Source organism: Schistocerca piceifrons, chromosome 1 (assembly GCF_021461385.2).
Source record: "Schistocerca piceifrons isolate TAMUIC-IGC-003096 chromosome 1, iqSchPice1.1, whole genome shotgun sequence".
NCBI classification, from domain to species: domain Eukaryota; kingdom Metazoa; phylum Arthropoda; class Insecta; order Orthoptera; family Acrididae; genus Schistocerca; species Schistocerca piceifrons.
In genome coordinates this window covers 274,926,778-274,998,866 of record NC_060138.1, presented here as the reverse complement: position 1 = coordinate 274,998,866, position 72,089 = coordinate 274,926,778, and the positions used below count along the sequence as shown (strand labels likewise).

The 72,089-nt window shown below is 43.7% G+C and overlaps 1 protein-coding gene across 1 annotated transcript; it reads left to right on the top strand.

Annotated features, from left to right (window-relative positions):
• Window positions 1-21,394: 21,394 nt before the first annotated feature.
• On the top strand, window positions 21,395-53,584 carry LOC124710920 (glucose dehydrogenase [FAD, quinone]-like). The gene is made up of 3 exons (XM_047240966.1): window positions 21,395-21,491; window positions 33,223-33,554; window positions 51,629-53,584. Exons 2-3 carry the CDS (start codon window positions 33,225-33,227, stop codon window positions 53,213-53,215), a joined length of 1,917 nt encoding a protein of 638 aa, XP_047096922.1. The 5' UTR covers window positions 21,395-21,491; window positions 33,223-33,224; the 3' UTR covers window positions 53,216-53,584.
• Window positions 53,585-72,089: the final 18,505 nt, after the last annotated feature.

The following is a 72,089-nucleotide window of genomic DNA, read 5'->3' as shown; positions in this document are numbered from 1 at the left end:
TTGTATGCTGCAGCTGACACCGTCTCCTGGGTTCCGGTCTCCGCGATAGCGTTTTGCTAACACAGGTATATTCGAAATGAAAAATTTTTGATCTAGTCTCGGTTTTATTCAGTTAAATGTGACCCAACGCCTACCTTAGCAAGAAATACAATACTACTGCGATACATGTTACGTTTTGTACCTGCTGAAGGAGGCGTTCCACGTGTCGTCCTCGCATTTGCATGGGATACTACACCCGTCCCTGCAGTCAGTGATGGATTCTTTGAAGCAACCGTGGATTATCTCGTAAATCTTGAAATAACTGTGCAATTCACTGTTCCAGTTCTTCACCCATATCAAAAGGAGTATTGGACACTTCAGTTCTGAGATGACACCAGACAGAAAAATCCAGAGGAGTAAGGGCAGGTGACCTAGGAAGCCATGGTATGGCTGTACTCTGTATCAGCAGCAATATGTGCCGGTGCCGCATCATGCTTGTACCATGGCCGCGGTTGGAATTTGAGGCCAGTCAGATGAGAACTTATTAGAAAATTATGGATTTTATATATATTTATACTCACCAGGGCAATATTTCGTACTGAAGTTTATGGCCGTTCGTTGTCACACACTGACGCAGCGTGCTGTAAGCAGCAGAATGTTCCGGTGTTCATGTCGGGAACAAGGCGACGTGATGTTTATGTACGACCAAGCAGATGGAAAATATCGAGAGACAGTACGGCTATACAAAAAAAAGTACCCCCACAGACACCAACCACATTACACTATTTTTGAAGCCCTTTTTGGGCCTTTCTGTGATCAAGGGTCGTTTCAGGCAGACGAGCGTGCAGGGAGGCAGCGGACTGTGCGTACACCAGATTTGGAGGGTCAGGTTCAACAGGATATTGAGACGAACCGTCGTACAACCTCCAGGCAGGTGCTCTGCCAACACCGTTTAAGAAAAAGTACGATTATGTGTGTCCTGCATGACAACCGCTCAACCGCTACTATCCGTATCACCTGCAACCCCATGGAGGCCACTTTGAACATTTGTTACGTGGACGATTTGTTTCGGGACGATTTGTTCATAGGACATTTATTCCTCCACTTCCTGTCAGGAATCCGCCCCTGCAGTTTGACGGTTTTATGGTTGTGAATGTAGGCTTTCCCGGTGTATACTTCTGATAAAATCTTCTCTGGCTTCCATCTGGGGAGCTGCGACGCAGCTACCCGGACGAAATCCTGGGAAGATTTCATCGGCGCCTTTATTATTGTTCACCCTGTATATGAGGCGAAATTTTTGTTACGTTATTTGTGGTTAAATGAACAAAAAATCTCGCGATATATTTGCGAAAATATTTTCATTTGGCACAATTTCACTAACAGGCATGTCAATTTGGCGCGCTAATTCCGAACGGCCGGCCGCTGTAGTCGAGTGGTTCACGGCGCTTCAGCCCGGAACCACACGGCTGCTACGGTCGCAGGTTCGAATCCTACCTCGGGTATGGCTGTGTGTGATATCCTTAGGTTAGTTAGGTTTAAGTAGTTGTAAGTTATAGGGGACTGATGACCTCAAATGTTAAGTCCCATAGTGCTCAGAGCCGTTTGAACCATTATTTGAATTAATATTGATATTATCACCAGTCGTCAAACCAAACTCCACTGCGTGAAAAGCCTGAGTATAATCTCTCGAGTACGGAGATACGTAAACGTCATTTGTAAAATGAATAAAAGCCGAAGAAAGGCAACAAACGACTGTGGTAGGCGCGGTGAGAGGTGGGTGGGAGGAGTCGGGGGGGGGGGGGGCGGAGAAGCACTGGGAAGGGGCGGGGGCGGGGGCGCGGGCGACAAATGGTATGCCGCTAGTGTGGAAAAATGTCTGAACCTGCGCTGACGTACACATAAAACTACACTACTGGCCATTAAAATTGCTACACCACGAAGCAATACAGATGATAAACGGGTATTCATTGGACAATATATTATACTAGAACTGACACGTGATTACATTTTCACGCAATTTGGGTGCATAGATCGTGAGAAATCAATACCCAGAACATCCACCTCTGGCCGTAATAATGGCCTTGGTACGCCTGGGCATTGAGTCAAACAAAGCGTGGATGGCATGTACAGGTACAGCTTCAACACGATACCACAGTTCATCAAGAATAGTGACTAGCGTATTGTGACGAGCCAGTTGCTCGGCCAACATCGACCAGACGTTTCCAATTGGCGAGAGATCTGGAGAATGTGCTGGCCAGGGCAGCAGTCGAACATTTTCTGTTCAAAATGGTTCAAATGGCTCTGAGCACTATGGGACTCAACTTCTGAGGTCATTAGTCCCCTAGAATTTAGAACTAGTTAAACCTAACTAACCTAAGGACATCACAAACATCCATGCCCGAGGCAGGATTCGAACCTGCGACCGTAGCGGTCTTGCGGGAACATTTTCTGTATCCAGAAAGGCCTGTACAGGACCTGCAACATGCCGTCGTGCATTATCCTGCTGAAATATAGGGTTTCGCAGGGATCGAATGAAGGGTAGAGCCACAGGTCATAACACATCTGAAATGTAACGTCCACTGTTCGAAGTGCCGTCAATGCGAACAAGAGGTGACCGAGACGTGTAACCAATGGCACCCCATACCATCACGCCGCGTGATACGCCAGTATGGCGATGACGAACACATGCTTCCAATGCGCGTTCACCACGATGTCGCCAAACACTAATGCAACCGTCACGATGCTGTAAACAGAACCTGAATTCATCCTAAAAAACTACGTTTTTCCATTCGTGCACCCAGGTTTCTCCTTGAGTACACTATCGCAGGTGCTCCTGTCTCTGATGCTGCGTCAAGGGTAACCACAGCCATGGTCTCCGAGCTGATAGTCCATGCTGCTGCGAACGTCGTCGAAGTGTTCGTGCAGATGGTTGTTGTCTTGCAAACGTCCCCATATGTTGGCTCAGGGATCGCGACGTGGCTGCACGATCCGTTACATCCATGCGGATAAGATGCCAGTCATCTCGACTGCTAGTGATACGAGGCCGTTGGGATCCAGTACGGCGTTCCGTATTACCCTCCTGGACCCACCGATTCCATATTCTGGCAACAGTCATTGGATCTCGACCAACGCGAGCAGCAATGTCGCGATACGGTAAACCGCAATTGCGATAGGCTACAATCCGACCTTTATCAAAGTCTGAAACGTGATGGTAGGCATTTCTCCTCCTCACACGAGGCATCACAAGAACGTTTCACCAGGCAACGCCGGTCAACTGCTGTTTGTGTATGAGAAATCGGTTGGTAATGTTCCTCATGTCAGCACGTTGTAGGTGTCGACACCGGCGCCAACCTTGTGTGAATGCTCTGAAAAGCTAATCATTTGCATATCACAGCATCTTCTTCCTGTCGGTTAAATTTCGCGTCTGTAGCACGTCATCTTCGTGGTGTAGCAATTTTTTATGGCCAGTAGTGTAGTCGCAGGAGATTCTGATGTTACACTCAGATTCTCTCATGGTGTTTTCGCGAGATATACGTTGGTGAGAGATACTGAGTAATGGCGGCAGATATGGGCCACATAAGTCAAAGCTGCTTTAAAACCTTTGTTGTTTCGAAATGAGATGCAACTGCGTGAAACTTTTATTTGAACATTTGTTTCTGTGCAAATGGCTGAAAATAGATTTTTAACCAAAACAACACTTAGCAGGAAAAGAACCTCTAAGACTTACAATCCTAGATGTTATTAAAAGAGCCGGGTAGTAAAGAATACTTAACTGATGTCATTGTTGAAAGTTAAGAAAAACCGTTTTCAGTGTAGTACAATGAATACTGGAGTACATGGGGGCTGGGAACATGAACGTCTTGGAGACATCAAGCTCATGTGCCCAGCTCTCATGTACTTCATAATGGATCCAGTTTTTTGCAAAAATTCTTCACAACAAAAACCCTGCGTACTGCTGGTCATGTTGTTCCCAATAACGCCGTTTTTGAGTACAAAGACGAAAACTACACGGTCCAGACACATTAATGTGATCACCGGCGCCCAAAAGTGAAAGGGCATGATCGTTGGTTTTTGGCCCGAGGGTGGAAGCAAAAAAATGGCTCTGAGCAGTATGGGACCTAACGTCTGAGGTCATCAGTCCCCTAGAACTTAGAACTACTTAAACCTATCTAACCTAAGGACATCACACCATCCATGCCCGAGGCAGGATTCGAACCTGCGACCGTAGCGGTCGCGCGGTTCCAGACTGTAGCACCACCCCGGCATGTTGAGGGTGGAAGCGTTTCCTAAACGACTAAGTTTGTGAACTGTTTGTGTGCCTCCGTAGGTAAACCATACAGTGCACGGCAAAAAGATGCTGTCCAAAATTGGCGTCGAAATGACAGTGGTGCACCTCGTGACGTAGATGACGAGGGTCTAACTGTTGAGTAACTGGCTACCCAGATGAACCAAGGGGCTACCAACAGCGTCTCCTCGACGACTGTTCAGCGAAGGTTGCTGCGTATGGGCCTCCGCAGCAGGTGCGTGGTTTATCCACTCATGCTGACTGCTATTCATTGGCGACAGAGTCTGAAATTTGCACGCCACAAGTGGATGTCCACTGAGTGGCGACAGGCGGCCGTTTCAGATGAATCATGTTTCATGCTTCATTAGAGAGAAACGTTTAAAAACAATCATCCTGCAACAACCGTCGGAAGGGTCCAGGCCGGAAGAGGGAGCGTTATGGTCTAGGGGACCTAGTTATTCTGGAAGTCAGAATGCATCAACATAAGTATGCATCTATCCTTGGTGACCATTCGACCCCAACATGCAGTTTGTCTTTCCTCGGCACGATGGTATCTACCAGGAGGACAACGCAAAGTTTCACACAGCTCGCAGGGTACGTGCGTGGTTCGAAGAGCATCATTATGAGTTGACCGGTCTCGCCTGGCCATCAACTCCCCGGACTTTTAATACAGTGTAGAATCCGTGGGACCATCTCCATCGGGCTGTTCGCACCATGGGTCCTCAAACGGAGACACCTTGTGTAGCTGGCCACGGCACTGGAGTTTGTATGGCTCCACATCCCTAACGGTACCATAAAGATCCTCGTTGACTCTCTTCCTGTGCGTCACACAGTGGTCTGCGCTGCAAAACGTGGTAATTCAGGCTTTTGACACGTGTTCAAATTAATGACAGGCGCGTCAGTTTAAACTGGTGCTGTTACCAGTAATCGTACCCACCTCCGCAGCGTGAAAAGTGTGATTACTACCATTAAATTGTTGTGGAGGAGAATTATAAAATTAGTAATGAGCAAATGTCTAAGGGAAGCAACTAACGTCCGTACTAAGGGGGTGGGGGCGGGGGGAGGGGGGTGTTTCTGTGGGGAGGGGCACGTGACATTTCGCTTGTGCGGAAGAATGTTCTCCAACCGGTCCTGTCACGAGATAGTTTAATAAGCACGGAACCGTTACAGTGATGCTCAACAAACCCCATTGCTAGCTAATCCAAGTATAAGGGAGAAGTTTACTGTTGAAATTGCGGAAGTCAGTGCCTCGGTGACACACCCTATTTTATGTGATTTGCGGAGTATAGGTATAGATGAAGATATTTGTTGTGGTGTATTACTGAAAACTTGTGTATTTAGGTTAAGGTACCCTATTTTCGAATAGCTAAGGAAATCTAAGGGTGTGATTGGATAATAGCTACCCAGATGCTCTCCGGAAACGACCGACTTCGGTAACACATAACTGGTCTTCTTTATACCTTACCTTTTATAGTGGAAGTAAACAGATTATGTTTCGCAAGTTACGTAAAAAAATTGTACATTTTGGATAGTGTATTAATAGGAAGCGCAATTTCGGATACTGTGGTTCCTAATTTCTGTTACGGTTATTTCGCAAGGAAAATTCATGATTGCAAACCTACACGAATAGTATTTTATTATATAAAGTAATGTTGAGATATTTCCACTCGGATTAACAAAAGTACAGTATGAGACGTAGTGGCCATGTTGCACTCTTAGCCAAACTGTGTATCGATTGGAAGCCGCCTTACACGTTTCGATTATAGATAATCTTCAAAGGCAGAACTCGTATCAAAAACGCTGCAGATCTAGAGCTCAGTTTCCATTATATGTCATTGTCGAAGACGCATATAAAAGCCATCATATTAATAAGACTGCTCATACTGAGCTCAGTATATGCACTAATATGAAGACTTTTGAATGTACCTTTGAAAACAATGAATAATCAAAACTGCGTTCATCAACAGAATTCATTTGACACACACTATGACCCTTGCACCACGCTTCATCTTCGTCCATCTTACGGTGACAACGTACCCAAACAACGAAAGGTGTCGTAGAATAAAAGGCGTACCAGTATCCTTAGTGTAAACTTCACCAGTATGAAAGGTAACGTAACTAAAGACGTCACAAACAATACAGCATTCAAGGCCAGCAATACTCAGTACAATCAAGATAAAAAAGCGTTGATATTAAAAAGACTACTTACAGTGAGCTCAATGTATGTACCGATGGCTTTTATGTGTGCCGCTTTTACCTATAACTTTGAAAATCAATAAACACTGTGGCTAAGACAATGTGAAATTTCGAATAATGATATATTTGCAGCTATACTGAGGCAATCATTCGCAATTCTCACATCTGCAAGTCTTCGAAGGACGTTTCTCAGTCCCAGCAATGGCTTCCACTGACTTCTTCATATCTTCCTCTGTCCAGTACTTTGGTAGCTTCCCAGGCTTTTCCTGAAAAGAAATAAAAAGCGAACTCTAAAGGGGCCCAGTATTCGTATGGTCTAAATCAGGCACCTATAGAACTTGGCAAACATTGCCAAACTACCGAAGCATGTAATAAATTATTGCATTTAAAAGCTACACATAAATTTAATTAAATACGATATGTGAATAATAAATAACTCTAAAATATCAAGCTACTTACCAGGGAGCTGTGATGCTTTAATTGTGTCTACAAAGTATTAGATTAAAATTCAAGAATCGAGAAAAAAAAAATCAGCTGTGAGAACGGTACACGATTGGTGCGCTTGGCGGTTAGCAGGGCACTAAAATTTTGGTAATTTGTGGTAAGGTCATATGGGACCAAAGTGCTGAGGTCATCGATCCCTGAGCCTACACACTATTTAATCTAACTTATACTAACTTACGTCATGGACAACACATACACCCATACCCTAGTGAGGACTCGAACCTCCGACTGAGGCAGCCGCACAGACCATGAGGAGGCGCCCCAGACCGCGCGGCAGGGCACTAAAGTAGAAGACTTCAGCTAGTTTTCGCTTCGGCAGGACTTGCCCAAAGAGCAAATATCCATCCATCCGAAATTGGGGCACCATCCAAAGACAGGGAACTTTATCCTACCAAACGTGTTGAGTTCTTGGTTGTTGCTTCGATGTAGGAGACATTTGAGTCCACAAATGTCTGCATTCGTTCCTCACAGCTCGCAGTACATTTCTGGTCGTCGATCGCCGAGAGATGAGTAGGCATTTCCGCCGTTTTGCCTAACAGCTGTGACTGACGTGGTGCGTAGCGTCGGGTGCCTATTTGTGTTGCTGACGATCAGGAAGAGAAGGGTGGGAGGAAAATTCTAATGGTGCCTTCAGCTCAAAGTCCGAGTGCGGTGGGTGCTCGCCATCGCACGCCACATGGTGTGAGGTTTGGAGCTGAGTCCAGGACACTGGGGCACTACCCGCGAGTCCGTCTGCCCACAGAGCACCGTCTACGAACCAGTCTTCCACGCGAGGTTTTGAGCAGTTTACTTCCAACCCCAGATGTTGCGCTCTATCGTGCGTTTTTCGCCGCCGCTGTCGACCAGCAGAAACACTGTGTAGCCACCATACCGTAATGCGACAAACCGTAACGGTGTTGGACTAACAAGGGGAGGCCGCCAATTGTGAAATTCAGATTCGATTCATACTGCGCATAATAATAGCTCATGGCCAGAGGTGTAATGTGGCAAAGCACCAAGATGCTCTTCTCAGCCATTGTCGAGAAAATCGACAGTTAAAAGAAACCGTTGTAGTGAAATACTCTCTACGATTAACAATTCTATACAGCGTTGTGGCGCAGCGGTAAGCGCTCGGGTTCGTAATCCGGAGGTCGCCGGATCGAATCTCGCCCTATGCAACCTCTTTTTTTTTTAGTATTTGTTTTTCATAATTCAAATATATATATATATATATATATATATATATATATATATATATATATATATATAATTCCCGACAATCAGTTGCAACAATTATGCATATAATAAGTTGTTGAAAGTCGTTTGTCGTGGAAAAACTGGCGACTTCGAACATCATTATGTTTTCCGCAAACAAAGTTGTATTTCACAAATGTTATTAATTGTCTTCATAATGTTAACCACGCATAGTTAACGGAAGACGTAGAAACGATATTCCGAAACGAATACGTATAGCGTAAGTCAAACGTTCGAATTAGAACAGAGACCCCACGAACACAAATTTGCTGTGGCAGGTATGAAATATAAACTCCGTTACTCGCTCGTTACACTTGAAGGACAGATGTTGAATGGGCCGAAACGCGCCGCCGCATAACGGCGTAGTTGCCTGCTAACTTCGAAAGAAGGTAGATGCGGTCCCTAGCGCAACTTATAACATTGTCGAAAATCAGTGCGGACGGGAGAGCTTTGGTACACCCTGTTAAAAAAACGGAAAAATGGAGGCGGTACAATTGGAGAGAGATCCGCCTTCACCAACATGCATAAGCAATTCATTAATATATATATATATATTTGAATTACAAAAAACTGATGATAAAAAAAAATTGCATGGCGCGAGATTTGATCCGGCGACCTTCGGATTACGAACCCGAGCGCTTACCGCTGCGCCACGACGCTGTAGAAAATTGCTAATCGTCGAGAATATTTCACCGCAACGGTTTCTTTTAACTGTCGATTTTCTCGACAACGGCTGAGATGTGCATCTTGGTGCTTTGCCACATTACACCTCTGGCCATGAGCTTTTATTATGCGCAGTATGAATCGAATCTGGATTTCACAATTGGCGGCCTCCCCTTGTAAGACTGAAACTTTAATTTTACCCATATTTTTTCCTGTTTTTTCACTGAAATTGGAATTTAGCACGATCAGGGAAATGATATGGAGGAATTTGGCACCTTTAAATGACATCATTTATCCTTCAACAACAACATTTATTTTTATATGATTCTCTTTGATAACAGGGCCTCTTTGAAAAACAAGTAGAAAAACTGAAGTTAAATTGCCATTAAGGGCTTTCAAAATAGTGAGTAAGACGGCTGTTAACCTACAATAATAACCTCAAACATATTCCAGGAAAAACACGTAACAATAACGAACTTTTTAAAAAATTTTAAATTCAACAATTTTAAATAAACCAGCCAATTAAACTAACTAAAATTGTTCTAGATAAATTTCTTCTAGGGACTTTAAGTCGAAGACCGACGGACCCTCAAAAGATAAGTATTAACAAACATAAGGATTATCCGAAGGTGTAACAAAAAATTTACAATAAAACTGAGAACAAGAATACAATATATACTAAACCTTTAAGAGAAAATTTCCTGTACGAAGCCAGGAAATCAAAGGCCTCTTGGCGGAAAGCAAAATTTCGTTTACAGCGCAAGTCAGATAACATGAGATACTCAACTTGAGCGCAGACAGCCAGGACGCGCGATTGCAAACAGCAAGCCGCATTATGAAATACTCGAGAGCCGTGCACACGGCCGCAAGAATGACAGGCCCACGCGGCAAGAAGGGAAAGTGAAGAAGAATTATAGGATCTGTTGAATGGAATGAACAGTCGAATGAGTATAGAATGTGCGTTGAGCGTAAATCGAAGAAAGACGAAATTAATGAGAAGTAACAGAAATGAGAACAGCGAGAAATTTAACATCATAATTGATCACGAAGTACATGAAGTTGAGGAATCTGCTACCAAGGTAACAAAATTACCAAGAACGGATGGAGCAAGATCATAAAAAGTCGACTACTACTGACAAGCAGGGTATTTCTGGCCAAAAGATATCTACTAGTATTAAACATAGGTCTTAATTTGTGGAAGAAATATCTGAGTATGTACGTTGGAGCACAGCATTGTGTGGTAGTGAAACATGAACTCTGGGAAAACCGGAGCAGAAGAGAATCGAAGCATTTGAGATGTGGTGCTATAGACGAATGTTGAAAATTAGGTGGACTGATAAGGTAAGGAATGAGTTGGTTCTGTGCAGAATCGGAGAGGCAAGCAATATGTGGAAAACACTGACAAGGAGAAGGGACAGGGTGATAGGACATCTGTTAAGACATCAGGGAATACTTTCGTTGGTACTGGTGGGAGCTGCAGAGGCTACATCCAGCAAATAAATGAGGACATAATTTGCAATTGCTACTGTAAGATGAAACGGTAGACACAGGAAAGGAATTCGTGGAGGGGTGCATCAAACCAGTCAGAAGACTCATGACTCAAAAGGGGGGGGGGGGGGGGGGAAAGAAACAGCAACGGTGAATAATTTTTGCTAATATCGATGCACACCGAAATACCCGAAACTAGGAATAGTCACGTTTCATAGTTGAGTATCACAAAGTTAAGTGACTTTGGAGACCATGCACCTTGGCTGTATACGTTCTGCACATCTGGACGCTCACTTCCTAGATACACGCCTACCGCTCTACTCACTCTTTGACGCCACAGATCTGCATGAATTACTGCACCTGAAGTGGCAGGCTGGTTGCTCGACGAAACATTGATTTCATTACCACGAAATCATGTGATTGCTTCCCTACTGAGCCGTACGCAGCTTGTGTTCATGCTGTTTATTGCTTGACATTTTGTCTTTGCGATACTGCTGTCCCATTTCTTATTCGATTTACTGGTGTCACTGGGTTGCTGGCTTACCTGCCCGTGAGTGGCAGCAGCAGCGTTTATCGATAAGAACACTGTCGTACTATCTTTGGAGCGACCGCTAGTATTTCCGGGTCGTCGTGTGTCGGGAGTTCAGTCGGGACGGAGCAGCAATGAGCTCCGGACAGCCATGACTCGCAAGGCCGTTGCCGACACATATGACTTAAGTGGGGACGACCTTGGTTGGTCGTTCGGTCGGTCGTATCATCGGACGACCTGTATTTTGTCGCCGACCGCTTCTGGGTTTTCTGTGTGTGTCGACTTGTGATTCGTGCTTGTTGTTCCACAGCCACTGGTTTTAATATTGTTTGAGTTGTTTTTGGAAGTGTTTCGTGCAACCATGTGTAGTTTCTGTGGCTTGACTGAGCTGCTATTTTAATGCTGTCTGCGTGCTGCAGGCAATCGTTCGGTTGGGAGAGCAGCGAGGCAGTCTCCGCGGCGCGGGATCAGGCCGGGACCACTGGCGGTGTGCATGCGCGGATGGATTGTGAGGCGCTAGCTGCGAGTGTCTGAACCTGGACACTGAAGTTGAGTGTTCAGTTAACCTGTTATGAAACCTCAACTGCTGTGACGTCTCTTTGTTCATTGTGGGTTGTTGCTTCCTGGGCCGTTCCAGCTATGGTGTGTTGGAGTCAGTGAAATTTTGCTGCCATCTGCTTGTATGGTCTAACTATTATATTGGTTGTTACTTATCGGTGAAGTGCACCAGCAGTATTTTCTGCTTTGTGGCCTTTAACGCCCCAGTTACCTACCCTGGTCGTTAGCGTAGTTGTCCGGCAGTGTGGTTTTCCTCACCGTGCTGATGCTGTCTGGCATGGCATGTAGCAGCTTTTTAGATGCTTATTCATATTTTTTTTAGAGTGGTTATTGTGCCTTGGTTGTTTTTAGATGCCAATTTTTAAGAAATAGTGCTGCTGGTATCTTTGTTCTCGGCTGATACTTTCCATTCCTGTGCTGTTGGCCAGGTGGAAGGGAATTGACTAGGTTGTTGGTTGGTCCTTCAGGCGTCCCTGGGTCGGGTTGCCATCCAATTATTTAACCGTACTCACGACTGCCTGTCTCACCTCACCTTACGTTAGAACTACCTCCTCAGGCCGACACTTGGAACACTTCTGAGCACCACTGTTCTGTTGGCTTTAGATTGTGATTTTCATTTTAGTCTGAAGTTTTGTGCAAAGCCTTCAGCCACTATTAATTTAGTTTTTTTTTAATTTTAAAATAAGGCCTTCAGCCATCTTAAATTAAAATTTGAAAATTGATTTGTTTAAAACTATTTTTTTAAATTTTTTTTATCTGAAATTCTTGTTATCCAGGCCCTGAGTCCTGAGCTGTTCGATGTCTTGTGTGTGGCCTTCAGCCAAGTATTTATTTTCTCTTTTAAAGGCCTTCAGCCGCGTCTATTCCTTAAAGCAGTTTTTAATAACTTGTGTTCAGGCCTTCAAGCATTCTTATTTTTGGTGTAGTTTCGGGTCTTCAGCCCAGGAAGTATCGCAAGTTTTCTTAACTAGGCCTTCAGCCGTAGTGCCTTTTAAGGCAATGAGTAATTAAGTCGTTCTTACGAAAATAAAAGTTTGCGTGTTTGTTTACCTAACGGTTACTCATTACGGTCCCTTTCCACAACCATAACCTGATCCGCTCTATCCTGCGAAACCAGATTACACCTACGTCATTTGATTTCATTGATTGAATGAAGCTTAGAGTGTCAGTTTTAAAGTTATTACCATAATTTTACTATTCTACTCGAACGAGATAAGAATATCATGTAACAGTTTTGTCGTATCTCTTAACTGATGTAATCGTGTAGTCAGAACTTATTATTTTGTGCTATTTGGTGGTATCCAGCTTCATCATTTACTTACTCATTACGTAAGCTTTCTTGCATGTTTGATTATTTGCAAAGCTTCAGCAGACTTCAGTTTGGCTGTGTACCTCTCCAGAATAAATAAATAAAAAAAAAGCCTTTATTTTATTGCTGTGATTGGTTTCAGGATATCATGGCCATCTTCAAATGGTTACCTTTGTTTAAGTGCATTATTATATTCATCAGCAGCGTGTCGTGAATCCCTATAGTACATAAGAATATTTTCGTTGTATGGGGCACGACGTACGCTGTGACAGTCACTTTATTAATGTAGAAAAGTATGCGTATGCTAACGTGCTTCAGTTGGAAATATAAAACGTGAAAGAGTGCTATGTACTTACGGTTTCCTAGTGAACGCTAAGTGTTCCCGTTTCCATCCAGACAACTGTGGTACATTGAATTCTTCCTGTCAGTTGCCTTTAGACTTTTGGTTTGAATGTGCTGGTCTTGTTTACAATGCAAAGATTATCCACTAAGTAAAAACATCACTGATTTCCCAAGAAACTGTTATCTCAACCACCTAATGTAAGTAACATTGACATGCAGGAGATGCAAAAGTTAAAACCAGAAATAAGATTTTATTCATAAGAGTGAGTGTATTATATATATGTAAACATATATGTACAGATAATTGGATAATTTTTAAAGTTAGGTTGTTGGTTGAGGGTATTATACGATCTAGAAGGTGAGGGAGGAGAGAGGGGAACATACAAGGTGACAACTATTGAACTATATGAAATAAAATCGTCATAAGTTCTGAACGGTTTGCCTTAGGAGGTTCAAACTGCACGGTTGTCCGCGGGGCGTGATGGGAATTAGTATGCGCATGCATGGTTTGGTTTACCGACGGAGCCCACTTTAATTTGGATGGGTTCGTCAGTAAGCAAAACTGACGCATTTAGGGGGCTGAGAATCCGCATTTCGCCATCGAGAAGTCTCTTCATTCTCAACGGGTGACAGTATGGCGTGCAGTGCCCAGTCATGGAGTAATCGGTGCGATATTCCTTGATGGCACGGTGATTACTGAATGGTACGTGAAGGTTTTGAAGGATGATTTCATTCCCATTATCCAGAGTGACACTGATTCCGACAAGATGTGGTTCATGCAGGACGGAGTTCGTCCCCATCGAAGCAGGAGAGTTTTCGATGCCCTGGAGGAGTACTTGGGATCGCATTCTGGCTCTGGGGTACCCAGAGCCCAATGACACGGGCCTCGATTGTCCACCATATTCTCGGGATCTGAACGCATGAGACTCCTTTTTTAGGGTTACATTAAAGACAAGGTATGCAGCAATAACACCAAAACCATTGCTGAGCTTAAAACAGCCATTCAGGATATCACCGACAGCATCGATGTTCCGACACTTCAGGGGGTAATGCAGAATTCGTCTGCGCCACAATATCGCCAATGATGGCAGGCATATAGAATATGTCATAACCTAAAACCGAATATCTGTAGTGACGTTTACATGCTAAATAAAGGGAGTGGACACCGTTCAAATGGCTCTGAGCACTATGGGACTCAACTGCTGTGGTCATAAGTCCCCTAGAACTTAGAACTACTTAAACCTAACTAAACTAAGGACATCACACACATCCATGCCCGAGGCAGGATTCGAACCTGCGACCGTAGTGGTCGTGCAGTTCCAGACTGTAGCGCCTTTAACCGCTCGGCCACTCCGACCGGCGAGTGGACGCCGTAGTTTGTAACTAATTTACGTTTTTTTTTCATATAATTGAATAATTGTCACCCTGTGTTTGCACACACTGAGCATTTGGAGTCACTTATAAAGTTCACACGGACATCATGGATTACATCCGGAGTAAACTTATGCAAGTACAATAATGGCAAATCATAGGAAGCTTAGAAGTTGAAAATAATTGATATTAGGCTGTTAATCGAAAAAGATGGTAGTCACAGAAAGCAATATAAGGAGAATACGGCGGGTGGGGTAGGACTTCTCATTTCTACGTTTCAAAGTACGTTTTGATGGGTTTTGTGACATTAGGTCTACACTATCATGTCGCAGAATCACCTTTTAATGTCTGTCGCTGTGTCGTGGCCGTTTCTCTTTCAGCGCTCGCCTCGGACGCATCGATTGCGTTCGATAACGAGCTCCTGTGATTGTTTCCGTCGGTTCTATTAGCTTAGAAAACCTCCTCTCTTCCAATGCCTTGCCGGTCTTCGGCGTCAAAATGACCGTTCTTGAAGTGTTGAAACCATTCTCAGTACCTTCTTTCAGTAACAAGTGCCTCACCATAAGTCTTAGCCATCATTTTATGAGCATCAGCCGCAGATTTCTTTACATTAAAGCAAAAAACTAAAACTGCCCGCAAAAGACGAGAGCTGGGCTCGTAAGGTCACATATTCAGTGAAGAATAACTTTATGATGCAATCGCAGATAGACTAATGTTTTAATAGCGTTATGTTTAGAGATGCCTAAGCTTATTGTATGACACGACTGCCACCTGCACCAGCACTTGCCGCTACTGCCATCTATTGTAAAACGACGGAAGGAAAGCTGTAGGCCTAGTAGTTGTATGTGATATGTGTAAGTTATGTTTAACACTGGGAATATATTGTCCATGTTGATCCATGTAAGTGATAACTACAGATTATTTAAACTGATGAATAGCAGCTCTGTGTTCACGATATACTAAAGTGTATGCCAGTATGGTCAAGTCAAAACCTGGCACAGTTATCACTAATTCGTCATTTTTCAAGACCTACGCTGGTAGTTTTGACATTATGAACTATACTGTGTTACAAAGTGTTGCTGATGCAGAAACTTGTTTCAAATCCTGCTCTTCGAAAGACATGTGCAACTAGGTACGAGGTCGTGGCTAGGAAAGACGTGCAGGAAAATATTTTCTTCTTTTAGTGGTTGTAAATTTACGAGAGGTGATTATATAGCATCAGTTCTGCATAAGGGGGTCAGTTATGTTTGTATTATATCCATTTTGTTAGATGTAGCAGTCTAGCTGCCTTTTCGTTAATGTTGATTTCAGAAGGTTCTATAAAATTCTGTTTGTTCAAATGGCGCAAATGGCTCTGAGCACTATGGGTCGTAATATCTGAGGTCATCAGTCGCCTCGACTTAGAACTACTTAAACCTAACTAACCTAAGGACATCACACACATCCATGCCCGAGGCAGGATTCGAACCTGCGACCGTGGCATCAGCGCGGTTTCAGACTGAAGCGCCTAGAGCCGCTCGGCCACAGCGGCCAGCTCTATTTGTTCTGCTCGACTAATTTTGTAGCTGAATGTTTCTGGGACCGTCAGCTGTTACCCCAGCAATCCTGAAAACACTTAACACGAATATACGTACCGTAAATGTATTTAATGTCACTTCTTTCTGATCATTTGCCCCGCCCACAAATGTGCTATGTGCACCTTGCGCCCACACTACTTTTTTGTGATATGTATGTGCACCATGACTTGGTTGCTACTGCCAAGGCGTTCCTTAGCGACGCTTGTTTCTACACGTTCAAATATATCCACCATAGCTACACAGTGTAACAAAATTAAAGGATAACATTTTCAAAACCTCGTAACTGCCAGGCAGTGTGCGCAGGAGTTTGAATTTTGGATCAAACCTGCCTACAATTTTCCTCTGTAATGGTGCAAAAGCGTGGTTTCTTGCAATGTCATCCTCGGGCTCAACGACGCTTCAGATAGCAACATATGCGAAGAAAAGGCCACAGCTCAGAAGTTCCTGTGACCTCTACTGAGGCAATCAGTGATGTAGTCCTAGCCGCCTGCTAGCAGGCATCGTGGATCAGAAGGGTGTCTAGGGGTTGCTTGCCTGCGTGCAGATAAGGCTGCAACACCCGTTGTCTCAGAACAGGTAAATTTTAAAATTCTCTATAAAACTGGACGGGTGCACCGAGTTGCGCCGGCACGGTAACTCAGCGTGTTCGATCAGAGGGTTAGCTGCCCTCTGTAATAAAAAAAAAACTGAGTGAATGAATCGACGACGAACTGAAATGGGTGTCTCGCGACGTCCACCCCGAGCAGATAGAACGAATGGATTAAAAGAGAGTTGGCGAACTGATAGTCTAAGAGGAAACCTAAGCCGTTTTATTCACGCATGTGTCAATGATTTTCGCAGCGGAATAGAAATATGGTGACTGCAATTTTGTGAAAAGATCTCATCGCAACGAGAAAAACTTTTATTTTAATGATTGTCACACCATCTCAGGTATCGTATCTGTTAAACTCTCACCATTTTTAGCGATAATGCAATACAAGCTGCTCTTGTTTGAAATTTTCCCATGTCCTCCCTCAGTCCTGTCTGTTACGGATCGCACACCACACAGCAATACCCTAGCAGAGGACGGACATAAGCAGACCCTTTAGCAGATTAGTTGCATCTTCTAAGCATTCTACCAATTAAACGCAGTCTTTGGTTCGATTTTCCACAACAGTTTCCATGTTGTCTATAATCGTAATTACTACGTACTTAGTTGATTGGACAACCTTTACATTTGTTATACTTTGTGTAACCAACATTTAACGGATTCTTATTCTACTCAGGTGTAAATCTCCACAGATTTTATTGTTCAAGGTCAATTCCCACTTTTCGCACCATACCGATATCTCATGTCAGTCATTGTATAACTCATATTTTACTTTTAGTGCCTCGTTTCCTGATCTAACACCCTCAGCATCGCCAGATACAAATCGGTGACATTCTATTACCCTTGTTTTACTTTTCCTGAAATTTATCTTATAGCCTGGTTTCGAAACGCTATCCATTTATTTCAACTGCACTTCCAAGTTCTTTGCCGTATCTGACAGAGTTACAGTGTCCTTAACAAACTTAATTTTTTTTTAAACTGTGTAATAATATCGAGCATAGACTGCAACCGTGTCTCATCCTCTTTTCAATTGCTGTTTCTCTTTCATGTCCTTCATAAATGCAGCCCTGTTCTGTGTAAGTTTTGAATTGCGTTCCGCTCCCAGTATTTTATCCCTGTTCCCGATAAAATTTCCAAGTGTGGTCCAGTCAACATTGTCAAAGCTTTCTTTATATTTGCATATGCTGTAAACGTAGGATTATCTTTCTTAAGATGTAGGCAGGTCGCCATCCGGAATGACGTGAAAAGTGGCAAGGTCCGCGGCGTGGCACAAGGAATGCATCTAGCGAGCAGCTTCAGATGAAACCACAGACGGGCAAAGGTGTGTCTTTTACTGAAGCCTGGCGCTATCTTACCTCACCAAACGTCATAAAGTTCGTATATGGTACTACTACGATGTTCTGAAGCGAAATGATGTTGTAAGGTTTACGAGGTAGTCTAAAGAAGTTTCGCAGTTGAGATAATATTTGCATACTGGTTGAGTTTAACGTATACATTGCAGACTCGTGTTATGAGAAGAAGATATATATACACATCTTTAATGCTGACTGTAGTTTTCGAAAGATCACTCAAATGAAGAAAGACACTTGTTATTAACGATAAATAGATCATTTTCTACTTATGGGAACACTTTCATAAGCATACTATTCGAAGAAAAGAAAAGCTGAATTTGTTCGAAACTGGCATCAGATTAATAAATACAATAACACCACTAAAGCAACGCGACTCGTTACTGAATGTATCAGAATATAATGAGAAAAAAAGAATAACGCAAGTTTTTTGCACTTACATTTTTAAAATTTTTCATAGACATTAAAATACTGAAGCATGTCTAGGTGACCATTTCTCTCTGCGAACTGCTTTATCCAGGCACTCCGTAGTAGAACTTTCCTTCTCAGAAATCTGAAATGTCGAAATAATTACGATATACGAAACAAAAGTAACATAACTAACAGCCAAGGGGTTGTGTCACTGATTAAAAACACATCATTCAAGTACGTCTGACAAAAACAACTTTGTTAAAATACTTAAAATATACTACGGTATTTAAACACTGGTGGTACTTCGGGTAAGACAAGCTGTAACGTAAATATTTGGACTTACATACAGTACAAAATTAAGCAACACTGTTTTATGACTGCACAAAAAGTTATTTACGAGTCCGTGAGACTCGTAACATGGTTGCAGGTTCAATGTGCGGCCTTAGTGACACCAGTTATACTGTATAGGTATTACCAGTCTAGTGTTGTACTCTTTTGCCTGTGGATGGACTACACACAGCCTAACGAAACTGCATCAACTGACGCGACCTAACTGACGAGGGAACATTCCCAAGTCTAAATAAGCTATCTTAATGAAACTTGGTAAATGTGTAGAGGTGCAGTACGTATTTTTTTGTATGTGCCAAATTTCACTTTTGAAGGGTAACACACCCCGGCAGGTAATTTGGCAGGTTAGGTTTAGAGGAAATGTAATCGAAACTTATGTATAAAAATGTTTATCATATAAAAGTTGTCATATAATTAACGTTTTTGAAAACTATAATCCAGTTTTTCCTAATTCGAAGTTTTGCAAAATGTCCCATTACTATTAATTAATTTTGGAAGATCAACACTTTTGTCACAACATAAATTAAAGAAGCTTTCGAACCACACACATCCAAGAGTACTTAAGCTGGTTTCTGAAACACCATTTCTGGAAAATATGCTGTACACACTGCGCTGCCAAAGTGTTTTCAACATACCTAATTAAAATATCTAAGTGTTACCTATTGTTATAGTCATTTATTTTACTTATGTGTATTTTAAATTGGTATTTTACGTTTTACATTCAAGTTTTTATTTTTTACTTTACCATTTCACTTACATATATTTTATTAGTAGGAAATAATAAGTAACTCATTGTTATGATACAAAATCATTAAAATAATGATGCGCATAAAATGAACGAAATTTCTTGACTTAATATACACGCTGGAGTAAACAATATAAAACAAAGTTCGACAGGATTTCAATTGGTTGCGGCTGATCATCTAAATATCGCTATTTGTATCAGACATATTTCAGTACATTGGTAAGTCTTGGCGATGAGAACTGATTATGTACTAGTGACTGATACAAGGTGCTGCGCCTTGATTACATTGTTTCTCAAATGGAGATTGACATCAGACTGTCTCAAGAACCTAACAACATTACAGCTTCTTCTCCCTCACTGGAAAGAAAATATATATCTAATCGACATCAGGTATTATTTTTTTCTGGATGACAGCTGGCTGTCATCACCGAGCAACAAACGAGCTAGACCCGAGTCCACATCGCGACACAAAATGACTTCTCAGAGGTCGACAGCAGACTGCTGTCTTTCAGTAGTGTATGTATCATGCAACAAGCTGATAGTTATTTTCAGTGCAATTCCTGAAATCAACTGTGGGCCATCTCGAACGTATACACCATCCGATCAAATTAAACACCCCAATGTAATTCGGAATTTACTACTAGATGTCACTAGACGCAGACCCTTCAGATTAAATTAGTAGGGTTGCGTTGTGTTCTCGTGGAGAAGCAGTAACAGGAGAATGGGTCGTAGTGACTTCGAACGTGGAATGGTCATTGTAACGAATCCATCACGGCATTTCAACCCTTCCAAAGCTGTCCAAGTCGACTATTGGTGATGAGACTTTCAAATGCAAAGGAATAAACAGAACTATTCCAGGGCCAAGGAGACTCCCTTTACTGGCAGAGAGTTACAAAAAATCGCACGAAATAAGTGGAAGGAATCACTCATGAGTTCCGAAGTGTTACCAGCGGTCCAGCTAGCACAGTGGATGTGTGTAGGGAGTTAAAAGGACTGGGGTACGATGGTCGACCAGTTCCTCATAAGCCACACATCTCTTTAGTCAGTGTTAAGCGATGTCAATGCTAAGCGACGCTTGACGTGGTGTAAACAGTGTGGAGTGGATAACTGGAAACGATTGATTCGGAGTGATGAATTACGCTGTACCCTGTGGCAGTCTGGTGGAAGGGTTTGTGTTTGGCGAATACCTGGAGGATGTTACGTGCCATCATGTGTAGTGTCAACAGTGAAACACAGGAAGAGGTGGTGTTACAGTATGGGGGTGATTGTCGAGGTTAAGGTGTGGTCTCCCTATTGCGCTTAAGAAAACGCTAAATGCGAAAGGACATGAACACAATATAGGAACAGTTCGGGGACGGTGACTTTATCAGCATGAGAGTGCACCCTGTCATAGAACGTTTGTGGGGCACTCAGTTGTGGACAATAACATTCCTGAAATGGACTGGCGTGCTCAGAGTTTCGACCTGCGCGTCAAGGACCATCCTCGAATTCGCTCCAGGCCCGAGCGTCAACCATCTCTACCCTCTACAGATTCGTTTATTGAGGAAGAAAGGACTGCCATTCCCACACAGACTTTCAGACACATTATTGAAAGTATCTCCAGCATAGTTCAAGCCGTCATGAAGGATAAGGGTGGACACACACCATAATAAATCGGCTACTAAGGTTTCTGGATACTTTATATCAGGTTGTGTACTTTGGACGATGCAGACAGCAAACACCTGCAGACACCCTGTACTCGTGTGCTCAGATTTCTATACTGAGGTAGTACAGGGATCGCTGCACACTACACACATGCATCTGACGGTCAGTTATAAAGGTTTGTTGATAGCGGTATCGCAGACTGGGGGTCGCATGGGTCAAGGATAGGGACGGCACGACTGGTGTGGGCCTCTCTGATAGCCGTAACGTGGATGGCGCCTCCTGCCGGAGGGAGAGGGCAGGTCCATCCAGTCAGCAGGCAGCGCCGGCAACTACTCCCTGCTCACTGCTCACCAGCCTCTGGACACTCCAAGGTAAGGGCGCTGGCTGGCTAGCCGTGTGTAGCTGAGACTGCATGCAGACCGGTCTGCGAAACTAGTCGTGCGTCGTGCGCTCTGAGACAGGAACAAAACACTTTCAGATCCGGTAATTATTTTCATAGCAAGGGCATCGCAGGAGGCGACTGGGAAGCAAGAGGTGTTCCATAGCTTCATTGGTTTACTGCACGGGCCGCGGCTTACGAGCACTTCGCCCACCCGGGGAGAGGTATCAGTCATCGTCCACAGCACCAGTGAGTGACACCCTTCGTTTCTTTCCGCATTCTAGGAGCGATGTTTTTTTCTACGATAAGCTGCTCAGTACTCCATTTTGGAGTGTTTCAGTATTAGGAAATACTTTTAGAACTGTTAGAAATAGCAAAACTAAACGTGTTAAATGCTGCACCCAAAATTCAATCGCGTAGTTGTTATAAACACACTACCAGGAAAAAAGCACGTGCCTTAAGCTCGCGACGTCGGAGAAAAGGGGTGGACAAAAGATTTGGAAACATTGCGAACACAGCACAGTACCATGCCTAACACGGTTTAAAGGGAGTTAGAACGAAAAAAATGTTTTTTTCATATTTTCGGATTTTTATCTCATTATAAAATTTGCAATTTTCGGAATAAAATGATGTATATATTACTTATAAACTCTCATGGGAAATATTTTACTTTATTTTTTAAAATATAATCTACACCGGTTGAAAGTGTTAAAATTTTTCCGTGCATTACTTCAAGATCTAATAAAATCGGTAATTTTTATATAGAAGGCTGTGGATTGCTGTGTTATATAGGTCATGTCCAGAAGAGGATGGGCACCACGTTGAGGAAGTTGAAACAAAGTTTGAGAGACAAGAAACTTTCTGATGGTAAAACCATAAGAGGCAAACTGACAGACAAAATGATTGATGAACTACAGCAGTATTATGGGATGGCCATTAGAAATAATACTGAGGATTTGTTGAAAATGAAGCAGGCAGTATGGACTACCTTCTTCCACAGACTGTCAACTCATGAAAAACCAGTGCACCACCCTCCTGGACCTGATTCATGGTGCAAATAACGCAGTGCCCAATACTCAAACAGTTCAAACAACCATAAACATTCCTTCCCAGTTGCAGTCATGGATATCATAAGACCTATTTACAGAGACCTGGTTCAAATGGCTCTGAGCACTATGGGACTTAACATCTGAGGTCATCAGTCCCCTAGAACCTAGAACTAATTAAACCTAACTAACCTAAGGACGACACACACATCCATGCCTGAGTCATGATTCGATCCTGCGACCGTAGCGGTCGCGCGGTTCCAGACCGAAGCGCCTAGAACCGCTCGGCCACAACGGCCGGCTAGAGACCTGGCAAATCCTGAATTACTGAAGAAGTGTCTACACGGTTAGACTCAAAATCCCAGTGAGTCGTTCAATAATCTTACCAAAAAATTTTTTGTTGGAATGAACACAATAAAGTGGGGGGCCAGTGAAGCAATTACTACTTTTAAAGATTACAACATTGGCAGGGCGAAATTGCATCAGAGAACTTGAACGGATGGACTTGGTTCACATTGATAAAGCAGAGTATGCAACACAATAGGCCACTTAGAAGTCCAGAAAGAAGAAAAGAAGAAAAACTTGGAAAAGATGTAGAGGATGATATACAGTAAGGTACAGGGTACTTCTGAGTACTAAAAAAATTAAACATATATTAACTGAGTTACAGTCTTTTGAAACTTAAGAAGCCGTTTCTGAAAATTTACATTTTATGTTGCATTTTTCCCTAAATATGAGAAACCTCTTCGAGTAGAGTATTCAAATTTTAAGGAAGTAATAACATACATATCCTGAGTCTACTAAACTAAAAGAAGAACATAATGTTATGTATTATTAAAATTATTTAGAATAACGTACAAAAATGTACACAAAATTTTAACCATCTAATTAAAAAATTGTATTCCCGAAAACAGTGGCTGAAATGTAATTATTGTAGTTCAGTAGACTCAGAGCATACAGTTTAAAGTCCTGTAAAAGTTTCATGTCAGTGGCTACAATGGTTCCTGAAATACAGGGAAGCCTAGTCACTAAATTTAACATTATCGGGGTAGGGCGTTCCAACTGCCCTTAAGAAAACTGCTGGCATTCGAAACAGCTTCCTGATGTCTCGGAATGGATAAATACAGGTCCTGTATGATTACAGGTGAATCTTATACCAGTCATCCTGCAAAATAGTGGCAATTTTGGGTAACGATGATGGAAGTGGATAGTGATCACGCACTATTCTCTCCAAAATAGATCACAAATCCTCAACAATGTTGAGATCTGATAACTGTGATGGCAGGGGAGATGCGACAATTTATCCTCGTGCTCATAAAACCAGTTCTGGGCGACGCGATCTGTGTGAACAGGGGACCTGTTGCCGTGGAACGCAGCATCGCCATTTGGGAACAAACATTGTACCAAGGGACGGACCTGATCAAGCAAACTGATCATACATTCTTGGCAATAATGTGAGCTTGCAGAATAAACATGGGACTCATGGATTACCAAGATATATAGCTACAACTTTTTCCAACTCATACAGCGAATGGCGCGGCAACCATGACTGTTTGTATCTTCACACGTAATGGCTGTCCAAATCGTCATGGAACCTCAGCCACGTTTCATTCTCGGGACGAAAACTCGGCCAGAAGTTGAAAACAGTGTGAAACAAGACTCACCCCACCAAATGACATTCTTCTGTTGCTCCATAAACCAAAACTCCGTCCGAACAGGCCTTGATGGCTCAACTGTACCGACCGGCCACCGTGTCATCCTCAACCCATAGGTGTCACTGGACGCGGATATGGAGTGGCATGTAGTCAGTACACCGTTCCCCCAGCCATATGTCAGTTTACGAGACTGGAGCCTCTACTTCTCAATCAAGTAGTTCCACAGTTTGCCTCACAAGGGCTGAGTGCACCTCGCTTGCCAACAGCGCTCGGCAGACTGGATGGTCACCCATCCAAGTGCTAGCCCAACCCGACAGCGCTTAACTTCGATGAACTGACGGGAAACGGTTGTTACCACTGCGGCAAAGCGGTTGGCTCTACTGCTCCATAATCCTGCTTTATGGCTTCGACACCGTGTTTTCCTGTTATGGGCATGTTAGTAGTGGTACCGAGTGAGGTGGCGTCGTGGTTAGCACACTGGAGTCGCATTCGGGAAGATGACGGTTCAAATCTTTCTCCGGCCATCCTGATTTAGGTTTTCCGCGATTTCCGTAAATCGCTTCTGGCAAATGCCTGGATGGTTCCTTTGAAAGGGTACGCCCGGTTTCCTTCCCCATCCTTCCCTAATCCGAGCTTGAGCTCCATATACAGGGTTATTACAAATGATTGAAGCGATTTCACAGCTCTACAATAACTTTATTATTTGAGATATTTTAACAATGCTTTGCACACCCATACAAAAGCTCAAAAAGTTTTTTTAGGCATTCACAAATGTTCGATATGTGCCCCTTTAGTGATTCGGCAGACATCAAGCCGATAATCAAGTTCCTCCCACACTCGGCGCAGCATGTCCCCACAATGAGTTCGAAAGCATCGTTGATGCGATCTCGCAGTTCTGGCACGTTTCTTGGTAGAGGAGGTTTAAACACTGAATCTTTCACATAACCCCACACAAAGAAATCGCATGGGGTTAAGTCGGGAGAGCGTGGAGGCCATGACATGAATTGCTGATCATGATCTCCACCACAACCGATCCATCGGTTTTCCAATCTCCTGTTTAAGAAATGCCGAACATCATGATGGAAGTGCGCTGGAGCACCATCCTGTTGAAAGATGAAGTCAGCGCTGTCGGTCTCCAGTTGTGGCATGAGCCAATTTTCCAGCATGTCCAGATACACGTGTCCTGTAACGTTTTTTTCGCAGAAGAAAAAGGGGCCGTAAACTTTAAACCGTGAGATTGCACAAAACACATTAACTTTTGGTGAATTGTGAATTTGCTGCACGAATGCGTGAGGATTCTCTACCGCTCAGATTGGCACATTGTGTCTGTTCACTTCACCATTAAGAAAAAATGTTGCTTCATCACTGAAAACAAGTTTCGCACTGAACGCATCCTCGTCCATGAGCTGTTGCAACCGCGCCGAAAATTCAAAGCGTTTGACTTTGTAATCTGGTGTCAGGGTTTGTAGCAATTGTAAACGGTAAGGCTTCTGCTTTAGCCTTTTCCGTAAGATTTTCCAAACCGTCGGCTGTGGTACGTTTAGGTCCCTGCTGGCTTTATTCGTCGACTTCCGCGGGCTACGCGTGAAACTTGCCCGCACGCGTTCAGCCGTTTCTTCGCTCACTGCAGGCCGACCCGTTGATTTCCCCTTACAGAGGCATCCAGAAGCTTTAAACTGCGCATACTATCGCCGAATGGAGTTACCAGTTGGTGGATCTTTGTTGAACTTCGTCCTGAAGTGTCGTTGCACTGTTATGACGGACTGATGTGAGTGCATTTCAAGCACGACATACGCTTTCTCGGCTCCTGTCGCCATTTTGTCTCACTGCGCTCTCGAGCGATCTGGCGGCAGAAACCTGAAGCGCGACTTCAGCCGAACAAAACTTTATGAGTTTTTCTACGTATCTGTAGTGTGTCGTGACCATATGTCAATGAATGGAGCTACAGTGAATTTATGAAATCGCTTCAATCATTTGTAATAGACCTGTATAATGACCTCATTGTCGACGGGACATTATACACTAATCTCCTCCTCCTCCTCCTTGAGTAGTGGTTTCGGAATTCCAGGTCACCCTGAAATTCTCTGCTTATGGAGCTCCCTTCGTGTTGATTTGGTTCTGACAGAATTCCCAAGCGCTACATTCAGTCCTGCGCTGACTTTTGCAGCAGCCACCGTCTTATAGTTCGTCACAATTCCCTTCGACGGCCGTCCATCACGATCACTCAAGAAACAGTTTCGTCCACGTTGTGACTTAGGGTATGATGTTTTATCGCGTTCTCTGTATGCGGTAGAAAACTCCGATATACTGTCTCTGGAAACAGCAAACGCTTCGGCTACCTTGTTTACAGAAGCACTCACCGTACGAGCACCAATAACGCTCCCACGTTCGAATGCACTTAGCTCCACATAATGCACTCACAGCTATACAGAACACCTCTTTGACCACAACAGACATTTGCAACGTATTAAGGACATTGCACAGGTACCTGTTGTGAATAATACAACAGCGCAACCGACTGCTTGTCTAGTATTTGTATCTATGTTAAAGCATGGATTTCTCGTTACATATTTTTGTCCAACCCCTGGACACTTCTAATGTTTCTGAAAGACAGTTTAGAGGCCCAGCCCGGCAATCGTCCGACGACCACCGCCATAAACATCGCCACCGGGTTGCCAAAGCTCTCTGTCAACCACTCGTCCTCAGTACACGATATAAATGCTCACTTGTACTGTAAAATAAGTTAAACAGCCAGTTTATGATGCCAGAAATCCATTTCCAAGATTCCTACAGCAACATAAAATCTACTGTTACCGAAAGTAAACTGAAAACTCTACAAGAAAACTACTTACCTAATCCAGCCGGTAGAATGCTTGCAACAAGTGGTAAGAAACTGCTGTAGTGAGAACCACTATTGTTGCTGTTATAGTCTTCAGTCCAGAGACTGGTTTGATGCAGCTCTCCATGCTACTCTATCCTGTGCAAGCTTCTTTATCTCCCAGTACCTACTGCAACCTACATCCTTCTGAATCTGTTTAGTGTATTCATCTCTTGGTCTCCCTCTACGATTTTTACCCTCCAAGCTGGCCTCCAATAATAAATTGGTGATCCTGTGATGCCACAGAATATGCCCTACCAACCGATTCCTTCTTCTAGTCGTGCCACAAATTTCTCTTCTCTCCATTTCTATTCAATACATTCTCATTAGTTATGTGATCTACCCATTTAATCTTCAGCGTTCTTCTGTAGCACCACATTTCGAAAGCTTCTATTATCTTCTTGTCTAAACTACTTATCGTCCAAGCTTCACTTCCATACATGGCTACACTCCATACAAATACTTTCAGAAACGACTTTCTGACACTTACATCTATACTCGATGTTACAAATTTCTCTTCTTCAGAAATGCTTTCCTTGCCACTGCCAGTCTACATTTTATATCCTCTCTACTTGGACCATCATCAGTTATTTTGCTCCCCAAATAGCAAAACTCATTTACTACTTTAAGCATCTCATTCCCTAATGTAATTCCCTCAGCATCACCTGAGTTAACTAGACTACATTCCATTATCCTCGTTTTGCTTTTGTTGATGTTCATCTTATATCCTCCTTTCAAGACACTGTCCATTCCGCTCAGCTGCTCTTTTAAGTCCTTTGCTGTCTCTGACAGAATTACAATGTCATCGGCGAACCTCAAAGTTTTTATTTCTTCTCCATGGATTTTAATTCCTACTCCAAGTTTTTCTTTTGTTTCCTTTACTACTTGCTCAATATACAGATTGAATAACATCGGGGATAGGCTAAAACACTGTCTCACTCCCTTTCCAACCACTGCTTCCCTTCCACGTCCCTCGACTCTTATAACTGCCATCTGGTTTCTAAAAAATGGTTCAAATGGCTCTGAGCACTATGGGACTCAATTGCTGAGGTCATTAGTCCCCTAGAACTTAGAACTAGTTAAACCTAACTAACGTAAGGACATCACAAACATCCATGCCCGAGGCAGGATTCGAACCTGCGACCGTAGCGGTCTTGCGGTTCCAGACTGCAGCGCCTTTAACCGCACGGCCACTTTGGCCGGCCATCTGGTTTCTGTACAAATTGTAAATAGCCTTTCGGTCCCTGTATTTTACCCCTGCCACCTTCAGAATTTGAAAGAGAGTATTGCAGTCAACGTTGTCAAAAGCTTTCTCTAAGTCTACAAATGCTAGAAACGTAGGTTTGCCTTTTCTTAATCTATTTTCTAAGATATGCCGTAGGGTCAGTATTGCCTCACGTGTTCCAACATTTCTATGGAATCCAAACTGATCTTCTCTGAGGTGGGCTTCTATCAGTTTTTCCATTCGTCTGTAAAGAATTCGTGTTAGTATTTTGCAGCCGTGGCTTATTAAACTGATAGTTTGGTAATTTTCACATCTGTCAACACCTGCTTTCTTTTGGATTGGAATTGTTATATTCTTCTTAAAGTCTGAGGTTATTTCGCCTGTCTCATACATCTTGCTCACTAGATGATTAGACCTTAATTCAGTGTAGGCCACAGGCGGAATGCCAAATGAGCAACGACCAAGGTGCAAAGCGATGAATACGTCTCCATTGTTGTTACTGTGCAACACCTCCGCTCTACAAGCCGTTCAAGTATACCGGGTGGTAACGGAGGGGCTGTAAACGAGAGGGATGCGGCTGGATGTGTACAGCAGTAGGTACATATCGCAGGATTCTATTTGATTACCTTGCGTTTTCTAAAATCGATGTTCGTATCGTAGAGCATCATACACAGTCTGGGTTCCGTTTATGATGTGATGGCTGAAACTCATCTGTCTACATTCCAGAAAAGAACATGTAAATTCATTTTAAAGGGCGTCATTAATTTATACAGCGTTATAATTCTTGCCACAACACTGTTCAAAGTACAATCACGAGCCATTACACAACATTCCACATACTGACTGCTTCGTAAGTCACGGACGGAAACCCATTAATTATAATGTCGAGCACAGTTCCATATCACTGAATCAATATTAACGATCAATAATAACTATTCTTGGCAGTCAAGAGGCCTCTGTTTCAGATTAATAATCGTGACCCGTGACCTCACATACGTTTATCGTAAGCGGTAGTGGAGTATCTGTCTCGTGCTTTTTGACCAGTCATCGGGCCAGAAAAGCAAAACTATCACATTAGGTCATTTTACGATAAGCCACTGAGAAGTGGATTGTCACGCTTTAGTCAGCGATCAAGACGCAATAACGACCCAACGAGCTAGCCAGAGTCTTGCTTGAAACGTATTGCACAACATTAGGTTTTGCCCTGAGCCAATTTTCAATAAACATTACAACTAGCTACTGCGAATAAGGCTAAAACTACATCGACATATATTGATGGTATATAACCCAGCTAACAAAATGGACTGTTTATTATGCTTTTGTAATAAGACATACATTTTACTGCTGTTAAATAAGATACGTGCACATACTTCAGACCTTAAAAAATTAGTAAAATTTAGAAAAATTCTAGACTGAGGGACTGGAAGAATTTAGCTTAAGGTTATTTGATTAGAAAAGAAAAAAAGAAGGAAGTTACAATAGAATATGTAAGATCCTACGACTAGTGCTATTCCAGATGCATTAGTGCACTTCTAGGAACTCGCTCTTATGTGGCGTACTCATAGTGATTGACAGACTGTAGGAAACCTTGTCCGAAATAATGGGGAGTCGCTCCCTTAAGTCTGTCTACTATGATATTCTATTATAAAGTCATGGTAGTGTGCTGTTTATTTAGTTTATATATTTCATTTTTGTCTGATTTCACTTTAACTTGGCTGTTGTATACGTAGCAGTGAGTTCTGCATCTACGACCTAGATGATAAATGCTTTGTTTGCCGGCTGTTAGCAGTCTGTCTATTGGTTATTAGTATGATGGTGCGTGATCTATTTCTGCTACAATGTGTCTCTCATTAATTATGAATTGTTATTGTTAGAGTCTGTACTTTCGGCTGATACTCCCACGAGCCGATCTCTCTCATATGTACTTTCTTGTTTCCACATATTCGTCATATAGTCGATCAGATGAACCGTCAGCAGCTCTGTTTAGGCTTTGCCTATTGCTGGTGGTGTCTTAAGGATTCATAGACATCTTTTGTGACATTTGTTTTTCAGGAAAGTGCGCATTATTTAAGTATATGCTCAAGTGTACCCGGTTGCACACACGAACACTCCACACTCTGACCGAGGTCCACTCGGTGATGATGCACAGTGTATGGACCCTGTCCGGTCAAAAAAATGAACCATGCCACGATTGAGGTCTGCATAGAACATGTTCAACCGAATGTCGGAGGAAAAGGAGCATGCTTTACGTTGCCACGGACTAACTCGCCACTGTTTTACACGCAAGTTGTCCGTTAAATCTTCCTCCGTAATTTCCATTACTTTTCCCAGTCTGCCCAATCTATCTTCAGTCAGTCTGCTCATCACAGCTCCCTGGTGGATTGCTAGGTCGGTCGGGTATGTTATGAGTACTAACACAGTGCTCCTGCTAACACGATGTCAGCCTCTGATAATGTCAGCAGACAACGGCTCTGATCGTTGTGAGGCAGAGTCCACCTGCCCATGTGCTTTCCGCGAGGAATACCAATGATTCACGCAAGGCCCAGTTATATATTTGTGTAGCACGACGTGAAAATCTATAAGGGATTGTGCTGATGCGTGCGAGTTAATGTAAAAAATTTTCTGCTCTATCATTTGCTTGAAAAGCGTCAGTCCAATCTGTATCCCTAACTATTTGGTTACGCCTTATTTAGGAATGTTTCCATCGTACAGTTTTATGATCAGATCTCCCTGCAGTTTTGCTTTTAGAAATATGCAGACTCTTTTGTCTGGGGCCACGGTGAGGGTGTTTCTCAGGCACCAGTACCACCGACTTTGTTTTCTGGTTCGCTGACACCTCATTCAACTAATCACCAGCGTATGCGACAATCCCATCAGTGTTATGTCCTCATCCGTTTCAGTTAGGTGGCACGATTGAAAGATCCAAAAAGTTCGGCCCTCAGACTGAACCCTGCGGGCATCCGTTACTGACTCTCTTGATCATTTTCAGTTTTGGCTCCCATCATTCAACTACTTTTATAATTGAAGCTACGTCATGGGAGCTGTGATCTCTGTTGTTATAAGCATACAACTACAAACACCGTCATTTATTAACGACTACCCCTTTCAATACGTAGTGTAGTGAGTTAGTTTTACGTCACTGATGACGAACTGTACTTTGCGGCGCCATGCTTGACGATGATCCACAGTGCATATTGAAACCGGTAGCCGTTAATGAAAGAAGTGATCGAGAGGGTATTTGTTTATTCATTCAACTACTCTATACTTATTGTACCGTAGTCTAGAAGACTGTTGTACAGATTCGGTGGTACCCACAAATCGCTAACATCTCGAGCCACCAGAGGCTGTCAGATGTCCTTAGGATGTCCGCGTACTTGAGTTTGACATTCTGTGATAATTCTAGTTTCCTATTAATTGCATAATCAATCGACATATTTTTTTACGTTACACGACCTTGTGAAGGCAGAGTCTCAGGACCTGATTGCCAACCTGTTCTCAGTTACAAAGAAGCTGCTCCTGGATTAGCCAAGGTGTCGACCAGGCGAACTGACTTGTATAACTTCAAATTGGTCCGCTGTTTGTCAGATTTCTCGATGATCACTTCGTTTGCTGACTTCCAGGCTGCGGTACTCTTCCCAGTCTTAGGTCTTCACTTATTACATCCGTTAAACACGGGATAATCTATGGCGCAACTCGTTTAAATGTGTCGGAGCGAATGATGTCTGAGCGTGGAGCTTTTCTCATTTTAAATTTTACTATGTCTTACGCCGCTTCTTTTTGTGCGAAAGACCAAGTGACATTCTTCGTCGTGTATTCTGCTCCATCAGAACTCTTGAACTAGTCTGATATGGATCACCTGTGTTGTGTTGGCATCAGAGAGTAACAACTAAAGTATATATTCCGCTGTACTTCTCCGTCTTTACTTGTTTTGTTAATGTTATGGAAACTGTGTTATATTGGTTTCCCACGTTTTCTTTCATCTGTATTGGAGAATACTCAGTATTGTAGAATACTCAGTATAATGTCGTTTATCGAAACCGAACTACACTTCTCGAACAATCACTATATACACACAAAAACAAATAACTTGTAAACGACCATTCATCAAGAGCGTCGGTGACGTCCGTCGGAGTTGGTCCTAGCTTGGCGAGGAATTGGCTGTACTGCTGCTGCGCTGGCCTTACAAAACCGGCGGAGGTCGGCGGAGTACTCCAACTTTCCCTGTATCTGTGAGGCGACCTCTGCAGAAAAAGGTTTGCATTAGTCTCTAGCAAGTTCTGTTTGTTTTGAAGAATTGTTTTCCTCTTGGTTGCGCCTGCAAGTGCTTGTGTATGTTATATGGTACACAGGGGTGCCTTGAGTGTAGTCTGCCTGGCAGGGGCCGTCTATGGCAGACGTAACATATAGTGTTGTGTTTTTGATTTCATTGCTTACTACCTCTTTCGTCAGACCAGTTTTTCCTGTTATTTCTGTTTATCTGGACATATCTGCATGAGAATGCTTTCTGACTCAGTTATGGGATTTTATACGTATTTTTCATCTATTGCTCGCTGATATTTTGTTTCAGACCTGTTTCGAGCAATTTTATTCCTTATGTATGCAGCTCAGTGTCAGGGAGATATAGCAGTCTCTTTTTCGTTAGACTGGATGTAATTTGTAGCTGTGTTCAGTGTTTGTTTAACTTCTAAAGCTGAAATGTTTCTTCTTTGGAGTTTTTCATTTTTTTATATCAATGTATATGTATGACTTTCAACCCTGCTAAGAAATTTGGAGAAAACAGCGCAAACGACATAGGTGGCAGGAGGTCAGCAGCGTGTAGTCACCTGGCCTGATCGTGGAGTTGGTTGACTTTACTGGTCTTACCTGTTGACAGCAGCTGGTGCAAATTGAGAATCTGTTCAATGGTCCTGCGTGTGCAGCTATGGACCCGGCAGCCGCTTCCCAGTGGGCGGCGCAGACTGCCAGCATGTGCCCCGTGGGCGGCGCCGCTGGCGCGCTGTTCGTGCAGCTGCTGGCCACGCTGGTGAGGGCGCAGTGCCTGCTGTCGGAGCGCAGCGCCTACCCGCCGGACACGGCGCTCCCGCTGCCGGAGTACGACTTCGTGGTGGTCGGCGCCGGGTCCGCTGGCTCCGCGGTGGCCGCCCGCCTCACGGAGAACCCCGAGTGGAAGGTGCTGCTGCTCGAGGCGGGGGGCGACCCGCCGCCCACCTCTGACATTCCCAGCTTCTACCCTCTGCTGGCGAAGACTGAGGTGCGTATCAGCTGAGCAGCACCAGCTATTTTGCATAAACACAGAGGTTCCGAATGACTGCACCCAACAATGTATTGGGTTGTTGCATAAGATGGTAACATTTTCCATCAAAATATGGTTCAAATGGCTTTGAGCACTTTGGGACTTAACATCTGAGGTCATCAGTCCCCTAGAACTTAGAATTACTTAAACCTAACTATCCTAAGGACATCACACACATCCATATCCGAGGCACGATTCGAAACTGCGACCGTAGCGGTCGCGCGGTTCCAGACTAAAGCGCCTAGATCCGCTAAGCCACAACGGACGACCCAGCAGTTTTAGTACACTACTGGCTATTAAAATTGCCACACCACGAAGATGACGTGCTACAGACGCGAAGTTTAACCGACAGGAAGAAGATGCTGTGATATGCAAATGATTAGCTTTTCAGAGCATTCCCACAAGGTTGGTGCCGGTGGCGACACCTACAACGTGCTGACATGAAAGTTTCCAACCGATTTCTCATACACAAACAGCAGTTGACCGGCGTTGCCTGGTGAAACGTTGTTGTGATGCCTCGTGTAAGGAGAAGAAATGCGTACCATCACGTTTCAGACTTTGATAAAGGTCGGATTGTAGCCTATCGCGACTGCGGTTTATCGTATCGCGACATTGCTGCTCGCGTTGGTTGAGATCCAATGACTGTTAGCAGAATCGGTGGGTTCAGGAGGGTAATACGGATTGCCGTGCTGGATCCCAACGGCGTCGTATCACTAGCAGTCGAGATGACAGGCATCTTATCCGCATGGCTGTAACGGATCGCGCAGCCACGTCTTGATCCCTGAGTCAACAGATGGGGACGTTTGCAAGACAACAACCATCTGCACGAACAGTTCGACGACGTTTGGAGCAGCGTGGACTATCAGCTCGGAGACCATGGCTGCAGTTACCCTTGAAGCTGCATCACAGACAGCAGTGCCTGCGATGGTGTACTCAACGATGAACCTGGGTGGCACGAATGGCAAAACATCATTTTTTCTGTTTACAGCATCGTGATGGTCGCATCCGTGCTTGGCGACATCGCGGTGAACGCACATTGGAAGCGTGTATTCGTCATCTCCATATTGTCGTATCACCCGGCGTGATGGTATGGGGTGCCATTGGTTACACGTCTCGGTCACCTCTTGTTCGCATTGACGGTACTTTGAACAGTGGACGTTACATTTCAGATGTGTTACGACCCGTGCCACTACCATTCATTCGATCCCTGCGAAACCCTACATTTCATCAGTATAATGCACGACCGCATGTTGCAGGTCCTGTACAGGCCTTTCCGGATACAGAAAATGTTCGACTGCTGCCCTGGTCAGCACATTCTCCAGATTTCTCACCAATTGAAAACGTCTGATCAATGGCTGCCGAGCAACTGGCTCGTCACAATACGGCTGTCACTACTCTTTAAGAACTGTGGTATCGTGTCGAAGCTGCATGAGCAGCTGTACCTGTACACGCCATCGAAGCTCTGTTTGACTCAATGGCCAGGCGTATCAAGGCCGTTACTACGGCCAGAGGTGGTTGTTCTGGCTACTGATTTCTCAGGATCTATGTTCCCAAATTGCGTGATAATGTAATCGCATGTCAGTTCTAGTATAATATATTTGTCCAATGAATACCCGTTTATCATCTGCATTTCTTCTTGGTGTATCAATTTTAATGGGCAGTAGTCTAAATACAACAGATGCACATAAAAGAGACTTTAGTTATCAATAATTTATTCTCATTCACTATTTACAACAGTCTGACAACGCAGAGGTAAATTTTCGACTCCGCGACTGTAGAAATCACGTGGTTTTGAGGCGAAGAACTCGTCGAGCCATGTTCGGAGCGCATTTTCACCCACAAAGGAAGGTCCTTGAAGGCTGTCCGACAGAGAGAGGAAAAGGTGAAAATCTGAGGGCGCAAGATCATTATTGTTATTATTATTATTTTTTTTTTTTGACAGTGTAGCAGACTGCGGGCGGGCGCTATCGTGGAGATGCATCACCTCACGCAGCCTTCCTGATCGTTATTCTTGGACTGCGTGCGGAACACATCTAAATTGTTGACAGTAAACGACAGCAGTGATGGTTATACCTCGTGGAAGCTATTCGTAGTACACTACAGTGTCGCTGTTTGACTAGATGCATGACATTATCTTTTGCTGATTCGCGGAAGTCTTCATAGAGGGAGTTGCTGCTTTGGTTGGGATCAACCATTCCTTTCTTTTTCTTATCTTAGCATAAAGACACGATTTCTTGTCACCGGTAACGATACAGAATATGACTGGTCAGCGTTGTTCACGATCCAGCTGATGACGAACAAGCAGAGATGCACATATAGCCACCCAGTGATTTTTGTGATTTTGACGTAGAGTATGCGGTACCCATACTCACGATTTTTGAACCTTCCTCATTGCACGTAAATGTCGCACGATGGTGGAATGGTCACACTACATCATATTTGCCATTTCTCGATACACTGATGTCGGTCATTGTGAATTAATGCGTTTAAACGATCTCCATCAAACCCCGATGGTTGAACGTGGAGAGACACTAATGTTAAAACGATCCTTCCTAAAAACGAGAAAAACATTTTCTCGCTGTGTTCTGTCCTGTGGCGTTATCCTCACATACGACGCAAATTTCTGCCTCCGCTGCTGTCACCACTTTAGTGAATTCAAACAGAAGAATATATCGGAAATGTTCCGATTTCTCCACTTGGCACTGCATTTTCTAGTGTCCACAGCTCCACTCACTATTTTCAAATGACAAAATAGCAACACATAAACTCAAATACACTACTGGCTATTAAAATTGCTACACCAAGAAGAAATGCAGATGATAAACGGGTATTCATTGGACAAATATATTATACTAGAACTGACATGTGTTCACATTTTCACGCATCTTGGGTGCATAGATCCTGAGAAATCAGAACCCAGAACAACCATCTCTGGCCGTACTAACGGCCTTGATACGCCTGGGCATTGAGTCAAACAGAGCTTAGATAGCGTGCACAGGTACAGCTGCCCATGCAACTTCAACACGATACCACAGTTCATCAAGAGTAGTGACTGGCGTATTGTGACGAGCCAGTTGCTCGCCCACCATTGACCAGATGTTTTCAGTTGGTGAGAGATCTGCAGAATGTGCTGGCCAAGGCAGCAGTCGAACATTTTCTCTATCCAGAAAGGCCCGTACAGGACGTGCAACATCCTGTCTTGTATTATCCTGCTGAAATGTAGCGTTTTGCAGGGTTGGAATGAAGGCTAGAGCCACGGGTCGTAACACATCTGAAATGTAACGTCCACTGTTCAAAGTGCCGTCAGTGCGAATAAGAGGTGACCGAGACGTGTAACCAATGGCACCCCATATCATCATACCGGGTGTTACGCCAGTATGGAGATGACGAATACACGCTTCCAATGTGCATTCACCGTGATGTCGCCAAACAAGGATGCGACCATCATGATGCTGTAAACAGAATCTGGATTCATCCGAAAAAATGACGTTTTGCCATTCGTGCACCCAGGTTCGTCGTCGAGTACACCATCGCAGGCGCTCCTGTCCGTGATGCAGCGTCAAGGGTAACCGCAGCCATGGTCCCCGAGCTGATAGTCCATGCTGCTCCAAACGTCGTCGAACTGTTCGTGGAGATGGTTGTTGTCTTCCAAACGTCCCCATCTGTTGACTCAGGGATCGAGACGTGGCTGCACGATCCGTTACAGGCATGCGGATAAGATGCCAGTCATCTCGACTGCTAGTGATACGAGGCCGTTGGGATCCAGCACGGCGTTCCGTATTACCCTCCTGAACCCACCGATTCCATATTCTGCTAACAGTCATTGGATCTCGATCAACGCGAGCAGCAATGTCGCGATACGATAATCCGCAATCGCGATAGGCTACAATCCTACTTTTATCAAAGCCGGAAACGTGATGGACGTATTTCTCCTCCGTACACGAGGCATCACAACAACGGTTTACCAAGCAACGCCGGTCAACTGCTGTTTGTGTATGAGAAAACGGTTGGTAATGTTCCTCATGTCAGCACGTTGTAGGTGTCGACACCGGCGCCAACCTTGTGTGAATGCTCTGAAAAGCTAATCATTTGCATATCACAGCATTTTCTTCCTGTCGGTTAAATTTCGCGACTGTAGCACGTCATCTTCGTGGTGTAGCAATTTCAATGGCCAGTAGTGTAGCAACAGTGAACTTCAAATGAAGAAGACAATCGATAAATAAACCCACAACAACTGGAATAGCAAATGCAAAACAAAAATGCTACGACCTTACACACCAACCTAATACTTCAGTAACTGACTCCCTGATTTCATGTGCACGACGGTGGCCAAGCTGCAGTCCGCACCTCGTGACTCAGGTTGCGTCTTGGAGGGCAGGCTCTGAGTCTTACCTTTCAAGTCCATCAATAATTGAGGACCGGAAATGGAAAATGTTCGAAGTCCCTTTCTCTCACAGAACGCGTTTTCAGTGCTATTATGTTCTCCGTACTCTGTTGCGTCTTGCTAAACTTGTTCCACGTGTCAAATCATGGACGAAATGTTTCAAACATTCATTACTAGGTGGGGCCTGGTGCTTATACCAAGCAGTGCTTCCGAATGGAGTTCCAAGTACCATACATCAATGACTCCTACATTTAGTCTGGAACGATTTCAAGAGAAAACACACAAGTTTTTGGTAGTAGGGGCACCATTTTGGGTTGTGATAGAAATGTTGCAATTGTAGAGTAACGAACAAAAGCAAGCGAAGTCTTTGTTGCGCAAGGTTTACACAAGATTCTTGAGTCAGCTAAAACTGTGAACCCTTTATCTGTTCATCCAATGCATATACACCACTGGCCATTTAAATTGCTACACCAAGAAGAAATGTAGATGTTAAACGGGTATTCATTGGACAAATATATTAGAAGTGACATATGATTACATTTTCACGCAATTTGGGTGCATAGATCCTGAGAAATCAGCGCCCAGGACAATCACCTCTGGCCGTAATAACGGCCTTGATACGCCTGGCCATTGTGTCAAACAGAGCTTCGATGGCGTGTACAGGTACAGCCGCCCATGCAGCTTAAACACGATACCACATTCATCAAGAGTAGTGACTGGCGTATTGTGACGAGCCAGTTGCTCGGCCACCATTGACCAGACGTTTTCAATTGGTGTGAGATCTGGAGAATGTGCTGGCCAGGGCAGCAGTCAAACATTGTCTGTATCCAGAAAGGCCCGTACAGGACCTGCAACATGCGGTCGTGCATATCCTGCTGAAATGTAGGGTTTCGCAGGGATCGAATGAAGGGTAGAGCCACGGGTCGTAACACATCTGAAATGTAACGTCCACTGTTCAAAGTGGCGTCAGTGCGAACAAGAGATGACCGAGACGTGTAACCAATGGCACCCCTTACCATCACGCCCGGTGATACGCCAGTATGGCGATGACGAATACACGCTTCCAATGTGCGTTCCCCGCGATGTCGCCAATCACGGACGCGACCATCATGATGCAGTAAACAGACCTGGATTTATCCGAAAAAATGATGTTTTGCCATTCGTGCACCCAGGTTTGTCGTTGAGTACACCATCGTAGGCGCTCCTGTCTGTGATGCAACGTCAAGGGTAACTGCAGCCATGGACTCCGAGCTGCTAGTCCGTGCTGCTGCTATCGTCGTCGAACTGTTCGTGCAGATGGTTGTTGTCTTACAAAACGTCCCCATCTGTTGACTTAGGGATCGAGACGTGGCTGCACGATCCGTTACATCCATGCGGATAATATGCCTGTCATCTCGACTGCTAGTGATACGAGGCCGTTGGGATCCAGCACGGCGTTCCGCATTACCCTCCTGAACCCACCGATTCCATATTCTGCTAACAGTCATTGGATCTCGACCAATGCGAGGAGCAATGTCGCGATACGATAAACCGCAATCGCGATAGGCTACAATCCGACCTTTATCAAAGTCGGAAATGTGATGGACGTATTTCTCCTACTTACACGAGGCATAACAACAACGTTTCAACAGGCGACGCCGGTCAACTGCTGTTTGTGTATGAGAAATCGGTTGGAAACTTTCCTCATGTCATCACGTTGTAAGTGTCGCCACCGGCGCCAACGTTGTGTGAATGCTCTGAAAAGCTAATCACAGCATCTTCTTCCTGTCGGTCAAATTTCGCGTCTTTAGCACGTTATCTTCGTGGTGTAGCCATTTTAATGGCCAGTAGTGTAACTAACGACTTTTATTTTGAAGATAGTGCCAATTTTTTTTTTCAATGTAGGCGTGCAAGATGTCAGAATACAGCATGAGCGAATTGTCTCCTACTCATCCGTCTCGAACCACTTTTAAAAATTCTTACTCTGGAACAGAAAACTCGAAAAATTTCCACGTATTCAAAAGACGAAAGTCCATAGCGGATGTGATCCATGCCCACTTCATCTGAAAGAGCAGCGATGCTATCCTGTTGCAGTCAGAAAGTCGTGTTGACGATGTTGCCATTTCTTCGTCAACAGCATAGGGATTTTTACGGTATTCATTGCAACATCTGATGAATATCTTGTGTAAGAAAAAGAATTCAGTACTGAGACATATTTTTCTTGAATTCAATTTTGTTGCTCTCTTACAGTGAAGTGGAAAGACTTGACTTATTATTGTTCGAGTATCTACACAATCTTTTAATTCCCATCGTAATACAGGAATTTTAAAAAAATCATATATTTGTTTAAAGCAGACATATTCTGATTGAAACTGTCGATACGATTAACGTATCAGTCGTAGATACTTAAGAAAATTAAAGAAACTTCGCAGTCAAACAAACTGTCAATCAAACGTCTCACATTATTTACATATACCGCTAATGAGAGACAGTCTAACAACTGTTGCGCCTTTTTCGACAGAAAGCCTATGATCGTGAGGTACTTGGTTAAAACGTAAGTTTATCTTCTAACAATTAACATCTCAACTATTACTATATTGCTCAAATGAAGTGAATATGTATTTAAGAACTTCCGCTCTTCACATACATGGCCTAGCGGTTCTGGGCGCTACAGTCTGGAACCGCGCGACCGCTACGGTCGCATCTTCGAATCATGCCTCGGGCATGGATGTGTGTGATGTCCTTAGGTTAGTTAGGTTTAAGTAGTTCTAAGTTCTAGGGGACTCAGATGTTAAGTCCCATAGTGTTCAGAGCCATATCTTCACATACAAATTGCTTGTTATGAGCTCACAAATACTAAAGCTAATTCTAATTTGTTTGCCTAATACGAAACTCCGCGCGATGTTCACTTTTTCATAAACACAGTTCATTCATTTTTCACAGTCCACGTACGCTTTTCCCTTTGTTGACGAATAAAATAACGTATAACTTACGAACCGTAACACTTTTCTTTCACTTTCTCCGCGCACGCACCTTTAATTTAAGAGTCCAATAAATAACGTCCTTCAAACGAGATGTAATTACAATCTGCCACAGAACAGCTCACGGACATCCTTGGCTCCTTCCCAAATGTTGAATCTCCCGTACACAATCTCTCTTTCACCTTCTGTCTTATACTCTCTGGACATCTTTCCGTAGTCTGTAAGTAATTTCTACGTACGCAGTATTTCAGGGAATAGTTCTTCGTCCCACACTAACACAATGCCCGCTCCATCCATAACACCCTTCATTACGTCGTCAGTTTCTCAGAATAGTTCCAGTTCAGTTCCTTCTCGTTACAGTTCTTCCTTCGATCCCCATCACCTTGCGTCACATTCTAAGCATTAATTCTTCAAATGAAGTTACTTCTTCTTTACAACATTACATGACCGTCCCAACATCAACGGACTTCCTTCATCCTCAACTGTGTCTAATCTCGTACGTCGATTACAAAACACTGGTATTTATTTCTATCGAACGGGCATAATATTGACTATAGATATCTTAAAATTTACATCGCATAAATATACAAGAAAAGAATACATTTACAAATAATGATCCAAATAACAATATTAATTCATTAACACTTTGTTTTGTACGTACAAAGATCTAAATAAATATGCAATAAATATACACTGGAAAGGCAGTTAACAAACAGAGAATATCGTCAAATTAACGCATACGTAAAACGAAAATCTCCATCTCATCATAGCTACGTTTCATATATGCTTTTCTTTGTCACAATAGACCAAATATTTATGGTACCCCATTCTCCTGACGGCGATATAGTGATCTGTTACTTTGCTATTATGTCAAGTCCAATATATTTTGTGTTGTTGAAGCCTTCTGCGACACTCTTTCCAACGGCACAGAAAAGTAATGGATTCCATAAAATAAGTGAGTGTCGTAATTCGAGAGCTATAAACGTTAAGGTTACTTTCGTACGTCAGACAGTTTGCCGCCCTGTTCGGTATAACTCAGCGAAATCCGCGCCTCCATATATTTACTCGCTCTGAGTATATTTTTGGCGAATGGCTCACCCTGTAGAGTGGTGGTCGTCCTACGTTTTTGTTCGACAGCCGATACTGACGCTCTGGAACTTCACCGCGGGCCGCCTGTGTACCGATATTATTATCAATTAGTAGCCTACCTAAATTAGTGTGTTACGAGCCACCAATAGACTAGCTACAGTAAGGGTGCGATAGGCCGCCGGTCCCCGAGTACTGATCGTCAAAAGTCGGCACCATTGCAAAATATTATTAATGTCGACTGTTCTTTGTTTCAGATTGCCGCCACACTCAGAAACCCAAAAATTGTGACATAATCGCCTGGCGAAATTTTATTGTCTGTTTGAGCAGATGATTAACTGTTTCACAAGCTTGGAACACTTTTCAGAGATTCACCTATAGCCAGCCCTGAAACAAATGTCTGATATATTTTCTTTTCCTGAAATTACTAAAATTGCTCTGGAAAACTAAGGTATTCCCAAATGTAAAAACATCGTTGAAGGTATAGCATGGTCATGTGCTCGGGAACAAGTATTCTATTGAAATTTAAAAGCAACGCAGTAGAGAAAATCTTGTCAGTACTGTCACAGAATTTTTCTACTACACACAAATTACAAATGAAATCAAATTAAGTAAAAGTATATCTAAAACCAGTTAAAATTTAAATACATATTCAAACAGATTTCGGGATTGAAGCCGCTCGTCGTAAACTTCACTCCAGTAATTCAAGTGGACACCTGCCAGTCATCTTCAGGTGGGCCATTGAAGACTGACGGAGCGTTTTTATTTATTGGATTTCGTTCCCCCCGCCCCAGTGGGTGGCGGGGGGGGGGGGGGGGGGGGTGAGGGGCTGGCAGCAGCACAATACGCCGCTCTGCAGCCTACAGAAAAGGTGAAAAACAGAATCAGGAGATATCATAATAACAAAAGCAGGCGATAAAACGGCGACTGTTAAAAACGGAAACATGGCGAAAGAGTTGCGAAGAAAATATAAAAACAAAGGGTCGGCGATGCTGATGAAAACACTTAGTGAATAGACATGCACAATTAAAAAAACACGGCGACAGTCTGGTTTCTGTTCGCAACAGTTAAAAACACACCTAGCGACTTTATGGTGACTGTTTGCAACACTTAAAAAGGGGGACGCATAACACTGCACTATAGATTATGAAGGCATAGGACAGATGAGGATGGGGAGGGAGGCGGTAGGAGAGTAAAAGCAAGAAAAATGGGGGGAGCCAATGGTGGGAGAGGGCAGAGAAAAACGGGGGAAGCAGGGCGGACGTGAGAAAGGTGTGGGGAAGGCAGTGGAGGGGAAAGAAAAAGGGACTCTGGGGGAGAGAATGGAGTCAAGGAGTGGGTAGGTGGAGAAAAAACAGGATGGAAAGGGGGGGGGAGTGGGAGCCCGGGAAAAGGACAGAAGGAGGGAGGGGGAGGTGAGGATCGTAGTTGATAGGAGGGATTGATGGAGGGGGAGAGGGCATCATCCAGGAGGGGAAGTTGATGGAAGCCACCCCAGGAAAGGAGACAGACGATGTGGAGGTGGAGGGTAGGGAGGACACAACGGTGAAGGTGCGGCAGCAGGCAGGGGTAGAGAGGAGAGGAGCAACCAGGAAGTAGGTCATAGAGGATCCGCGTGGGGAACAGGAGGCATATACGGAAGGCGAGGAAGAGTGCACGGCCTCGAGGATCTGGTGGGACATAGAATTTTGGGGGGGGTGGGGGTCGGATATCCAAGTGGGACTGGTATAACAGACGATGGGACGGATTGGTTTGGTAGGTGGAGACATTCACCTCTCTGCCTTATATAGTACTGTCGCCCATGTGTTATGGTGACAGAAGGTCTGCACCACCTGGCGGCAGCGCCCTCGATGGTGGAACTGCAAGCATCTGCTGTCTTCGGCATTGCTGTTCGTCGCAGTTATCGTATTATTCCGGCGTCTTCGTCTGGAGCCAAACTCGGAGGTGACGGGATTCCACGCATTATCTAGCTGGTAGCCACTGTCACGGTTCATTAGATTTTCCGCGACGCTTATTTCAAAGGATTCTTTTATAAGGGAGTCCCGAAAAGATGTTGCTGTTGGCGAAAATTAATGTTTTGTCATACTCCATTGAATGTCCGTTGGAGATACAATGTTCTCCAACTGTAGACTTTCTGGCTTGCAGAAGACGAACGTAAAGTTTATGTTCAGTGCAAGGTCCTTCCATTGTGCTTGTTGTTTGTCCTCTATAGGCCATACCACACCGACAAGGTATTTCGTAAATTCCCGCCTTACGAAATAACGAATTATCCTTCACTGATCCCAGCAGGTCCGAAATCTTAGATGGTGGCCGGAAAATGACTTTCACCTGAAAGTTGCTAAGGATCTTACTGTTTTGAAGGAAATATTTCCAACGAAGGGAAGAAAAGCTACAGATTTTGCTGACGCGTTCTCCTCTTTATCCACTTTCCGGTTCTTGGTTCTAGATGAGAATTCCCTGTTCATTTGCCGGGTTGAGTATCTATTGTCTCTGGACACTATCATTAAGTGTGCAAGATCTTTAGGTAATCTATCCGCATCCGACACTGTATGGACACTGTGTACAAGAGTTTTAAGCATAGTCATGGTTTCGGATGAGTGATGGCAACTCGAAAAGTACAAAGACAAATCAGTGTGAGTGGGCGAACGGTAAGCAGAATGTCCCAGAGAGCCGTCACTCTTCCATCAAATCAAGACATCCAGGAATGGGAGAAAACCATCTTCCTCTAATTCCGTAGCAAATTGCATATTCTCATAATGGAGTTAACACGATGTAAAGAGTCCATTTACTTATCTTCTCTGTGGAGGCACATTACGAAAGTATCACCCACGTACCTTCAAAAAACAGTTGTTTTAAGAACTGGCGATTCAAATGCTGTTTCCTCAAAGTCCTCAGATGGCTCTGAGCACTATGAGACTTAAGTTCTAAGCTCATCAGTCCGCTAGAACTTAGAACTACTTAAACCTAACGAACCTAAGGACATCACACACATCCATGCCCTCGGCAGGATTCGAACCTGCGACCGTAGCGGTCGCGCGGTTCCAGACTGTAGCGCCTAGAACCGCTCGGCCACTCCGGCCGGGTCTAAGTCCTCCACACAGAAATTAGCCACCAGGAGAGACTAAGCGCTACCCAGGGCGGCACTGTAAGTCTGTTCAAAATATTGTTGGTTAAACACAAAATATTTTAAGGAAAGAGTGAGCCGAAAAAAAGCAGTGATGTCCGACTGAAACTGTTTACCAATCAGTGCCAAGTAATCAGCAGAGGTACCTTTGTAAAAAGAGATACTACATCAAAACTCACTAAAAGATCCGAGCTTTTTAGGTGGAGAGCCCCCAGTCTGAAGACGAAATCGGCAGAGTTCCTTGTATGATGTGCACATTTGCCAACCAATGGTCTCAGCAAGAAAGCAAGATGTTTGGCTAAATCATATGTTGGGGCATCAATATTACGGAGTGGCCGTGCGGTTCTAGGCGCTACAGTCTGGAGCCGAGCGACCGCTACGGTCGCAGATTCGAATCCTGCCTCGGGCATGGATGTGTGTGATGTCCTTAGATTAGTTAGGTTTAATTAGTTATAAGTTCTAGGCGACTGATGACCACAGAAGTCGCATAGTGCTCAGAGCCATCAATATTACTCACTATTAGTCGTAAAGGAAGACCTTCTCTGTGCACTTTAGGAAGACCATACAGCCTTGGTGGTACGCTGCCATGTGGTCTTAACCACTTGAAGGTCTCTAGAGGTAACGAGGAAGAATTCAGGAGTGTACACGTCTTTTGTTGCACACATGTTGTAGGGTCGTGATCAATCTTTCTGTACAGAAAGACCTTTAACTTCAAGCTGTGAGTTTATAAAATACTATGACCTCAGTTTTAATGTACTGATATATTCCTATTTTTGAATGAAATTTGAACCAAAAGTGAACATCGCAATCTGACTAACTTTTAGGTCGTATGTTGTAGTTGTCAAGAACATTCTTATAGCACAACAATAACGAAACATTTTTCTTGTGGCATCGTTCGAACACGAAATATCCATTGAGCAAACTCCTTCCAGAGTGCTGTACAGGGAGAATGGATCAAAGCTCGGTTGTTAAACGCCCAAGTACTGATCCGGAGTCTGGGGTTCGATCCAGTCAGTGCTAAGATTTTAATACCGGTTGTCACTTCTTCCACCTCTGGCAACATTTGTTACTGTGGAAAATGACGAGCAGCTTCATGGTTCGCAATGATCGCTAAATTGTAGTTCATAACTGGCTGGGTGAAGGCAGCGGGGCGCCACCTTCTCTAAGATCATTCCAGGTAAAGCACTGTGGTGGCACTAAACGTTGTTTTACGTAATTCCTGCACCAAAGAAAACGAAGTAAGTAGTCGAGAATTCGAATGAAAAACAGTTGCCAATGTGAGTAACTTAGAAGTATACATCCACGATGTAGTGTTGCAACTCTAGTAACTTAATAAAGGTTAGTCTTACGGTCCAAACTGTATAGCAATTAGGTTCCTTTCGGAGTATACTGACATGATAGCTCCATACTTAGCAATCATATACAACCGCTCGCTTGACGAAAGACCGTACCTAACGAATGGAAAGTTGCGCATATCACAACAGTGCTTAAGAAATGAAATAAGAGTATCCCACAGAATTACAGACCTACATCACTGACAGCGATTTGCGGCAAGATTTTGGAACATTATGAATTATCTATAAGATAACAAGCTATTGGCACACGGAGTCGGCAAGGATTAAGAACAGATCTCTCATGTGCAACACAAATGGTTCAAATGGCTCTGAGCACTATGGGACTTAACATCTGAGGTCATCAGCCCCCTAGAACTTAGAACTAACCTAAGGACATCACACACATCCATGCCCGAGGCAGGATTCGAACCTGCGATCGTAGCGGTCGCGCGGTTTCAGACTGAGGCGTGTGCAACAGAACTAGCTCTCTTTTCTCAGGAAGTAATGCGTGCTATGTCAGATTGATACTATGTTTCTAGATTTTCAAAACGCTTTTGCTACCGGTCCTTACAAGTGGCTTCTAATTAAATTTCGTGCTTTGGAGTATTATGTCAGTTGTACGACTGTTTCGCGATTTCATGTCGGTAAGGTCATAGTTCGTAGTAATTGACGGAAAGTCATCGAGTAAAAGAGAATCGACATGTGGCGTTCTCCAAGGAAGTGTTACAAGCCGTCTGCTGTTCCTAATCTATACAAATGGTTTAGGAATAAATCAGTGCAGCCCTCTTCGATCGTTTGTAGATGATGCTGTCTTTTACTGTCTGGAAAAGTCATCAGAAGATCAAAACCAATGGCAAAATGATTTAGGCAGTAGATCTACGAGGTGGCAAAAGAGGCAGTTGACCCCAAATAATGAAAAGCGTGGGTCATCCACATGAGTACTGAAAGGAATTCAGTCTAAAGGCTGTCAATTAAACTAAATACCTATGGATTACAATTAGAAATAACTTATATTGTAACGATCAGATAGACATTGTGGGGAAAGCGAACCAAAGACTGCGTCTTATTGGCAGGCCTCTACTACAGAGAGTGCCTACACTACGCCTGTCCATCATCTGCTCTAGTGTTGGTACGTTGTACGGGATCTTTACCATATAGGATTGACGGAGGGTATTAAAAAAATATTTAGATCCAGAGATTAGTTCATTTTGCTCTACCGCGAAATAGGGGGGAGAGTGTCACAGGTATGACACCCAAGTTGAGCTGAAAATAATTAAAACAGAGACGTTTTTCGTTGCAGCGAGATCTTCTCACGAAATCTAAGTTGCCAACTTTTTCCTCCGAATACGAAAATAGTTGACAACGACCTACAAAGGAAGAAATGATCATCGTAATAAAATAAGAGAAATCAGAGCTCACATGGAAAGATTTACTGTTTGTTTTTCCCATGCGCTGTTCGAGAGCGGAATGGTATGGAAATAGTGTGAAAGGGGCTCAATGAACTTCCTGCCAGGTACTTATGTAGGCATCGCAGAGTAGCCATGTAAATTATTAATTTTAATTTTAATAATGAGGCTGACCGATGTGGCCGAGCGGTTCTAGGCGCTTCAGTCCGGAACCGCGCTGCTGCTACGGTCGCAGGTTCGAATCCTGCTTCGGGCATGGATGTGTGTGATGTCCTTAGGTTAGTTAGGTTTAAGTAGTTCTAAGTCTAGGGGACTGATGACCTCAGATGTTAAGTCCCATAGGGGGGGGGGGGGGGTTGGGTTGTGTTGTTTGGGGAAGACCAGACAGTGAGGTCATCGGTCTCATCAGATTAGGGAAGGACGGGGAAGGAAGCCGGCCGTACCCTTTCAAAGGAACCATCCCGGCATTTGCCTGGAGTGATTTAGGGAAATCACGGAAAACCTAAATCAGGATGGCCGGACGCGGGATTGAACCGTCGTCCTCCCGAATGCGAGTCCAGTGTGCTTGCCACTAAGTCCCATAGTGCTCAGAGCCATTTGAACCATTTTTTTAAAATAATGAACAGCCTCAGTTGCACCGTTTACCTAGAATTTACCTAGGTTTCAGTCGGGATAACCTTCTTCAGAGCACTCGTGGCTGCCGCATCGCAGTCGGGAAGTAGGGCCGAGGCAGTGCCAGATAAGTTTTACAGTTTGACGATAATTTATGGATTTGTATTTTTTGCTTGACGATGTCCACTATGGACAAACGGTAGATACTGTTATTCTGAAGAAGGTTGGTTTATCCCGACTGAAACCTAGGTAAATTCTAGGTAAACGGTGCAACTGAGGCTGTTCATTGTTAAAATTAAAATTAATATTTATACAGTTGCTGACAGGGCCGCGGAATATTGAAGATATTTATAGCCATGTAAATGGAATTCTGTTGGTAACAACCTGTGGGCCGATGAGAGCTTTACCTCTATGGAGGGATAAGGTAGTTGACTAGAGCAGCAGGGAACGACACACGAATCTGTCAACAAACAAGTCACCTGACCCAAGTGTTCGCGAGGTGCGGCTGCCCTGTTGTATAGTCTGTCGGTAAACTGAAGAGCGAGCGAGCGAGTCCCCACTCTGCCAACCCAGCTACGCCACGAAGCCCTTCTACAGGCAGTTTCACAACGTAGTACCGGCCCTGCCGCGGCGCGCGCTTTAAATCTGTGGCGACGCCGTGTACAGATACGTCCCGGTTGCGTTTATTTTTAGACAAATGCGTTAAGACCATCAGGAATATAAAAGACGATAGCTTCTTCCGAAACACAACATTATATAGTAAATGATATTAACATAAAAACGGAAGTCAGGACTCTACTACAAACATAGAACCGAATGCCTGTTTATGTGACTGTACGTTCGTCTATTGCTATTCGTAAAACGAACCCCATATAATGCAAGCAATCTGTAGAATTGTAGGGTTGTTCTTACTTTGTGTTTCTACTAAGAGGTAGAAGTTTTCTTTGAAGGGCTGCATGGAAACTTAACACTTCTTACAACTTAAAAAGTACCAGGAATTTATAATTTTGTTTGCTGTATTATTTCGATTTCCACTACTTTCTGTCACTGTCTTCGTAAACATGTCTGGAAAGTATGTGTACAATGTTATGTGTATTGGGTATTTACTCTTTTGTCGGCTGTCAAAAAGGTTACATGTGTTTTGGTCGCTTCAACGATTATTTGTTCTGTAATAAACCGGATTAGAGAATCTGTATTAAGTTTTTTTATAAGAATGGAACAAAGTGTATGAAAATTTTAGAAATGTTAAATATTACTTTTGGTGAATCTGTTATGAGTAAACCAAGGGCATACAAGTGGTATAAACATTTCAAAGTAGGCCTTAAAGGAGAGCGATTTTACAAGCGTGGATGAGATTAAAAATGCACAGTTAAGAGACCTATAAACTATCCCCAGGAAACAGTTCCTAAAGTGTTTCGGGAACTGGAAAAAGACGGGCATTAGTGTGTAGTATGTAATGGGGAATATTTTGGAGAGGACAACATTGATGTTGATTGACAAAGTTCTTACCAAAAAATAAAAATTAATGTGTGAACGCACCTCGTATGTCAAACCTCTTACTTAGATGTCCAGAACCGGTATACATGTTCCAAAGGAAATTTCAGCAGTGTTTAGAGCAGCTAATGCGCACATATTTTAAGCAATGTGTCTTAGAATCAGGTGAGCAGTAACCGAGATAGAGATTTAGCGACAGAATACATTTAAATGCTGCAGTTCCACAAGCATAAAAGGCTTTACGTTATTTTGAAACTGTCTATAACGATGGATTTCTTCCTAAATTATTAGTTTTCTTTCGTGACGATTCCAGTAAACGACGCAGATTATTTTTGCGTTCCTTCCTTATGCGTCCTATTGTGGCGAGGCTGACCCTTGCATAAAATTGCAGCCGCTTGATTTGGACTGATAATATTAGCCAACAATTCTTTTTGTGTCGCCTCTTTAACACACGTTATATTAACATTGGAGACGATTGAACGCTAGCCGGCCGGTGTGGCCGTGCGGTTCTAGGCGCTTCAGTCTGGAACCGCGTGACCACTACGGTCGCCAGTTCGAATACTGCCTCGGGCGTGGATGTGCGTGATGTCCTTAGGTTAGTTAGGTTTAAGTAGTTCTAAGTTCTAGGGTACTGATGACCACAGAAGTTAAGTTGCATAGTGCTCAGAGCAATTTGTACCATTTGAACACACGTTATAATACGAGGGCTATCCACAAAGTACATTACGTTATGGAATTAAAAATAAATAAAGTATTGGAATTTTTTTTATTATACACAGATGAAAGCCACACTTAAATACTACTTTTCTACATAGTTGCCATTTAAATTAAGGCACTTATCGTAGCGATGGACGAGCTTAGAAATTCCTTCGTCGTAAAATTCGGCCGCCTGCGCCTTCAACCATGTGTTTACCTCTTCTTGAAGCTGTGCGGCGTCATCAAAACGCTGCATAGCCAACCACTTCTTCATTGCTGGGAATAAGTGGAAGTCGCTCGGTGCCAGGTCGGGACTGTACGGCGAATGAGGAAACAACTCCCACTTAAAAGATTCGAGAACTTCACGAGTGGCATTTGCCGTGTGGGCCCGGGCGTTGTCATGAATCAGCAAGATCTCTGAGCCCAACTTTCCCTTGCGCTTGTTTTGTATTGCTCTTCTGAGGTTGTGCAGAGTTTGGCAATACCTTTGAGAGTTTATTGTAGTCCTCTTTCCAGAAAATCCACAAAAATCACACCTTTTCTGTCCCAAAAGAAGAGGTAACCACGTGGCTGAAGGCGCAGGCGGCCGAATTTTACGACGAAGGAATTTCCAAGCTCGTCCATCGCTACGACAGGCGCCTTAATTTAAATGGCAACTATGTAGAAAAGCAGTATTTAAGTGTGGCTTTCATCTGTATATAATTAAAAAAAATTCCTACACTTTATTTATTTTTAATTCCAAAACGTAATATACTTTGGGGATAGCCCTCGTAACATTAGAGACGATTCAACGCTCGTTACCCCTCAAATACTTCTCCGTATTCTGTACATTTTCTTGCAATGCTAGGCGATTGTCCATCACTTCTGGATATCGAAGTATATCAGTGAGTATACAAAGTTTACAGACGGACTATACGAGGCTTGGTCGCGTTGCAGGTGGACTGGGCCTACCTGACCGAGCCAGACGGGCGGTCGTGTCTGGCGTTCAAGGGCGGGCGCTGCCCGATGCCGCGCGGCAAGGCTCTGGGCGGCACCAGCGCGCTCCACGCCATGATCCACATCCGCGGCAGCCCTCAGGACTACGACGCCTGGGCCGCGCTGGGCAACGACGGCTGGGCATACCGGGACGTCCTCCCGTTCTTCAAGAAGCTGGAGGCCTTCGACGAGAAGGAGCTGAAGAGGAGGCCGCACACCGAGTCCGTCCACGGCCGCGACGGTGCCATCCGGGCTACAAAGTCAGAGTCCCCACTTTCCTACACGGTCGCTCTGGAAGAGGCAGCCCGAGAGCTGGGGTTCAAAATTATCCAGGACTACAGCGCCGAACCGAACCTGGGGTTCGGACACGTACCTTGCAACATCGAGAACGGCACCAGATGGAGTGCCGCTCGAGGGTACCTAGCGCCAGCCAAGGATAGGAAGAACCTGCACGTCGCCAAGTCCGCGTACGCGACGAAGGTGCTCGTCGATCCTAAGACAAAGGCGGCGTATGGTGTACAGTTTGTAAAAAACGGCGAGGTGAAGGAAGTTAGATCTAAGAAGGAGGTTATCGTTTCGGCAGGAGCTATCGACACCCCTCACATACTGATGCACTCGGGAATAGGACCAAAGGACCACCTGGAGGAGTTCGGCATAACTGTAATAAAGGATCTGAAAGTCGGATACAATCTACAGGATCACCAGGTTTACCCTGGGCTCTACTACACGAGGGAGCCTCCGCCGAAGAAGTCGCTCGAGGGCGCCGCCTTCGAGTACCTGTTGAACAGGACGGGGTTCCTGGCGGCAAGCAGGACCAGCACGTTTACAGGATTCGTCCGGACGGATCGGGCGCCTCCCAACCGAGTCGGGCTCCCGGAGTTGGACTCGCCGAGCTACCCGGACGTGCAGATACACTACTCGTACGTGGAGAGAGGACAGTCGGGCGCGCTGGCCGAGTTCTACAACTACGGGGAGGAGGCGGCGGCGGCCCTGGCGCGGCTGACGGAGCGCGACGACGCGCTGCTGGCGATGCCGACGCTGCTGGCGCCGACGAGCCGCGGCCGCGTGCGTCTGGCCGGCGCCGACCCGCGCCTGCGGCCGCTCGTCGAGGCGGGCTACTACGCCGACCCGCGCGACCTCGACAACCACGTGGCCGGCGTCGCGTTCGCGCACCGCGTGGCCGCCACGCGGGCGATGCGCGCCGCCGGCTACTCGGTGCGCGACCTGCCGCTGGCGGCGTGCGCCGACCGGCCGCCGCTGACGGAGGACTACTGGCGCTGCGCGCTGCCGCACCTCGCGACGACGCTCTTCCACCCGGTGGGCACCGCCAAGATGGGGCCGGCCGGCGACGCCGACGCCGTCGTCGACCCGCAGCTGCGCGTCCACGGCGTGCGCAACCTGCGCGTGGCCGACGCGTCCGTCATGCCGCTGATAGTGCGCTGCAACACCAACGTGCCGGCCATCATGATCGGCGAGAAGTGCGCCCACATGGTCGCCCAGCACTGGCGCCGCCGCGACGACGCTCACCCGCTCAAGGAGGAGCTGTGAAGGGACAACCTTTCCCGTATGCCAGTCAAGATAACCGTTTCACGTAATTTCGTCCTCATCAGACCATATTCGTAGTGACACAGTAACCTATCTTACAGCTAATCTACAGCGTGTTTCATATTTCATGTTACACATTTCTAAAGGTTGTAGAAGGCACTTAAGGAGATCAGTTATTACATAGGAACTCATGTTCTGAAGCGTAATACGAAGACACTACAGAGCGTTAAAGTTAATAGGTGCCGGTGTCTATACAGGGTGTTACAAAAAGGTACGGCCAAACTTTCAGGAAACATTCCTCACACAAAGAAAGGAAATATGTTATGTGGACATGTGCCCGGAAACGCTTACTTTCCATGTTAGAGCTCATTTTATTACTTCTCATCAAATCACATTAATCGTGGAATGGAAACACACAGCAACAGAACGTACCAGCGTGACTTCAAACACTTTGTTACAGGAAATGTTCAAAAGTCCATCGTTAGCGAGGATACATGCAGCCATCCTCCGTCGCATGGAATCCCTGATGCTCTGATGCAGCCCTGGAGAATGGCGTATTGAGTCACAACCGTCCACAATACGAACACGAAGAGTCTCTACATTTGGTACCGGGGTTGCGTAGACAAGAGCTTTCAAATGCCCCCATAAATGAAAGTCGAGAGGGTTGAGGTCAGGAGAGCGTGGAGGCCATGGAATTGGTCCGCCTCTACCAATCCATCGGTCACCGAATCTGTTGTTGAGAAGCGTACGAACACTTCGACTGAAATGTGCAGGAGCTCCATCGTGCATGAACCACATGTTGTGTCGTACATGTAAAGGCACATGTTCTAGCAGCACAGGTAGAGTATCCCGTATGAAATCATGATAACGTGCTCCATTGATCGTAGGTGGAACGGAACTAAAATGAGCTCTAACATGGAAAGTAAGCGTTTCCGGACACATGTCCACATAACATCTTTTCTTTATTTGTGTGTGAGGAATGCTTCCTGAAAGTTTGGCCGTGCCTTTTTGTAACACCCTGTACACATGATGAAAAGTATTTAAACCGACAAACTCTGGGAGGTTGTAGGGGACATCAAAACAAATATTTTTCCCTGATGTCATTTTTCCCTATGAGGAGTATTTAAACCAGTAGAGGAAGATTTCTCTGGCGGCAAATTAACTAAACCAACAAACACTTTTCCATTTTTTTATGACCAAGAGACAACACATTAACACAGCCCAGTTTCAATTACAGTAGATTTTCAAAAATGCCTCCATTGACACGTAAACAAAGGTTACACCGTCGGATCATGTTCTGTCTGACACGGGAATTGTTCCTGCTGCTGCTACTATCCGGGCAACCAGATTCTCTTCTGATGCAACAGAGGTTGCGTAAACAAGGTTGCGCATCTTTCACCACACAAAGAAGTCCAGAGGGGACATACCTGGGGATTGAGCAGGCCGTGGTACAGGACCATCTCTGGCAATCCACGTTTCTGGGAACCGTCGGTCCAGGAATCGACGCACACGACGACTGAGATGTGCCGGCGCCCTGTCGTCTTGGAACCACATTCGTTGTCTTGTAGGGAGCGGGACGTCTTCCAGCAATTCTGTCAACGCTCTGGCGAGAAAATTGTAATAGTGCCTGCCATTCAATGGCCTAGGTAGCGGATAAGGCCGAATTAAATAGTCCCCAACAACACCGACCCAAACATTAACGAAGAACCGCACTTGATGGGCGCTAGCAACTGTGGCATGTGGGTTATATCCTCACTCCAAACATGCGAATTGTGCATGTTGAAGACTCCATCAAGCCCGAACTTTGCTTCATCGGTGAACAACACAGAGGATGGAAATGTAGGATGCATTTCACAGTGTCCCAGGTACCACTGCGAAAACTGTGCTCTGGGTGGATAATCAACTGGTTCCAGGTTGTGGACACGCTGTAAGTGAAATGGACGTAACAATTGCTCTCGAAGGACTGTTCTTACATTCGTCTGATTCGTCCCCATGTTACGTGCAACTGCACGAGTGCTGATTGAAGGATCCCGCTCCACATGCTGCAAGACAGCTTCCTCAAATTGCAACGTTCTTACCGTGCGACGGCGTCCCAGTCCAGGTAATCTGCTAAATGACCCGGTCTCACGCAGACGTTGGTATACAGCAGCAAAGGTCGTATGATGCGGGATACGGTGATTAGGATATTGTTGTTGATAAACCCACTGTGCATCTCGTCCGTTGTGGTGCGCTACGTAGTACGCACCAACAACATCAGTGTACCCACTTCAGGTGTATCGCTCCATTAGTAAACAGAGACAATCCACTACTACACTGGTGGACAGCAGTTGCCTACAACTGAAGAGCGTAATTCGCCCTCTAACAACTGAAGATCGTAATACGGCCTCTAACAACTGAAGAGCGTAGTACGGCGTCCACCAGTTTAAATACTCCTCATAGGAAAAAATGACTCTAGGGAAAAATATTTGTTTTGATGTCCCCTACAACCTCCTAAAGTTTTTCGGTTTAAATACTTTTCACCTTGTAAGCGTGCATATACAGGGTGATCACGTGATGATGTTACAATGTTACAATGTTACAATGTATCAATTTGAGGTAAGGGCCTCTGTTGGTTGGTTGATTTGGGGAAAGGGGACCAAACAACGAGGTCATCGGTCCCAAGTAAGGGAGTCGAAATTTACAAGCGAAAACCGTTCTGATACGTCTGACAGTGGAATATATGTTTCAGTACCGTTGCTGTTAAGATTGTAGGGTAGTCAGCTTTCAGAGGTGGTAGTATGGACCAAAACAAGAAAAAAGTCCATTAAACATGGGCTCTAAAACGCATACCTTAAGAGCTATGAGCACTTGTTGAATAGATGTACTGGGACAGAATCAGGGTATCGTATACCGTATCCTATACTTGAGAAGAAAGTTTATTAATTTGTGAATCAGACTTAACCAGGGGTTGAATTAAATTGTGCCTCCATATGAAAGCACATTTTCTGTTTTTCACCAACACGGAGGACCATCCTACAATCGCCCTTTTGTATTATTTTGTATTTCTGATATGTGGAGTTCAAAATCAAATACACCTCTCCCGAAGCAGTTCGATGCAACTCTCAAAAATTCTGGAGAAAATAGACTTGTAAATTTTCCGGCCTTGCTTAAGATGCTAAACTAATATAGAATGTTTTGACGAACAGTGTGTCTCTCTAGTTGCGTGCTTGTTCGCTGCATGGAGACCTGGGTTCGATTCATGGTAGATTGGAATTTTTAAAGAAAGGCACACGTTCTATGAGCATTTTACGTGAAGCATAGAATGAAAAATGGTAGAAATAATATAGTTTGTAAATTTTTTCACTATACAGTCTTGATTAACAATCTTGTATAAAAGACCCGTCACTAAGAATTTTAATGAAAACTGTAAGTTTGTGTATAGTATATAGTTAGAAATAAAGAGACTGGGATCTTTCATAAAAATGTCTATTAGATGTGTTAATTACCACATATTTCATAAATTTAATATTTAAATGACGTAGGTATTCGAACTGAATACAAAAAACGAAAAAAATAGTAACCAAAATGAGACTCTATACATTTCTTCTTTTGTACTGTAGTTGTCAGTTCTTTTATTTTCAAGAACTGATGCAGTCGCAGCTTTCGACTCAGTGGTACAAGGGAAGAGTTGTCTTTCTTTTATGTTCAATCTGACGGCATAGGGGGTGTATTAAATTCCATTTTCACAGACCAGTCACATTAACTGGTCCTGAAGACAGAGCGCTGTTGTTCTGTCACTAGATAAGTTCAGTAATTTTTATCGTCAATAACGTTCGACGCGCTCAATGTATTCCTAGTATTAGTTATCAAACGTAAGGCCTTCACATTTTGTACCTGGGTTGTGACTCAACCGTTCAATATTTGCAGAAAGTCATATTTATGTACCACCAAGAGCTGCTGATAAAATAAAATTTTATTTTCTATCTGTTTCGATTTGTGTCATAAATATTCATAATTCATTTAGCTTTGGGCCGCATGAATCTGTGAAGAAAACAGAGAACACGCCTGTTACTAGCCGGCCGCGGTGGCCGAGCGGTTCTAGGCGCTCCAGTTTGGAACCGCGCTGCTGCTACGGTCGCAGGTGCGAATCCTGCCTCGGGCATGGATGTGTGTGATGTCCTTAGGTTTAAGTAGTTCTAAGTCTAAGGGACTGATGACCTCAGATGTTGAGTCCCATAGTGCTGAGAGCCATTTGAACCATCTGAACTCCTGTTACTCGACTCTGCTTTAAATATCGACAGCTAAAAACGTTCAGCATACTATATCTTTGCATCGACTTGTAAAAAGTAGGGCTGGGCAAACGATACTAGAGCTCGAAAGGGCTCGACATTGCCCTGTACACCGCAGCGTTCGATACCGTATCGAGATTTTCCGAACAACCACGTGACATTTGACTCGTGCGGTGCGAGTGCAAGGGATACGCTAGAAACAATGATTTATCCACAACCATAAACTATGGCTCTGCTAGAAATTCTACAATTTCGTGAAATACTGGAAGAAATAGTACTATACATCTTCCTTTGATCCACTTTCCTCATTTTCTGACACTTCATGTTCTGTTCCTTAATCATGTCCGCTATCAAGTGTACAATCATCTCTTCAGTGTATGACTGAACTTCACACAAACAAGTGGTCAAATTCATGTCCTAAGTAAAGAAGAGCAATAAGATTAAGTTTCCAGAGCGAGAGCAAGAAATATATACTACTCGTGAATAAGGTTTTCTCTGAAAATTATTTCCATCTGTTGGTTCATGGCCGGCCTCAGTGGCCGAGCGGTTCCAGGCGCTTCAGTCCGGAACCGCGCAACTTCTAAGGTCTCAGGTTCGAATCCTGCCTCGGGCATTGATGTGTGTGATGTCCTTAGGATAGTTAGGTTATTTAGTTCTAAGTTCTAGGGGATTGATGACCTCAGATGTTAAGTCCCATAGTACTCATATCTACACCTTTGCAAGGAAGAAGGCGCCAGGTCCTGACGGGATCCCTGTGGAGATCTTACAGGGACTCGCACACTTGGTCGCCCCGGCATTAAGTAGTATTTACAGCGTCTGTTTACAAAGGGGCTATTATCCACTACAGTGGAAAACTGCGGAAGTAGTAATTATCAGGAAAGGCCCGGATAAAGATCCAACGGTGCCGAAATCCTATCGGCCTATCTGTCTGCTGGATGTAATGGGCAAAGCATTTGAGAAGTTGCTGGCTGACCGTCTCCAGAGTCATCGAACTCTGCATGGTATGAGTGATAGGCAGTTCGGATTCCGAAAGGGTCGCTCCACCCAGGATGCGATCAATGAGGTTTGCCGAATTGTTCACTCTGCGACATCAAAGTATGTCCTTGGCATAATGATAGACATCTCAGGGGCCTTCGACAACCTGTGGTGGCCGGCACTCTTCTCTCGCCTAAGAGAGATTGGGTGCCCGCAGCTGCTGTATGGCTGTCTGGAGGCCTACTGTGATGGAAGGACTGCTAAGATAACGGCTCCTGGAGCCGTCGTATCTAAAAGGGTATCCCGTGGTTGTCCCCAGGGATCGGTGTGTGGTCCCATTTTTTGGGATATTAACATGGAACCTTTGTTGAACGTCCTGCAGGAAGAGACTGCAGTTCTGGGAGTCGTTGCTTATGCGGATGATCTCGCAATTCTAGTAGAAGGTGACACTCGCAATGTGATCGAAGACCGATCACGACAGGCTATTGAACTGTTAACCAACTGGTGTAAGAAGACTAAAATGTCTATTGCACCACAAAAATCGCTATATATGCTCTTGAAAGGCAAGTTGAATAGGGACCCAACAGCCAGAATTAATGGCCAAGCAGTGTCACGACAGAGAGATGCCCGTTACCTGGGGGTATATTTAGATGAGAATTGGAGTTTCATTCCGCATATTGAGCAAATAACGACAAAGTCCTTAGCTCTATTCAATAAGATAATATCAATTGGACAAAGAAGGTTCCATCTGCCGTCAAAGGCAATAAATATGTATCACAACAGTATATTGGCACCAATAGTAGGGCACGCATCCAGTGTGTGGGCCCACAGGCTAGCTTTGGTGCGGCCTGCCGCCGCTGTCAGGCGAATACAGAGGAACGTTCTGCTGAGATGCATCGGTGCATTCAGCACAAGTCCAACAGATGCACTGTTGGTAATTATGGGTCTATGCCCACTAGACCTAATAATAAGGCAGCACGCAGCCTTCTACTGGCTGCACAAACAGAACATTGAAAGGGTGCAAAATATAATGGGCATTCCTCTGATAAGCGTCAAAGCCATTCGTGAAAGAGTGCTTGACATCTGGCAGGACGAATGGGATGGGTCCACTACAGGCCGCAGAGTCCATGGGTTTCTACCCACAGTCAGAGGAAGATTAAAGAACAAGATAATAAAGCCCTCACAGGGCCTAGTTCACTTCCTTACAGGACACGGTCCCTACCCCACGTACCTGCACAGAATAGGGAAAAGGCCAACACCGGAGTGTGACTGTGGTGCCCACGAAGGATCGCCAGAACACATAGTGTTCGAGTGCCCAATATATGAACAGGTTGTCTCAGGGGAGAGGCAGCTTCTGCGGACTAGAAATGTTAATGAAATATTAACAGAAAGCGAATTGTTCAGCAATTTCGCAAAATTGGTTAACAAAATCTCAAGGGAGGCCCAGCGAGCCTACCTTGGGAGAGAGTAAATGCGCTTAAGATCTAATGCGCAATTGTATATATGTAAATATTATGTTTGTTTAAGTGTTGACTTAGAGTAGTGAGTAGTTGTAGTTAGATCAGCATGGTGGTGGGGGGAATAAAAGAGTTGCATAAATGGAGTGGTTTCTCTAGTAGTAGCGGCCCGCCTCCACGTGGCTAGGGACGGGCAACTCTCTGGCAGGATTCCAGAGAGGCTAAGAGGCCGATAATTCACAAAGGCAAAGTTGCTTAATAAATATAAAGTATGCAGGCACTAATAAACCACTTCTGTAATGCTAATAGTAGAGATAGTCAGTCTTAGTACGCCCACTCAAAAGTATTAGAAAGTGGGTTATGGATGGTACATAAATTTGGGGGAAAAAAAAAAAGTACTCAGAACCATTTGAACCATTTTGTTGGTTCATGAGCCCACTCGTTTAGTAAATGCTTGTGAAAACACACTTGACCTCTTAGCAACAAATAATCCTGAGCTAATAATGACAATCAACACGGATACAGGAATTAGTGAACACAGGGTCGTCGTAGTAGTAGTGAGACTGAAAGTTAAAACTCTCAAATCGCCCAAAAATAAACGAAAAATATTCGTAGTTAAAAAAAAAAAAACAGATAAAAATTCGCTTGACGCCTTCCTGAGAGACAATCTCCAATCCTTCCAAATTAACAATGTGCTGGTAAGAGTAGACTAGATGTGGCTTGAATTCAAAGAAATAGTATCGTCAGCAATTGAGAGATTTATACCAAATAAACTAACAAGCGACGGAGCTGATCCCCCTCGGCATACAAAACGGGTCAGAACACTGTTGCAGAAACAACGAAGAAAGCATGCCAAATTTAAACGTACACAAAATCTCCAAGATTGGCTGTATTTTAAAGAAACTTGAAATTTAGCGCGGACTTCAATGCGAGATGCTTATACTAGTTCCCAGCACGAAACTTCTCGGAACCTGGCAGAAAATCCAAAGAGATTCTCGTCGTGCGTAAATTATATTAGCGGCAAGACACTATCAATGTCTTCTCTACGCGATAGCTATGGAAATACTATCGATGAAAGTGCTGCTAAAGCAGAGTTACTAAACACGGCCTTCCGAAATTCCTTCACCAAAGAAGAGGAAATAAATATTCTAGAATTCGAATAGAGAACAGCTGCCAACATGAGTAACTTAGAAGTAGATATCCTCGGAGTAGTGAAGCAACTTAAATTACTTAATAAAAGCAAGTTTTCCGAGGCAGACTGTATGCCAATTAGGTTCCTTTCAGAGTATGCTGATGCTCTAGCTCCATACTTAAAACTCATATACAACCGTTCGCTCGACGAAAGATCCGCACCTAAGATCTGGGAAGCTTCGCAGATCACACCAATATTCAAGAAAGGTAGTAGGAGTAATCCACTAAATTACAGGCCCGTATCATTAACGCTAGAGGATTTTGGAACATACATTGTGTTCGAACAGTATGAATTACCTCGAAGAAAACGGTCTATTGTCACACAGTCAACATGGTTTAAGAAAACATCGTTCTTAAGAACCACAACTAGCTCTTTACTCACATGAAGTGTGAGTCCTAGTGGCAAGGGATTTCAAATTGATTCCGTATTTCTGGATTTCCAGAAGGCTTTTGACACTGTACCACACAAGCTACTTGCAGTCAAATTGCATTGTCATGGAACATCGTCTCAATTAGTCCTGCCAGACAGCTCACAGTTCATAGTATTTGACGGAAAGTCATCGAGTAAAACAGAAGTTCCCCAAGGTAGTGTTATAGGCCCTTTGCTGTTTCTTATCTATAAAAATGATTTAGGACACAATCCGAGGACAAGTCTTCGGTTGTTTTCACATCATGTTGTCGTATATCGCCTAGTACAGTCAACAAAAGATCAAAACAAATTGGAAAACGATTTAGAGAAGATACTTGTACGGTTAGAAAATTAGCAACTTACCCCAAATAATGAAAAGTGTGAGGTCATTCACATGAGTGCCAAAAGGAATCCGTTAAACTTCGGTTACACGATAAATTAGTCAAATCTAGAGGTCGTAATTACAGTAATGAACAATTTAAACTGGGGAGCACAAACAGAAAATGTGGGACGGGCGAAGCAAAGAGTGCGTTTTATTGCAGAACACTTAGCAGCTTGCCTGCACTACGCTTGTCTGTCCTCTTTCGGAGTACTGCTGCACGATGAGGGATCCTCACCAGATGGGATTAACGGAGTACATCAAGGAAGTTGAAAGAAGGGCAGCACGTTTTGCATTACCGAGAAATAGGTGGGAGAGAGTTGCTGACATTATAGACGTTTTGGTGTGGACATCATTGAAACAAAAGCGTTTTTCGATGCGGTGTAATCTTCTCACGAAATTTCAATCATCAACTTTCTCCTCCGAACGCAAAAGTATTTTGTTGACGCCGACCTACATAGGGATGATCGATCATCATAACAAAATAAGGGAAATCAGAGCTCGCACGGAAAGATATAGACGTTCGCTTATTCCGCGTGCTGTTCGAGACTGGAATAGAAAACTATTATGAACGTGGTTCGATGAACCTTCTACCAAGCACTTAAGTGTGATATTCAGAGTATCCATGTAGATGTATATGTAGATGTGGGTGACATGAGTGATCGACTAAGCTCTCGGTGTAGCATGCCACGGAATGAATTTTTTTTGACTAACTATGAACTGAAACGAAATCTTCTGTGTGCAAAGGATTGAAACTGTAGATGCGTTGGATGGATGTTGCTTGTAATGTCGATAGTCCGTTGATTCTGAGTTAAGGAGAAAACTGCGGATGTGATTTGCTGGCTGTCCGTAAAGATTAGCTGTGGTATTTCTGCTAATGAGCTCACTCTGCTGATGTTGCTGCTGCGGCTTATGCTACGTCGTTCGGTGATAAATCACCCAACGTGACTGCAACTTAATGTGGGAGCTGGGATAAGGTACTGATGTAAAACTGACATTGCAGGTAGTTTAACATTCCAACTGATGTTGGGCGGCGTAGATACAACACATTGGGAATGGCTGAAGGCACTGGTGACGGCTTCTTCCAGTAAGCTACATTTACATTTGGCCCCAACACCACCTCATACTCAAAGAAGGGTCCATGAACTTTAATTCCAACATTCTCCAAAGGCTAGTACAAAAAGGCTGAGAGGAATTTACTAGATTATTTCTTCTACGTGAATGAAATAAGGAACTTGAAGCAGCTTGCTCTGTGCTAAAATGTAAATTAATGCGGATGAGTAGGAACAACAGTGTTACAGTGTTAGAAGAGAGTGTTAGTGGTGTGCTGCCAGACGCAGTCTCATTGATTAAATATCCCGGTGTAACGTTACAAAGCGAGATGAAATGGAACAAGCAGGTAAGGTCGTGTATACGGAAGGCAAATGGTCGAGATCGGTTTATTAGGAGGATCGTCGGGAAATGCAGCCCATCTATAAAGGAAACCGCGTACAGAGCTCTTGTGTGACCCATTCTTGAACACTGCTCGAGTTTTCAGGATCCCCACCATCACATGTTGAAGGAAGACAAGCAAGTAATTCTGAGGAATGCTGCTAGATTTGTTAGCGGTAAGTTCGATGAACACGCGAGTACTACGGAGGTGCTTCGTGAACTCAAATGGGACCCTCTGGAGGAAAGACGTCATTCTTTTCGTGAAACACTAATGAGAAACTTAAAAATAGGTATTTGCGCCACAGTGCTGAAAGGTCCTACCGCTACCAACACATATCTGCCGTAAGGACCACGAAGACAAGACAAATCAGAGTACACGTGGTCTAGGGATAGCGACTTTGATTAGTTATCAAAGCGTCCTCGGTCCCGGGTTCGAACTCTGCCACTGCTTGCATCTTGAATAAAATTCTTCAACAATGGCGGCCGATGACTTCTAGCATAACAATGACACTCATCCTGCCAGCGACCTTGTCAAACACGGCGGAAATGCGGGCAGAGATTCAGTGCAGTCTCTTATACTCGGAGTGAGAAACTGCCCTTAAAGGCGGAAGAATCAGCAATGATATGAGGATGCAGAAGGCAATGGAACTACTGCATTAAAGACGCGTAACGTGTATCTACAGGACATGTGGCCTGTAACTGAAAAAGTGTCATGATAATAATCTCTCCATTCGCAAAAGATTCCGGACCAGTCCACCATTCGGATTTCCTGTAGGGGACTGTAAACGGGAGGGAACCATGAGAAAAAGTTTGAATAAACAAAAAAAGGATAACGTTCTACGAGGTGGGACGTGGATGGCAGAAGATCGAATGTGGTAGAAAATCTAAAAAGCGAAATGCTAAGGCAATGGTCAATGGTCAGTGAAGTGAAACGGAAAGAGGGCAAGGATTTCTGGTCAGATGAGTATAGGGTGATATCAACAGCAGAAGAAAATAGTATATCGACAGTGGAATTCGTTATGAACAGGAAGGTAGGGCAGGTAGTGAATTACTGTGAACATTTCTGTGATAGGATTGTTCCCACCAGAATCGACAACAAACCAACACCTATAAGAATATTTAAGTTATACATGCCAACGTCGCAAGAAGAAGATGAAGAAAAAGAGAAAAACTATGTGAGGATATTGAACGGGTAATCCAGTACGTAAAGAGAGATAAAAATCTAATACTCATGGGGGATTGGAATGCGGCTGTAAGGGAAGGAGTAGAAGAAAGGGTAATGGAACACCCTGGGGTTGGTACTAGGGATGAGAGAGGAGAACGACTGATTGAATTCTGTAATAAATGCGCCTTTTTGCCAGTGCTATTCTGCTTTTGATGTCCTTGCTCCGTCAGCCATTGGTTATTTCGCTGTCTAGGTAGCAGAATTCCTTAACTTCATCTACTTCCTGACGATCAATCCTGATGTTAACGTTCTCGCTCTTCTCGTTTCTGCTATTTCTCATACCTTTTTTCTTTCGTCGATTTATTCTCAATCCACATAATGTACTCATTAGACTCTCCATTTCGTTCACCAGATCATGTAATTCTTCTTCACTTTCACTTAGGATGGCAATGTCATCAGTGAATCGTTTCATTGATACCCTTTCACCTTGAATTTTAATTCCACTTCTGAACCTTCCTTTTACTTCCATCATAGCTTCTTCGATGTACAGATTGAACAGTAAGGACGAAAGACTACATCCCTGTCTTACATCCGTTTTAATTAGAGCGTTTCGTTCTTGGTCGTTCATTCTTATTATTCCCTCTTGTTTCTTGTACATATTGTGTATTACTCGTCTCTCCCTACAGCTTACCCCTGTTTTTTCTCAGAATGTTGAACATCTTGCACCATTTTACATTGTCGAGCGCTTTTTCGAGGTCGACAAATCCTATGAACGAGTCTTGATTTTTCTTTAGTCTTGCTTCCATTACCAATTGCAACGTCAGAATTGCCTCTGTGGTCCTTTACCTTTCCTACAGCTAAACTCATTTAACACATCTTCAATTTTCTTTTCCACTTTTCTGTATTTATTCTTGTTAGCAACTTGAAAGCATGGGTTGTTAAGCTGATTGTGCGATAATTCTCGCACTTGTTACCGCTTTCAGTCTTCGGAACTGTTTGGACGATATTTTTCTGAAAGTCAGAGGTTATATTGCCAGACTCATACATTCTACACACCAACGTGAATAGTCGTTCTGTTGCCGCTTCCTCTAATGATTTTAGAAATTCTGATGAAATGTTATCTAGGGACTATCCCTTCCGCCTAATTTGATCTTAGGTCCTCCAAAGCTCTCTTAAATTCTGATTCTAATATTGGATTCCCCGTCTCTTCTAAATCGACTCCTGTTTCTTCTTCTATCACACCAGACAAATTTTCCTCCTTATCGAGGTCTTCAGTGCTCTCTTTCCACCTACCCGCTATCTCCTCTGGATTTAACAACGCAATCCCTGTTGCACTCTTAATGTTACCATCCATGCTTTCAATTTCATCGAAGGTTGTTTTCACTTTCCTTTACGCTGAGTCAGTCCTCCCGACAATCATTTCTTTTTCGATTTCCACACATTTTTCATGCAGCCATTTCGTCTTAGTTTCCCTGCAATTCCTATTTTTTCGCTCCTCGGCAACTTATGTATCTGTATTCCTGATTTTCCCTGAACATTTTTGTACTTCCTTCTTTTGTCCATCAACTGAAGTATTTCTTCCTTTACCCATGGTTTCTTCGCGGTTGTCTTCTTTGTATCTATGTTTTTCTTTCCAACATCTGTGATTGTTCTTTTTAGAGATGTCCATTGGTCTTCAAATGTACTGCCTACTGAGCTACTCCTTACTGCTCTATCTTTACCCTTGGAGAACTTCAAGCGTATCTCGTGGTTCCTTAGTATTTCTGTATTCCACTTATTTGACAGTGTCTAGCAAGAAAATTAGGATTGTGTCAGTATATTCGCACTGTGAAGGGACAGATCAAGATAAGATGGATAGTTTTTATGAGGCACTCAGTGATGTAGTTGTTAGAGTAAGGGACAAGGACAGTGTTCTGCTCATGGGTGATTTTAACGCCAGGATTGGAAATCGAACAGAAGGGTATGAAAAGGTTATGGGTAAATTTGGAGAGGATATGGAGGCCAACAGGAACGGGAAACAACTCTTGGATTTCTGTGCCAGTATGGGCTTAGTAATCACAAACTCCTTTTTTAAACATAAGAACATTCACCGGTATACTTGGGAAGGCAGGGGAACCAGATCTGTCATTGACTATATAATAACAGATCAGGAATTCAGGAAGGCTGTGAGGGACACACGTGTATTCAGGGGATTCTTTGATGACACTGATCATTATTTAATCTGCAGTGAAATTGGGATTGTGAGGCCGAAGGTGCAGGAGGTCAGGTCCATATGTAGGAGGATAAGAGTGGAGAAACTTCAGGATAAGGAAATCAGGCACAAGTACATAGCAGCGATCTCAGGAAGGTACCAGTTAGTTGAATGTAGTCAATCACAGTCATTGGAAAAGGAATGGACTAGGTACAGGGACACAGTACTAGAAGTGGCTAAAGAATGTTTTGGAACAGTTATGTGTAAAAGTAGGATGAAGCAAACAGCTTAGTGGAATGACACAGTCAAGGCAGCCTGTAAAAGGAAAAAGAAGGCGTATCAAAAATGGCTACATACTAGAACTCAGGTAGACAGAGAAAGTTATTTTGAAGAAAGAAACAAAGCCAAACAGATAATTACAGCATCCAAGAAGAAATCTTGGGAAGACTTTGGAAACAGGTTGGAGACTATGAGTCAAGCTGCTGGAAAACCATTCTGGAGTGTAATTAGCAGTCTTCGAAAGGGAGGTAAGAAGGAAATGACAAGTATTTTGGACAGGTCAGGAAAACTGCTGGTGAATCCTGTGGATGCCTTGGGCAGATGGAGGGAATATTTTGAAGATTTGCTCAATGTAGGTGAAAATACGATCAGTAATGTTTCAGATTTCGAGGTAGAATGGGATAGGAATGATGATGGAAATAGGATCACATTTGAGGAAGTGGAGAAAATGGTCAATAGATTGCAGTGCAATAAAGCAGCTGGGGTGGATGAAATTAAGTCGGAACTCATCAAATACAGAGGAATGTCGGGTCTTAAATGGCTACACAGGATAATTGAAAGGGCGTGGGAGTCGGGACAGGTTCCATCAGACTGGACTAAAGCAGTAATCACACCAATCTTTAAACATGGAAACAGAAAAGATTGTAACAACTACAGAGGTATCTCTTTAATCAGCGTTGTGGGTAAAATCTTCTCAGGTATTGTTGAAAGGAAAGTGCGAGTATTAGTTGAGGACAAATTGGATGAAAATCAGTGTGGGTTTAGGCCTCTTAGAGGTTGTCAGGACCAGATCTTTAGCTTACGGAAATAATGGAGAAGTGTTATGAGTGGAACAGGGAATTGTACCTATGTTTTATAGATATAGAAAAGGCATATGACCGGGTTCCTAGGAGGAAGTTATTGTGTGTTCTACGAGATTATGGAATAGGAGGCAAACTTTTCCAAGCAACTGAAGGTCTTTACATGGATAGTCAGGCAGCAGTTAGAGTTGACGGTAAATTGAGTTCATGGTTCAGAGTAGTTTCAGGGGTAAGACAAGGCTGCAATCTGTCTCCACTGTTGTTCATATTATATATGGATCATATGTTGAAAACAATAGACTGGCTGGGTGAGATTAAGATATGTCAACACAAAATAAGCAGTCTTGCATATGCAGATGACTTAGTTGTGATGGCAGATTCGATTGAAAGTTTGCAAAGTAATATTTCAGAGCTAGATCAGAAATGTAAGGACTATGGTATTAAGATTAGCATCTCCAAAACGAAAGTAATGTCAGTGGGAAGGAAATATAAACAGATTGAGTGCCAAATAGGAGGAACAAAGTTAGAACAGGTGGACGGTTTCAAGTACTTAGGATGCACATTCTCACAGGATGGCAATATAGTGAAAGAACTGGAAGAGAGGTGTAGCAAAGCTAATGCAGTGAGCGCTCAGCTACGATCTACTCTCTTCTGCAAGAAGGAAGTCAGTACCAAGACTAAGTTATCTGTGCACCGTTCAATCTTTCGACCAACTTTGTTGTATGGGGGCGAAAGCTGGGTGGATTCAGGTTACCTTATCAACAAGGTTGAGGTTACGGATATGAAAATAGCTAGGATGATTGCAGGTACTAGTAGATGGGAACAATGGCAGGAGGGTGTCCACAATGAGGAAATCAAAGAAAAACTGGGAATGAACTCTATAGATGTAGCAGTCAGGGCGAACAGGCTTAGATGGTGGGGTCATGTTACACGCATGGGAGAAGCAAGGTTACCCAAGAGACTCATGGGTTCAGCAATAGAGGGTAGGAGGAATCGGGGCAGACCAAGGAGAAGGTACTTCGATTCGGTTAAGAATGATTTTGAAGTAATAGGTTTAACATCAGAAGAGGCACCAATGTTAGCACTGAATAGGGGACCATGGAGGAATTTTATAAGGGGGCTATGCTCCAGACTGAACGCTGAAAGGCATAATCAGTCTTAAATGATGATGATGATGATGATGATGATGATGACTTATTTGAGTACTGATTCTTCCTGACTAGTCTCTTAAACTTCAGCCTACTCTTCATCACTATTACGTTATTATCTGAGTCTGTGTCTGCTCCTGGGTAAGCCTTACAGTCCAGTATCTGTCTGACCATAATGTAATCTAACTGAAATCTTCCCGGTGTCGCCCGGCCTTTTGCAGTATACCTCCTTCTCTTGTAATTTTTGAACAGAGTATTCGCTGTTACTAGCTGAAATTTATTACCGAACTCAATTGTTTTCTCCTCTCTCATTCCTTGTCCCAAGTACATATTCTCCTGTAACCTTTTCTTCTACTCCTTCACCTACAACTGTATTCCAGTCCACCATGACTATTTGATTTTCATCTCCCTTTATGTATTATATTACCTTTCAATATCCTTATATTCTTTCTCTATCTCTTCATCTTCAGCTTGCGACGTCGGCATGTGTACCTGAACTATCGTTGTCGGTGTTGGTTTGCTGTCGATTCTGATAAGAATAACCCAATCACTAAACTGTTCACAGTAACACACTCGTTGCCTTACCTTCCCATTTATAACGAATCCTACTCCCATTATACCATTTTGGGCTGCTGTTGATATTATCCTACTGATATTACCCTATATTCATCTGACCAGAATTCCTTGTCTTCCTTCCATTAGACTTCACTGACCCCTACCATATCTAGATTGAGCCTTACCGTTTCACTTTTAAGGTTTTCTAGCTTTCCTACCACGTTCAGGCTTCTGACATTCCACACCACGACTCGTCGAACATTATCCATTCGTTGATTATTCAATCATTTTCTCATGGTCAACTCCCCCTTGGTTGTCCCCTCCCAGACATCCGAATGGGGGCTATTGCGGAATCTTTTGCCAATGGTGAAATCATCATGACCCGTTTTCAATTATAAGCCACATGTCCTGTGGATACATGTTACTTGTCTTTAATGCAGTGGTTTCCATTGCCTTCTGCATCCTCACGCCGTTGATAATTGCTCATTCTTCCGCCTTAGGGGTAATTTCCCACCACAAGGGCAAGAGAGTGCCCTGAATCTCCGTCCGCTCCTCGCCCTCTTTGACAAGGCCGTTAACAGAATGAGGGTGACTTCTCTTGAGGAAGTCTCCGGCCGCCAATACTGAGTATTAATCAGAATTTAAGCAGCTACGGGTTTCGAATCCGGGACCGACGACATTTTGTTTGTTACTCGAAGACGCTATCCAGAGACCACGGGTATCGCACCTGGAAGACACTTGTCAGGAGGAAACAATGCGCAAATTAATGGGACATGTAAGTACTATCGAATCGAGAGATACGCTTGAAGATCTCTGAGGCTATAGATACCGCGATATGGAATAGCTCAGTAGCCAGTATAGGTGAAGAGGAATAGACTTCATTAAAAAGGGCAATCACAAAAGTTGGAAAGAAAAACATACGTATAAAGAAGGTAACTCTGGGGAACAAAAGAAATACTTCAGTCGATCGACGAAAGAATGAAGTACAAAAATGTGCAGGGAAATTCCCGAATACAGAAATACAAGTCACTCAGGAATTAAATAAATAGGAAGTGCGGGGAAGCTAACACGAAATGGCTAGAAGAAAATTGTGAGGAACCGAAAAAGAAATGATTGTTGGGAGGACTGACTCAGCATACAGTAAAGTCAAAACAGCTTTGTGTGAAATTACAAACAAAGGTGGTAACATTAATATTGAAAGGGAATCCCACTCTTAATTGCAGAGGAGAGAGCGGATAGGCGGAGAAAGTCGATTGAAGGCTTCTATGAAGAATAAGACTTGTCTAATGTGATAGATGGAGAAATAGAATCGATCGGTAAGAGATAGGGGATCCAGAAATAGAATCAGAATTTTGAAGAGCTCTGGAAGACATAAAAGCAAATAAGGCAGAAGGAACAGAACCATTTTATCGGAATTTCTAAAATTATTTGGGGTAGTGTCAACAGAACGATTGTGCACGTTGATGTGTGAATGTATGATGCTTGCGACATACCATCAGACTTTCGGAAAAACATCACCCACACAATTCCGAAGAATGCAAGGCCGACAAGTGCGAGAGTCTTCGCACAATCAACTTGACAGCTCATGCATCCAATAATTTTTCGGACATTTTCATGGAGACCAGCGGTCTAGAAAATGGACACAAACAATCTCGACCACAGAAACATTTATTTTGTGGTAATTGATTTCGGTTGACGTTCATGGAGTTAAAGCACCCGGTCCATTCACCGTCACCACCTATATCATGATACGAGGATTGTCAGAAACTGACCAAAACCGGTTACCACAAAATTAAAGTTTTTGTAGTCGAGACTGTTTGTGTCCATTTTCATGCATCCATACTCCTGACAAGAATAATATGCAGGTAAAAGGAAAATTGAGTAGCTATTGCATGACGATTAGTTTGGCCTTCAGGACAGGCAAAGATACCGGAGATGTAGCTCTGACGTTGCAGTTCATAATGTAAGAAAGATTAAAAAAAATACAAAACATTGTAACGTGCGCGCGGGGCACACAAAACTCATTAAAGCCTGTACTATGGTAAGTGAGTGGGGTTTACCTTACGAGACAGAATTTTTGTATAGATATTGACCGCGTGTACCTGAATGGTGGCAAATCAGACTTACATCCATTCTGTAGTAACAATGATACGTCAAGCAAGTCCGAAATGCAACTACACGTCAGGACGGACAAAAAGCAACACAGAAGATGCTACCAATTCGTTAATAATACGGTCGCCATCCTAATTAGGCATTAACTGAGTTTCTTCCCTGTACAAGTTGGTGTATATTCATGCAAAACAATACGCAGTAACACTGCATAATATAGTAAATTTTAAAACCAGAAAATCTATTGAACTGATAGTTTCACTTTCTGTACTGATATGGAAAAACCATGAATACGTAACACTACACTATAATGTATACTACAAAACTTCGTACTGTCTATTGATCTGATTAAAATCGGGCATAGGTTACCCTAGAAATAGCACTTTTGAGCCACACACAAAATGTCAATTTTGATAAAGATAAAACACTGATAAATTTTGACTTATATATTGACTTTAACTTTTGCTGGTCAAACCAATGTGGAAAACTTCAGAATTCAAATGAATAAAAAGGGGGAGGG

Coding starts and splice junctions, on each gene's coding strand:
- LOC124710920 (XM_047240966.1), top strand. CDS start 33,225: ATGGACCCGGCAGCCGCTTCCCAGTGGGCGGCGCAGACTGCCAGCATG. Junction 33,555..51,628: donor CTCTGCTGGCGAAGACTGAG/GTGCGTATCAGC, acceptor GTCGCGTTGCAG/GTGGACTGGGCCTACCTGAC.